The sequence below is a fragment of the Dipodomys merriami genome, unplaced genomic scaffold (assembly GCF_024711535.1).
Source record: "Dipodomys merriami isolate MVZ:Mamm:240054 unplaced genomic scaffold, mDipMer1.0.p SCAF_48, whole genome shotgun sequence".
Classification (NCBI taxonomy): domain Eukaryota; kingdom Metazoa; phylum Chordata; class Mammalia; order Rodentia; family Heteromyidae; genus Dipodomys; species Dipodomys merriami.
This window is the reverse complement of record NW_027206046.1, coordinates 5624314-5696402: the sequence shown is the minus strand read 5'-3', so window position 1 is coordinate 5696402 and position 72089 is coordinate 5624314. Positions and strand designations below refer to the sequence as shown.

The window sequence follows — 72089 nt, the reverse complement described above, 5'->3', positions numbered from 1 at the left end:
ACCTCTACCTCCACATCAACCCTTTTTCTTGGGGTTATAATTGAAAAATATATTAGTAGCACAAGAATGACAGACCCCCTAGCCCAGCACCAATGGCTCATGCCTGTAATCCTTGCTATTCAGAAGAAGCAGAGATCCGGAGGACTGCAGTTCAAAGCAAGCCTGAGCAGGAAAGTCTGTGAGACTCTTATCTCCAATAAACTACCAAAAAGCCAGAAATGAAGCTATGGCTCAAGTGGTAAAGCATTAGCCTTGAACACAAGAAGCTTGAATACAGCAGCCATGCCCTGATTTCAAGCCCCAGGACTTGTACCAAAAACAAAACAAACAAATAAACAAAAAACACGTCTCTAAACAGCCCACTGGACAACCCAGAGCCCCAAACCTAGAATAATATCAGCAACTGGAATTTGAATGCAAGCTTTAGATCCAAGTGATTGATAACAAATATGAGTTTTTTTAAGAAACTGAATAATCTGCACAACTAAGCTGAGTGTGGACAGTGTATAAAGGTCATGAAGAGATGAAGCATCGGCCCCATCCAGTCTGATAGTGCTTCTGAGCTCAACAGACAGGCAACCCCTTGACCTCTGACAAATCACTTAAGCATTGTTCAGTCTCATGTCATAGATGAGGTTTTGATCTAAGTGAGATTGATAGCCACAGTGCTCACCTGAAAGAGTTATTGTGAGAATTAAATGGAAGAATGTTATCACTGGACTTTGCCCAATGGCCAGAGCATAGATATCACAAACATTTGACATAGGAGAAGAGTTTGTGAGAGTCGTGACCAAGGTAGAAGAAGGCTAACCAAAATTGCATAGAACAAAAGACCTCTATCTCTCAGAGCTCTTCCTTCATGAAATATTACCTGCTCATGTTTGCTGGTACTTCTTTCTTCTTTTCTGTCCATGAATGAAACCCAATGATACCTAGGTACATCTGATGGTGTGTGCACATATATTCACACATGCGGGTATACATGCCAGGGGCCTGTATACACTTTGCACCGTATGTGTGCATATGTGTTAGACACTGAGAATGAAAGGCCACAGTAATTCCCCATGTTCATGGCTTCTGTGTTTCAGAAAGAATTGCTCTGTCTTTCTTTTGCTCCTCTTTAAACCCATTGGTCCTTCGGGGCTCTGCACCTGGATACTAAGGCTGAGCATTACCTTGTGCCAAAATGTTGTGACTTCTGGAGCTTTGGGATGTGAGCTCCACCCAGAAAGGACCCTCATTTCTTCACAGAAAACTTCAAGGTCATAGACAGATAGGTAAAGCCAAGGGAGAATTCTAGGCATTTTTCCGGGTCATTAAAAAAAAAATTAGTATTTGTCAAGTGAAATCATCCTGCCTTCCTTCCAATCACAGAGGCTGCCATTGATGGTGGAGTCCGGTCTGTGGCACCCCCTTCTCATCCAACTTTCCAATAACAAGTTTGGCCACAAGGCTGCTGGGGAAGGGAGGGAACGCATACCAGTCTGGTCCTTTACTTCCACTTACTTGCAGAAAGTAACCCTGAACACCTTTCCTACTGTGCCGTTAGTTGATTTTTTTTCCCCCCTTTTCCAGCCGCTACTCCAATATATAATTTTTCCTTTTCTGAGTTTGTAAACGCTGGGTCACTGGGGAGGGAACAAAAAGCACAGTGATTACAAATGAGAGATGCCACTAAACTTCCAGCTGTGAACAGGAGAAATTCAAGATGACCCATCATCTCCATGTCAATGCAAACACCATGCCATTCTGAAAGAAATGAGGAGGCCGGCACGCAGACAGCTGGAATATATTACTCGTTGCATATTTAGCTCCAGAACTCACACATTTTTTTTTGCAAGGAAATTTAGGGGTTTCTCGCTTGATTAAGTAGCCTGCGATGGAAGACTCAGCTGCTCCCCCCACAATAGCTGCGTGAAAATGATAGATTTGCATGGACCACAGCATCAGAGCCCTTAGGGGGCTGTACATTTATAAGTAATTCTGCCATTGTTTTTGCACAGTAATTGGAAAGGTACACTCCATTGGGATGTGATTCTTATTAGAAGAGAAGGTAGTTTGCTCTCAGCTCCTGGTCTGTTCACTTAGGTCACCAGGACATAAAAACAGAAGAAAGCCAGACTTTACTTAATTTGATTTTCTTTGTGGGTCTATCCTTTATCTTACAAATGATATAATATCATTTTTCCTGATGCATGTGTGTGTGTGCATGATAGGTAATAGATAGATACATAGAGATAAATAGATCCTCTATCTATTTCCATTCATCCATTGAAGGACATCTGGACTGCTTTTATAACTTGGCTATAGTGAATGGCTCATCTGTGAGTGTGCAAGCATGCAAGTGTACAAGTGTCTTTATTGTACCCTGAGTTGAAATTTTTTGAATAAATGCTCACGAATGGTATTGCTGGATCAAAAAGTAATTCTGTGTTTCATTTTTTTTCTGAGGAACAAGGGTTCAGAAAGACAAAGGACATATGTTTTCTCTCTCTCACATTGACATTAAATCTAAATTATACGTATATATGTAAATATATACAGGGTCATATGCATATATGCATGAATATTATAAACTAAAGGATGGTATAGGCGGGGGAGGATTCCAATGATATAACTCCTTTGAACAAGTAACTTACAGATGAATCAAATGAATCTCAGGAAGCTTAAACATATGTTCTTTGGGGAGGGGGGTAGATGAATGGGGAGAGGAAGAGTGGGTGAATACAATCATAATATTCAATGTACATATGTGAAAATGGAACCAGGTAAATTGAGGGAATGGGTTAGGTTGGGAGATGGGATGGGGGGAGGCCCGGGAAGAATGATAGAAAGGGTGACGTTGATCACAAACTGACATGTGTAATTCAAGATAGTGTTTTAAAAATGGAGGAACAATCTGCATCTATAGTGTAAATGGAGATTTTCATGAAGCATGTGCAAGTCTCGAGGCTGCATTTGAAGCTGAGTCTTACTCTGCACGCATCTGCCTCTCTCCCCAACTTCCTATTATTTATTTAGCCTGATTCCGCTCTGTGAATAAAGGACTCCCTAATGACTGAGTAGCAACTCGAGTTAAATTAGTCATGTAACAGAGGCAAATTAGTAAATGGCAGCCCAGTTACCAGAGAGAGGACATGTGCCATTGGATGGGTTTCGTGTACTAGCATCGTCATGGGGTTGTCCTGTGTCCTGAGTGGTCTCATTTACAGTGTGACCCAGGATCTGGCTGGAATGGGGGTGAGGGCATCTATCCAAATCCTCCTGCTTCTCCCTCTGTGTTTCCTGGATGCTTGTGGGCGAAATCTGGCCCAGATCAGGGTCACAAGATAAAGTTACAGCCCATGAGAAAGACCAAGTCTGTGTGATCTTGTTAAACTCTTCCAACAACAATTTCAATAACGACAGGATACTCCTGGGTGGAAGGAGTTGTCTTTGTGTCACACAAGGTCTGGGTCTTGGACCAGTAGTACCACTGTTACCTGGGAGCTATTTACACAGTTTCTCATGCCCGAAATCCCAAGTACTCAGGAGGCAGAGACAGGAGGATAAAAGCCAGCCTCGGGTTTCTTTCTTTCTTTCTTTCTTTTTTTTAAAGGCTAGCCAATCAACCAGTTAGGTAGGATTGTGTATGCCTGTGATCTCAGCAACCAAAGAGGCCAGAAGTAAGAAAACCATGGTCCAGGTTGGCCTGGGTAATAAAAAGCAAAAGAAAAAACAACAATACAAGACTGCATTAGAAAAATAACTACAGCGAAAAGGAATGAGAGCATGGTTCAAATAGTAGAGTGCCTGCCTATGAACCAGGAGGCCTGGAGTTCAACCTCTGCCGTGGGATTTTCATGCCTGGTGCGGTCTAGGAAGTGAAGACTCACCTTGAACATGTCAGCTTCTGGAGCACACAGACACTGTCGGTTATCAGTCAATCCTTCACTGGGTCAGTGCCTGGCACACAATGAGTGGGCTCCCAAATCTCTGTGGGGTGAGCCAAATAAGAAGGAAGAAAAGGAAGCGAAAACTGCACAACGGGGAGCAACGCTTGCAGGAACAAAGAAGGAAAGAGGAGAGATAAAGTTCCAAAGCATAAAATGACAATGGGAGAAGGCATTCAGGAAGCATCCGGAGATGCACTTACCTGCTGGGCATGGGCTGTGGCCCCACCTGCTGGCCACAGTGACTGGAGGGTCCTTGTTCTAGGACCATGACCTTCACACATGAATCTCCAGCTCACCCACCACATACTGTAGACACTGGCCCCTATCTAGACCTCACAGGCCCGTTAGCCCTGGTTATCTCACCCGCACAGCACCTCCAGGTCCTTGACGCTGAGATGTCAATGGACCAATGTCAAGTTTGTATATGTCATTAAAGATCTGACTGCTTCGTTGAAGTGGAAAGGAGGCTCATGATGGTTTAGCCCTCCCTTAGCTTCAAGTACCAAGAGCTCAGGCTTCCCCAGTGAGAGAAGAGTCATTCAGACACAAAATATGGAGTGACTATGAGTCTGTATTCGGAGAAAGAGGAAAAAAAGAAAAACAAATTAAGCAACCACAAATCCTACCATCTTCTCAACTGAACCTGGTTTCATGGAGGAGAGCATGGCCACACACAAGAAAACTTCACACTGGAATACATAGGAAAGACAGCATGTCCAATTAAGAATTTCTGGGTTTTCCTTCATGCAAGGCAATAATTACCAGGTGTGGTAGCACATGCCTCTAATCCTAGCACTTAGGAGATGGAGGAAGGAGGATTATGAGACCCAGGCCATCCTGAGCTATACTGTAAATTCAGCTTAGTCTAAAGTCCTCATTATTTTCCAGATTCCTTTACTTGATGGTGATGGGGAATTTTTTAAATGGAGCAATTATAAGGTAGAAAAATGGTTTTTTTGAGATAATAATTGCTAATGGTTATGGGATTATTTAGGCATATTCTATATAGCATCTCATGCAAGTCTCACAACAGTGCAAAAACATAGGAACTTCACTGTTAACCTTTCTAAATATGAGAAAATGGAGGCACAGAAAGATTAGGTAACTAGTCAAGAGTCACACAGCAGATAAATAATACAGGACCCTAAACCCAGGTCTTCTGAGTGATTATAAGCCAATCCTCTTAATCGTTTACTACCAAGCACCTCTCTTATGCTTTCTTAACTCAGAGAAATAGACACAACAACATTGGAGCTAGAGAAAGAGAGCTCAGTGCATAGAAGATAACAAATTACTCCACGTTGGTAGGATGCAGACACACTGAACAAAGAGAAAGGGATTGTGATGAGGAAAGAGGTTTCAGAGAACGATTTGCAAGGTTGCATTCACCTCTTCTAGCTATCAGACACAATTTTTTAGACATGGAGAGTTATTTAGCAAATGGATCTTAGTGGCCTGAGGGAGAAATTGCTGTTCTTAAGGAGCAAAGAAATGTATTATTTTCCTCTAGTAGGATCAGGAACTACTACTGATTTGAGAAGAGAAATGGGATCTGAAACCCACCAAGACAACACAATTAAGAGAAAGGCATTACTTTGCCTTTTTATGACTCCTTTTAGACTGCTTGAGCCAGACCAAAAATTATTCTAACTCCATGTAAAATAGAATCACCATGCTTCTGAATCAAGCTTTCCCTGTCCAGTTTAACCAACCTCTTCACATTTCCCTAGCTGGGTTTTGGTAGATATTTTTTTCCCCCTGGCAATGCAGTTTCAAAACTAAATAAAAGAATTTCTGAGCCAGGCACCAGTGGGTGGCTCTTACCTGTAATCCTAGCTACTCTGGAGACTGAGACCTGAGGATCATGGTTTGAAGTCCACCTGAGCAGGAAAGTCTGTGAGACTCATGCATTAATTATTAATTATAATAATTATTAATCTTATTAATTATTATTAATTAGATATTATTAATTAATCACCAAGAAAGCCAGAAGTGGAGCTATGGCTCACGTGGTAGAGCACCAGCTTCAGTGTAAAAAGATAAAGGATAGTGACCAGGCCTTAAGACCAAGATGCAGAACTGACACACACAAAAAGAAAGAAAGAAAAAGAACAAAAAAAAAAGAAAGGAAGGAAGAAAGGAAGGAAGGAAGGAAGGAAGGGAGAAAAAAAGAGGGAGAAAGCTGGCTCAGGGGAACTTTTTAATAGTGAATAATGTGATGAGAACAGACTTTTGAAAAAATTTTTGCTAATGAGTCAAAAAAAAAGTAAGAATCTCAGAGGCCTTGTTAGTATAACTTGTCTCCTTTCCCATTTTGGAAAATAAGAATAAAAAAGAGGCATTGTCTTTCAAACTTTCCAAAATGACCATACATTTAACAGATGAAAATGTCAACTAAGCCTGATGCTGGTGGTTCACGCCTATAATCTTAGCTACTCAGGAGACTGAGATCTGAGGTTCAAAGCCAGCCCAGGAAAAATATCGTGAGACTTTTATCCAATTTACCATGCAAAAATCAGAAGAGAAACTGTGGCTCAAAGTGCTAGAGCACTAACTAGCCTTGAGCAAAAGAGCTCAGGGTCAGTGCCCAGACCTCAAGCTCAAGCCCCACAACTGACACCCCCCTCCAATAAACAAAAAGCTCAGGGACAGCCCCACAACCAAAACAAAACAAAACAAAACCAATTATTTTACTCTTTGGTTGAACATACAAGGTGACATATCTATATCTATAGTAGATATATTTATATAGTATATATATATACATACATATGCATAGATGTGTGTATATAGTATTTGTATATACATGTATGTATATATGTGTATAGATATATATATTGAGAGATGTATATATAGAGATATAGATGTGTAAATATAGATATAGATATCTAAATCTAAATATAAACAGAAAGGCAGATAAAGCTAGATCTATAGAAAGATCCATCTATCAATTGCTAGATAGATAGGTAGATAGATGAATAGATATATTAGATGGATGGATAGATAGGTTAGATATTCACCTCTGTAATATTAGCTTCCTACAATTACAAAAGGGAGAGCGGGATCTTCGGGGTAACCGAGATAGCACTCACATTTCCACCTTGAGGAAGGGCATGATTTGCCTTCAGGAGGGGAGACCTTGACTTAGTGGCTGGGGTTGTGCACCGTGCAAGCAAGCAAGGCCCTGGTTTTTCCCGGACACCAGTGCTCACTTAATGAATCCTCTCCTCCACGAGGTGCCCCAGACGGCGATGGGGAATCTGCGTGCACCTGCTGCAGCTCCCTTCAGATCACGTTGCTGTTATGAAAAATAGTTTGCTATTTTGGAACCCCCTAGCAGCCAGAGTGAATCGCCGAGGGCCCCGAGCTCGTTTATCTTGTGTCAGAAGCAAAGCCAAATGAACGCCACCTCGCCCCGCACCTGAAGAATAAGAAGAGGCTCAGAGAGTAAAAATAACCAAGGGCTCAGAAAATGGTGCTCAAGCCAGCGGCCCGTGCAGGTTAAATAGGGCTCCTCACACCCTACTCTGACTTTCTAGAACAAGGTGCTTCAGAGAGGAAGGGGAGTGGGAACTTTCCCTGCAATGGGGCTAAGATCTGGATTGCAGGGAGCTACAGTCTGGGCAAGCTGTGTCTCTGATGGAAGATGAGTGGAACTTCTGTTCTGTGGACAGTGGAACTTCTGTTCTGTCCATATCCAGGGTCTGCCTGGCTAGGGATGGAGGTGGAGACACAGCTGATATTCCTCAGGCTGGGCAAGCTGGTCCATCCACTGTTAACTTCTCTTCCTTCAGTTAGAGAAAGGCAGAGGCTGAGATCAAGTGTAGGAATTGGAGGAGGGGGGAGATAGAGAGAGAGCGAGGAGAGAGAAATGATAAAAATAGAGAACGAGGGAGAGAGATCAGAGTCACTGGGAAAGTGCATGGCAGAGACAGGTAGCATTGGGTTGGGTTTTTTTAGGATTGGGTTTTTAAATAAAATTATTATCACCTGTTGTACAAATTAACAGGTTCACTGTAAGACTCTTGGATTATGCCTACATTGGGCATTGATCACACAATTCTGGATTGTATGTGACAGATGATACGGGGGTTTAAACTCAGGGCCTCGAGCTCTTGCTTGGCTTTTTAACTCAAGGCTGGCCCTCTACCACTTGAGTCATGGCTCTACTTCTGGTTTTCTGGTGGTTAATTGAAGATCAAAGATTCACTTACTTCCTTGCCCAAGCTGGTTTTGAACCTCAATCCTTAGATCTCAGCCTCCTAAGTAGCTAGGATTACAAGTGTGAGCCACTGGCACAAGTCACTGAAATTTAATTGATACTATTTTCATTTATCCTACAAGTAAATAAATTGTGTCAATCCCATTTTGCAGAGAAGGAAGTCAAAACTTTAAGAAATTAAGGGATTAATCAGTAGGGGGTGGATTTCCATACAAACCTCTAACACTAGAGCCTCTATTCTTGAATGAGAGGTCTTAAAACCATAGTGTGTGTGTGTGTGTGTGTGTGTGTGTGTGTGTGTGTGTGTGTATGTGTGTGTGTCTGTGTGTGTGTGTGTGTGTGTGTGTTTGATAATAGTGGAGTTTGAACATAAGTCAGAGCCTTGTGCTCTTCACTTGAGTCATGGCACCAGCTTGACTTTTTGCTGGTTGCTTTGGAGAAGGATCCTTGAGAACTTTTCTGCCTTGTCTGGCTTTAAACTATAATCCTTTATACCTCAGCCTTCTGAGTAGCTAGGATTATAGGCATGAACCAGTGACATCTGCTTGTGTGTATTCTGATAAATTAACAATCATCACCAGTTGTTTAGTATTAATTACATTTCAGGCGTTGTACTAGGCACCAGTATAATGATAACACTGATTAAAAAATCTTTGATTAAACTCTGTACGGCAAAAATTTAGCTTCAATTCTGGGAACAAAGAACTCAGATTCAAGAGGTTTGAGATTAGCTAATATATGATGCTTTTAGAATTTATAACCCAGATGTGTCATTTCCAGTATCTGAATACTCAAATTCTACCTTTTGCAACTTACTTTCTATAGCCTTAGGCAAGTTACCTCCTTAATAAATTTCAGGTTTTCTCATTTTTGCAAAAGAAGGTTTTTTTTGCACTATATATACAAATGGCCGATCACTGTGATGATTAAGTTGGAAAAATGAATGTCTAACAAAATGCCCAGAATAATATCATTGTTTAGTAAGTACTGTTGACTCATACAGGTGTGGCTTCGAGAAGAAGCCATATCTCTGAGAGAAAGAAGAAAAAGAAGCGGAAGAGGAAGAAGAGGAAGAGGAAAGGGAGAGAATGAGAAGGAGAAGGAGAGAAGCCAGGAACTGGTGGCTCATGCCTGTAATCCTAGATATTCAGGAGGCTGAGATCTAATGATTGCTGTTCCAGCCTGGGCAGGAAAGTCCATGAGACTCTTACCTCCAATTAACCACAGAAAAAGTTGAAATTGGTGCTATGGCTCAAGTGGTAGAGCACTAGCCTTGAGCAAAAGGATCTCAGAGACAGCACCCAGGAAAAGAGTTCAAGTACCAAGACCAGAAAAAAAAAGAAGGAGAGACAGACAGAAAGAGAAAGAAAGAGGGAGGAGAAGAAAGGAAAGAAGGAAGGAAGGAAAGAAGGAAAGAAGGAAGGCAAGAAGGAAGGCAGGAAAGAAGGCAGGAAAGAAGGAAGGATGGAAGGAAGGAAGGAAGGAAGGAAGGAAAGAAGGAAAGAAGGAAGGCAAGAAGGAAGGCAGGAAAGAAGGCAGGAAAGAAGGAAGGAAGGAAGGAAGGAAGGAAGGAAGGAAGGAAGGAAGGAAGGAAGGAAAGAAGGAAAGAAGGAAGGCAAGAAGGAAGGCAGGAAAGAAGGCAGGAAAGAACGAAGGATGGAAGGAAGGAAGGAAGGAAGGAAGGAAGGAAGGAAGGAAGGAAGGAAGGAAGGAGGAAGGAAGGAAGCAGAAATTATACTGGGTTCATTAACACCAGATTTGACCTTTTCCTACAATTTTGGGTTCTTTTTTTTTTTTAATTTCAATTTTGGGTTCTTATTCCAACATTCTGTGTGTCATTCACTTCCAGAAATTAAACCAGGAGATAACACAAAGATTATGTAGCCTAGAAATAAATGCATGTTTTCGATGAGTAACCCAAATCTGTTAGAGTTGATTCGGGAAGGTGTTGAGATCGTGAATGTGAAGCCCCTCTTCAGCTTTGAGAAAAATCTGCCCACATCAGCAGCAATAGAAAGTTTCCCCATCTGCGTGTTGGCTTCTGACATGGTTATTTCAGTTCAATTCTAAGAGAAAAAGTGGCTTCCAATCAAATTATTTATAGAGTATCTCCAAGTTATTTGTATTGGGGGAATAAATAAAGCAAGAAATTTTTTTTTCCCAGCAAAAAAATGTCTCCCAGTAATTGCAAAAACTATCTGCAATCCAGCAATACAATCTGGAGACAAGAACACCCTGGAATTGGGGAACTAAAGACATACAACTGGACACTTCATCTTTTTTCCAAATGCCACAAAGAGCCTTATACAACAACAACAACAATCTCTAACACAATAATCAGGTTACTGGGCATTCAGAGAATGTAGCTGAAGAGTTAGAATGAGTTACAAAAGGTTGGCTTTTAAACCTATATGCAGTTGTAGGCTGTCATTCTGGCTTAGGTAAAAGGTGACAGGTTTAAGGTACTTCCTGATTTGAGTGTGTTCAGTAAATTGGAAGTACCATTGCAATGGAGGAATAAGGTAGTTTGTTTTTGAAGCCAGAAGCAGGAAGTACACCTCAGATCATCATGTGCAATGTCCAGACTTTCACAGCATAGAAAGGTAGCTATTCAGAGTCGGGCTATGTACAACGAGTTCCAGACTCCAAAACTCCTCACTGTGCACCTTAAACACATTGCCTTTGACCTAAAGCACCTTTGACAACTGCCAAAAGCCAAACAAGGGTGGACACTGGGCTATGATCATTCCAGTCATCATCACAACCGCCGAGTTCTTTCCCAAAGTGTTTGGTATTCATCCATCCATAGCTGTGTGTTTGATAGGGAAGCACCTGAGTGAGGAAACACTGCTGTTTCATCTCTGACTACACCTGACTACTCCTGGAGCTTACCATTTCCGAATCTCACAGCAGGCTCACTTGTACTCGAGTTTTTTGGTTTCCAGAAGAAACTCTGAAGTATACAAAATAAGATTTCGTTTTCACATATTCGGGCGCCAGTGTCTTTTAAGTCATTCGGTAGATTCCTTGGGGAAGATGTAAGAGAACACCGTTCTCGGAGGCTGCATAATCAGTTTGGCTAGGAATAAACTCTCTTGTCTCAAAATGTCCTTGAGCATGCTAAACATGTTTCTCCATTGTCTTCGTGTTACCGCCTGTGTTTTGAGAAGACTGACAGCAATCTGGTTTGTTCTGACTCTCTGTCTTTCTCTCTGTCTCTCTCTGTCTCTCTGTATCTGTCTCTGTCTCTCTCCCTCCCTCTCTCTAGTAGATATAAATATCATTAGGTGCTTAAAGAAGCCTATCTATCTATCTATCTATCTATCTATCTATCTATCTATCTATCTATCTATCTATCTATCTATCATCTATCTATCTATCTACCTACCTTTCTGTCTGTCTATTATGTATGTGTCTATCATCTATTTCTATTTTCTATGTATTATTTATCGAGCTATTATTTGTCTATTATCTACCTTTCAATCCAGCAACTATGCATCTATGCGTATCTATCATCTTTCTTTCTATTCGTCTGCCTATTATCTGCCCATCTGTTTATGATCTATCTCTATTTTCTATTATTTATCTATCCAGCTTGTGTCTATCCATTTTATATCTATTCATCCATTATCTATCTACTGATCATCTATTATCTATCTATAATCTAACATCTATTATCTATCAACTGTCTGTCTATTATCTACCATGTATCTATGCATCTGTCTATCTATTGAGGTGGGGTTTTGTTGTGTAGCCCAGGCTGGCTAGAATTCACTATATAGCCTAAGCTGTCAGACTCCTCCTGCCTTTGCCTCTCAAGGGCTAGGATTACAGGCATGTAGTTCCATACCCTGTCCTTTTCATTTTATTTGTGGCTACTCTGGTTGATTTTTACCACTTTCTGTTTATTTTAGGAAAGTTTCACTGAGGTATAGTTTTTCATCTTGATTCTGCCTCATGCTTCAATATCTATCTTGGGAACTCCTATTATATATTCCATGGGTTTTAGCTGCCTGCCTGCTACATCATTTTTCTGTGAGCTGTTTGATCACTTTCTTAAGTTCTTCCTGATTTAACCTTTTCTCTTCTTTTATTTTTTTTTTCAGGATTTTTATGTGGCCCTTACTCACTCTTCTCTTGCTTCTTATTCACTCTTTGTTTCAGAAACAATGCTGTGCTTTAAATTCTCTTTTGAGTTTAGCTTGATCTTTCTTCAGATAGTCCCTTTCTCCAAACATGTAATCTATTATTTATTCCTAAGCATATTTGTAGTCTTCTATAGCCTCTGCTTTCTTCCCTTGTGTCTATTTTGAAATCTTAATTTCCAATTTTTGTCAGTTTTATGGCATTCTTCTGGTTTCTTTTATTATCAAAAGGTGCTGATTTGGTCCTTGTTTTTAATTCCTTTTGGTAACTTCCATGTAATTTTCCAGCAAACCCTTTCAGTGACTCTTTTATGTACTTATTTATTTATTTATTTATTTATTTATTTATTTATTTATTTTGCCATTCCTGGGGCTTGAACTCAGGGCCTGGGCACTATCACTGAGCTTCTTTTGCTCAAGGCTAGCACTCTACCACTTGAGCCACAGCACCACTTCCAGCTTTTTCTGTTTATATGGTACTGAGGAATCGAACCCAAGGCTTCATGCCTGCTAGGCAAGCACTCTACCATTAAGCCCCATTCCTAATTGGTGGCTCATTTTTAAGTGAGATGATCTTCTTTCTCCTCCTCCTCCTTCTTCTTATGTGCCTGCTGTGATCTTCTTGCTTTTTATTCTTCCCTTTTCCTTATTTTTTCTATTGTGCCTGATGTAAGACATTTCAATTCTATTCATAGCAGTTTCTCCCCTCTGGGAGAAATACTTCATGAAGAGATTTGGAGGGTTAATGTCAAGACCACCTATGCCCCTGACTTCTCTGCCTATATCCATCTTAAGCACACTTCTTAACCATATTAAATTCCTCCCAGGTTTGGCTATTTTTGGCTTAACCTGCTGAGATTCCCAGTGAATGCCTGGTGACAGGTTGAGAACTACTACTCCATTCATCCAGAGTCCTTCTCTTTCCCTTCTGCATCCTCTTGACTATGCTAGTCGGGTTAATACCGCTCAGTTGAGGCACACTCTTATTTCCACCTACAGTATATTTTTGTGAACATATTTTCACTTCATTTCATTGTACATAATGTAGATGGACTTTGAATTTTTTTATCCTAGTTACGCTGTCTTTTTTTAAAATAAGTAGCTCCAGAGATTTAAAAACTATGTCAATGCCACTGTCATCTCTCAGAATTCTCCCAATACCATTTTAAGGAATGTCAAAAAGTAATTCTGGGAATATAATAATTCATTTAAAAAAATAAAGCAAAACTATGGATACAGGCAACATTATGAAGTCATCTCAAAAGAAAAAGTATGTTAGACAAAATAAGGTTGGCACACAGAAAGGTATGCCCTGTGTGATTCCTTCAGTAGGAAAGTAGAAAGCTAACCCATGTGCAGAAGTTAGAGTTGATTGATCGTGTCTTAGGGTAATTAACAGAAAAGGCACAAGGGGAGCTTTTCTAGGAGCATGAAAACATTCCATAAGTTTGTCTAGTGTTGGTTAGATGGCTATAAATATCAAAAGCTTTATATTGGCCAGGTCCACACCTGTAATCCTAGCTACTCAAGAGGCTGGGATCTGGAGGATTGCAGTTTGAGGGCAGCCTGAGTGGGAAAGTCTGTGAGAGACTTATCTCCAAAAATAACTAGCAAAAATCTGGGCTGGTGGTGTCCCAAGTGGTAGCTTGGTTGAGTTCAGTGCACTCTTGCTCTCTCTCTCTCTCTCTCTCGCTCTCTCTCTCTCTCTCTCTCTCTCTCTCTCTCTCTCTAGCTCGCTTTCTCTCTCTCACACACACATACACACAAAACCACTGTATCTAGTTGTATATTTAATACTTATACATTTTAATATATCTATATCTCTCTCTATAGCTTATTCTTCTATTGTGGTCTTGTAATTAGAAATCAACAATTTTTTAAAGTAATGATTGCATCCCAAGGAAATTACAATCCATACCCAATTTCCCTTCAATTTCCCACAACTGTCCAGAGCATAATAGGAATGCAATAAATGTTTGTTTGCAAAGGAAATAATGAACCATTTACTAAAGCCATGAATAATCTCATCTTCGATGGCCATGTGGAAGAGATTTTCCCAAAAAATCTCTCTGCCTGTCATCATTTATTAATACAAGAAGTCATAGTCATTTATATTGTGCAATTTAATTTACAGCATATGAATCATGAATACACAGTATCCATGATGTATCTATGGATGTATGGTTCCAAGGAGAACATCATTGAGGAAGATTTGCTCAGGATACATAGAGTTCAGTAATCTAAAGTTGCCCATCATATGTATAGCAGATCTGAGCATACAGAACTTGAAACCACATAGTATAGGCTACATGGAGGGAGGAAGGGTGAGCAAATGCCATCATTTTCTCCAATGTGCAATATGTAAAAATTGAGCTACGTAGCTTGACAGGAGGGGTGGGAGGAGGAAAATGGGGTAGAATGATTGAAGGGGTGACATTGATCAAAATGCATTGAACTCATTGCCTGAACTACTCAATAATAAAACTTAAAAATTTAAAAAATTGTTGAAAAACTCACTGCTTGGGTGAGGAAGGATGGGTGAACACAGAATAATGCTCAATGTGTTTGTGAAAATGGAACCTGGTAGCTTGAGGGGATGGATGGTGGGGAATGATAGAAATGGTGACATTGAAACAAACAGAAACGGTCAGACAAATTGATGTTAGGCGAAATGAACCCCAAGATAAGGGCTCAAATGGTTTTTCTTTCTTGCTATTGCTACTAACATATTTATAATTTATTTGTTGCTCCGTATGTCCCTCCCCCACTGTTTTCACTGTATTTGATGTTGGTATAATTTGTGGAGGGGAAGGGGAAAAACAAATTGTTTAAATAGGGATCCAGGTGGACCCATTGCAACAATGAGATGTACAAGACGTTATGTCAAAAAACGAACTTTATAATTTTGGCAGAGGGGGTGGGGAGGTGGAGATGGGAGGGCAAGGATGGGAAGGGGAAACAAAGGAGGAGGCAACAATGCTTGATAAGAAATGTACTCATTACCTTGTTCATGTAATTGTAACCCCTCTGAATGGTATTTTCACAATAAAAAACTCATTAATTAAAAGAAGAAATGGTGACATTGATCAAGATGCATTGTATACATAAACTGATGTGTTAAATTGACTCTCTTTGTACACCTACTTATAATAAAATTAAAACATTAAGTAAAATATTATTTTAAATCCACTCCTGCTTGAACACATGTACACTGTCACTCAAAACTAGATTTTAGCCATATATTTTTATCTCAAACTCTGCAGATGCTGGATTTATTTTCCATCTAACACTAGGCAACTTTCCCTAGAAACATACCACTCTTCCACAAACCTAATATGTTCACTGATCACATAAATTAAGCACATTAACATTTATCTTGTTTGGAGATACCACTTTCTTTTGTGGTAGGCAGATTTTCTGGAGAGGAAGGGTGAGAAAACATTCAAAATGACAGAGAGATTTAAACGTAACTGCTGATAATCTGAGACTGAGGGAGAGTTTTATAATGCCCAGGTGAGGATTTAAATTTTTTAATCTTTGAAATTTCTTTTGATTAAAAGATGTGCATATCCTACATCTTAGGCTCACATAATATCCCAAGGGTAGAATGAGATAAGATCTCTACTTGGGCTTGAACTCCAAGCTTGGGCACTGCCCCTTACCTTGTACAATCAAGAATAGTGCTCTCACTTGAGCCACAGTTCCACTTACAGCTTCTTGGTGGTTACTTACAGATAAGAGTCTCATGGCCTTTCCTGCCCTGCCTGGCTGTGAACTGTCATCTTCAGATCTCAGCTTCCTGAGCAGCTAGGATTAGAGGCATGAACCTGTAATGAGTGGCTGGCTGAGACAGAACTCTGAAGATAACAGGAAAGGGTTCATATAATCACTCTTCCCACCAGCTTGAAGAGCCTCATCCTCCCCTGAAGAACAAAAACAAAAACATCCCTTCACAATGTACCTTCCTCCTGGAACACTGGAATTGTCAATAGGGGGATAACAGATGTGGAGCACCTGCCATAGGCTAAAGAGTCTTTTGTTGACTTCTTTCTCATCTCCAAGAGGCAAAGTCACTTGGTGAAATGAGTCAACAGATCCACAAGGTTCTGAAAAGCATTAAATCAGAACTGCAATGAATTTACCGACACAAGCCAGCAAAATATTTATATCTATTTTTTCCCAAAGCTTAATGCAGAGAGATAGTAGTTTTCACAAATAGCAATTAGATACATCACTGATGTTGATTATAATAATTTGCATTAGAGAGAGGAAGTGATTTCAAATTTCCTTGCCAAAGATCACAGATTCTGGCTGTGCTCTGTATATATATATATATATATATATATATATATATATATATACATATGTGTGTGTATATATATGTATATATATATGCATTATATTATGTGTCTAGGTAATATATACATACCTGCATATAATGGGTGACTCAGTTACTCACTTGGAAAGAGACGGGAAGGTCATGTTTGAGCCCAGAGCTTCAAATGTGTTAGGCATGATCCCTGTCCCTGAATGACATCCCCAGCTATTTACTGTAGCTCTAAGTAGACCCATTTCAAGGATGAGAGGCCTACTTGAACCACTTAAAACTACTCTTGCCCACCCAAGGAAATAAGCAACCTACATTCTAATCTTGATTCTTGGACTGCGTGAGGAGGAAGAACCTGGAAAAGATACTTTGCTTCAGCGAGCCCTCAAACATAAGACAGGCACAGTAAGAACTGTTTCTAGATTCCTCTGGATGCTTTTGATGAAAATTCCAGCTCTACACAACCCCCTTTGATTCCACAACACGGACACTCACAAAACAGGGTCAGTCATCTTGAAGATGTGGCCACAAAGGATCCTGGGTAAGCCTGGTTCAAGGAATCCTTGCCTGGGTTGTAAAAAAAAAATTTTTTTTTAAAGCCATCTTCCTGTACACTGACAGTGTTCTGGGCTGGAAGGAATAGTTCTTTCCTAATTGAAACAATGGAGTTAATTAGTAGAAAAACAAATGCAATTCCCCAAATTAAGCCTGGCGAAGACATTTTGATTCAAACTTGCCAAGAAATCCTTAATGGCTACAGAAAGGCTGTTTCCACCCTCACAAAGCAAAATGTACCTTGGCAAAAGCTGGCAGCATGGTGACAAATAGGGTATTCTCTCAAAGCATCAAGGCACACACTGGAGAATTTTTTAAAAGTCACCAAAAATGTATTCAAATATATACTTCATCACAGAAATCTTTGCTCAAAATATAAATTCATCCCCCCCCACCAAATAATCACTTAAGCTGAAGATACCATACCAAGGTTATCAGTATATTCTTTATTCAATATTTAGGTATATGTGCATAGACCCCTCTGTACGTTATCATACATATTTGTATTTTAAGCCCAACTTCTACATAGGAGAGCACACATGTGCCCTTTGTCTTGGAGCCTGATGTACTTCACTTACCATGATTTTTTCCCAGCCAACCCACTTCCCTGAAAATGATATATTGTTCTTCCTGATGGGTGAGGAAACTCCCATTGTGTGTGTGTGTGTGTGTGTATGTGTGTGTGTGTGTGTGTGTGTGTGTGTGTGTGTGTGTGTGTGTGTGTGTGTGTGTGTGGTCCTGGGACTTGCATGTGTGGCCTGGACACTGTACCAGAGCTTTTCTACCCCAAGTTAACATGCTACCATTTGAGCCACTGCTCCATCACCAGCTTTTCAATAGTTAATTGGAGATTAAAAAAAAAATCTCACAGAATTTCCTGCCTGTGCTAGTTTTAAACCACAATCCTCAGATTCCAACCTCTTGAGTAGTTAGGATTACAGATGTGAGCCACAGAAAGACCATATAATAATATATAATATTATCTCATCATATACAGATGCTGTGGAAGTTTATGAGACAGTGTCATGAATAGCTGGAAGGCTTGGGGAAGGTGGGAAAGATTAGAGAGCCAATGATACCACTTGGGCTGAAAGTTACCATCACGCGAGATTTATCCATCTTTTCTCTTTCTCAGCTCCTACTCATGGAGCTACAAGAGCCAGGGCAGAAGTCTTCCTTTGAAAGGTCAAGCCAGGCCAGAAGGCTGAGGCTACATTACCAGAGGCAGAGATCAAGGAAAGAATCCAAGAGGAGTGAGGCCAATTGAGGATCCACTTTAAGAGTCTGAGTCAGGCAGCAGGACTCTGGTACAATCAGAATAAAAGCTACTAAAAGCAATGTGAGTGAAGCAGTTAGTTCCTAGCCGGGATCCCAAACAATGTCAAAGTTCAAGAGATCCTTTTCCAATCTATGCACACTCTGAAGTCTCAGTAGATATGTAACATTGCAAAGAATAGAGGAGCATTGAGCAATCAAAAGTAGAAAGTTAGACAAAGAACGGAAACAGAAAAAAAATAGCGGAACACTAAGATCAATAGAAGAACACAACAGATTTATCAAATAGGACATTTTGGAAATAATAAAAAAAAGTCTTTTTGCTATCCTAGAAAATCTTTTTCTAGTCCGTTAAAAAAAAGATTTCTGCATTATTCAAGCTGTTTGGATTTACATTGTGTGTAGCAAAACTTGTTTCCTCAATGACTTCCCTGCCATGGCCATCTGAATATACAGAAAACCCTATGAATACAATCCATATTAAAGGATGTCCAGATATTCAGCCAGAGTCAGAGGTGTCTTAGCATGGTATTTGCCTATGAGATAAAATCCTATCCTTCACTTGAATATTATCTCCTTGTCCTACATTTTTATACCCAACGACTTCATAGCTTTTGCATATTTGCTGTAGATTACCTGTCAGTCATTGAAACAGAGATCACTTTTTGGCTTCCAAGTTAGAGCCATCAGAATATTTGATTTCACTCTTTTTTAGTTTCCACTGCCCTACCCTCATCTTATACCTGAAAACTAACATTGTATGAAAGAATGCCAAGAAATACCCAAGGACAGAAGCCAGAAAGCATATCAGAAAGGTACCAGATTGCTCATCAGGCCCACCTTTGATCTCTATGTGGTTTGGAAATGGATTTTACAGAATATCTAATGTTTTTAGAAAAATCATCAAAAAATGGTGGAATTGGATGCTGACTGTAACTTTGCCATCAGTCAAGAAATAATCTTAACTTTGTTTAATTTCTAGGCTCTTCAATTTCACATATATCAGACATCCATTGTATGTCAGGCCCTGCTAGGCATAGGAAACATAACCCTGAATAGAATATTGTTCCTATTCCCAATCTCTCCCCGTCTGGTGAAGAAAGGTGAACCCAGAAACCAATGACTCAAATATAATATAAGCCCAGTATTATAGAACCAGTCAAAGGGGGAATATATGTTCCATTAAATAACCTAGATAAAGAAGAAACTTTTCAATTTCACTAGTGTCCGACACTCGTAGAAAAGAAATGGGAAAAGGGAAACAGAACTACAAGGAAGAGAAAATTTTTTTCTTCTAGTAATAAATTATCCAACCAGGTGATCAATTATACTTAACCATTTCTATTTATTTAATTGGCCTAACATCATTACATAAGACAGATAGACATATAGATAATAAATAGATGATATAGATATCTATATGTAGATATATCTATACACAAAGATATAAATGATATAGACAAATAGAGATAGATGATATACCTTCACATAGCACTTCCTAATAAATTTTCTTATTCTAAGATCACAAATGGATTTTGGGCTAAATAGATGAGAGAGATTATGCCCGTTGGACAGATAAAACCATCAAGAAGAGAGGAAATTCTGGGGCTGAAGCAATCACATCAGAAAGACAACTCATTTGTCCCTCTTTGAGTTTCCCTTGGAGTAAATGGCACAGGGAAAAGAAATCTCTACAAATCCAGGGTTCTGTGCACCATGACAGACCATCAAACCGATCCTCACCCAGCCTGACTTTTGTTAAGTGCTCCTGCTCCCTTGTGTTTAAAATTATTTAAATAATTAACAGGCTCTATAGATGTTACGGTGTGAATGGGCTTGTGATCTGGGAAGACAGTTACACCTTTGGAGATCTTTAGCAAATAAACTGAAAACTCAGCTTGTGAATTCTTCTTTCTGCCATAATTAGCAGCAGATGGACGAGTTTTATGGGGCCACCTGTCAGCAGGAAGAGTCTCCTTACAGTTTCTAGTTTCTAGAAGGAGCAAGATTAAAATAGACCGGTGTTGCTTGCTTCAAGCACTCTTAAGGGTCCCCAGATGTAATCGGATCTGCCAGAGACTGACAGGATTCAAGAGGCAGCCACTTCTAGTAGCTCTGGCTCACCTGTGAGGCATGAGGCAAGAATAAGACGGGACATTATTTTTCAGTAGCTGATCATTTCCCAAAACTTAGAGATTAAGCCAAGAGTCAGCCTGTGCGGAAATGTTCCATTTTACTAACCTTTTTATCCAATTTGAAAATACAAATAGAGCTCTCAGGGTGTAATTAGCAGCCATGACTCTTAATACCTGCTTTCCAAATTTGACCTTAATGGACAATCATTAAAATGGGCCCTGACTGCTTGGCTACGTTAGCAGAAAATGGAAAAGTCCATCTATCACTGTCAGCTCCTATTTTCTGTGTAATCCTTCCTGGAAAAGAGAGGCCTGCAAGTGTGCACAGGGGTGGTAGAGATAGTGAAGGGGAAATTGCAAAGAGAGACTCGAAGAACAAGTGCTCCAATTTCCCTAAGGGTGCCTTGAGAAAGTCAAGTCCAGAGTTGGGGCTTGCCATGGGCTTCTGAATGGTGGATTCTTTTCTCTCTTGGCCTTGGTGTGTGAGCTGAGCAACGTCACTGCAGAGAAGTCCCTTTGTTTTCTATCACATCTATCAAACAAGCAGAATAATCCCATGGGTACCACATAAAACTGTGAGGATCAACTGAGATGATGTATGTAAAGATGCTGTGAAAAGCATCATTTGCTATGTAATTGCAAAATGCCCTCTCTCTCTCTGTGTGTAAAAATAACAGTACCAATGTGATGAGGAGGGGGAATAAATCACAGAGAGCTTTGGGAGAGGGTAGTATTTGGGATTGGATTTAGGATCTCACACTTGCTAGGTGAGTGTCTCTCTCATTTGAGCCACACTGAAGCCCAAATCATGGATTCTGATGGGTCCATTCAGAGGAGATGGTAATACATGGATCCTGTTTATCCTTTTCCATTTTGATTTTTTCTTTTTTCTCTTCACCTCTTTCTCTTCCCCCCCTCCTTCTCCTTCCCTTCCTCCTCCTCCTCCTCTTTTTTTTTTATTTCTCTTTGTTTTCGTGGAGTATCTCTTGGGTGGTTCCAGCTTGAAATGAAGGAGGTATTCATTCAAGAAAGACAAGGAATGAAGCAGCTGGTTCCTGGGTGAACTGTCCAGGAGATGGTTTTCCTTGACAACATGGGCATGGTTGCACCTGACCACCAAGCAGTAACTTAAGTGCCTGAGGAGGAAGAGGTCAGGGTGAAGCGTCAGAAGAAATCAGACTATATCTGGCCCTGCCAGATTCTCACTGTGATTTCCTCTTCCTATTTTAACTCTATGATCTTTTTTTTTTTCCTATTTTAACTCTATAATGTAATGTTATGCCTTTCTTTTTGCTTTTTGGTTTCAGGGCCTGGATGCTGTTCCTTGAGCTCTTTTGTTCAAGGCTAGCAATCTACCACTTTGAGCCACAGTACCACTTCTGGTTTTCTGGTGATTAATTGGAGCTAAGCGTCCCATGTATTTCCTGTCCAGGCTGGCTTTGAACCATGATCCTCAGATCTTAGCCTCCTAAGTAGCTAGGATTACAGGTAGGAGCCATCAGTGCCACCTGGATGTTTGGATAGCTATAAAATCAATCATAGTTGTTTTGGGAATAGGCCTACCACTTCAGCCACACCTCCACTTCCAGCTTTTTGAGGAAATTAAGGGTTAGTTGGTTCTATTCTAAACTGGCACCAGCAAAAAAAGAAATTTGACACAGTTGGCAATGATGAAGTGGTTGTAGATTCTCTTCCTTGGCCAAAAAGGTTCTTGCACCTGGACAAAGTCATTTATTAGTGAGAAGTCTGAGTGTAGAGTTCAAACCCAGATTGGCCATCTTAGTGGAAACTTCTTGCAAACTCCAAGAGATCTCCATTGAGCTCAGAGGCCAAAAGGGAACCCCCATGTATGGAAAATGATCAGGGAAGAGGGAAATGAGAACGAATGAGAGGAAATATTGTTTTCCCATAAGGCCAGTTACTGAAGTATTCAGAACCAGGCAGTGTGCAGAATGTCTGGATTTTGTGCTACCCATCTACTTTGGGACCGGAGGGTTCACAACTCCTATCTTGTTTAAAGATCCATGCATGAAGGAAAGTACAAGAATGCAGTTGCTTTTGGTACATATTTGGTGGTGTTGCTTTGTTTGTGCCAGTACTGGGGTTTGAACTCAGGACCTGAGTGAAGTCTCAGCTTTTTCATTCAAGGCTGACATTCTACCTTTTTAGCCACAGCTCTACTTCCAGCTTTTTGGTGGAAGAGTTGCACAGACTTTTCTTCCTTGTCTGGCTTGGAACCACAATCCTCCAATCTTAGCCTCCAGAGTAGCTAGGATTACAGGCATAAGTCAACTGCACCTGGCTCAGGATGCAGCTGTTTTGATTTTTCTCCCACCCTATGGACTGCTGGGAGATGAGAGGCTTCAGCGCTCCTAGTGGTGATTAATAGGTTGATGTTTTTCTGCAATAAAATGTAAAGCCTCCCTATATAGTAGCCTCAATACCACTTGCCATCCATAGTCCTGAGCCTGATAGTGCTGACTGGATGTTCAGCTTCAGCTTTGACTCCAAAGGAGGAAGAAGATGAGGACAAAACCAAAGAGGCCTGGAGAAAGGGAGGGCTTTAGGTCTACAATGATCTGATAAACTGAGAGAAAGGAGGCTAAAGACATCACAGAGTTCAACTGAGTGGCTATCTTCTATTTGCCTATTGAAGGTTTAAGAGTCAAGGTATAGGTTCAGTTGTGAATGAGATCTACAGTGAGATTGTTAGCTACCTTACGATAAGAAATGTTATACTTGCAACACACACTGTCTTTCTTTTGCTTTTCTTCTGGTAAAAGTCTAATATGTTGACCGGCCCCCAAGGGAGGGAGACTTTGTCCATCTTTTTTTTGTTTTGTTTTGTTTTGGTTGTGGGGTTTGAACCCAGAACCTGGATGCTCTCCTTGAGCCTCTTTGTGCTCAGGCTAGCACTCTACCACTTGAGCCACAGCACCACTTCAAGTTCTTGAGTTGTTAACTGGAGATAAGAGTCTCATGGGGACTTTTCTTCCTGGACTGGCTTCGAACCACAATCCTCAGATCTCAGCCACCTGAGTAGTTAGAATTACAGGCGTTCGCCACCAGCACCCGGCTGCCTCTATCCATCTTTAGGAAGTGTCACCTCTGAGCTTTCCTGCTCCCTGAGAAGGTCAAATGTGTGGCGGTCTTTCCTACTCTCAGCCCTCCTTTGCAATGCCATTGCATTGGATCTGCTATGGCAGTTGGAGCCAATTCAGATCTCTGCAGAGACAATTCTTCTGCTCAGCCTCCAGAAAGCAAAGCAAGATAAGGTCCTGAAAAACTAGCCAGCACTCTTTTTCCCCCCTCCAAGTCACATGAGAAGGAAATTGAGATGAGGTGTTACCTTGTCACTGGCCCTCTGCCAAGAGAAGCTGACGCGGGAGGGAGTCAGATGTGTCTGTGGGGCATGCTGCAACTCCAGCAGTGAACCTCTGTTTCCCCAGCTCCCAGGCCATCAAGCTCAGAACCTTCTTAGTCTTGAGCATGCTCCTCTGCTCTCACTGGAGATGGGGTTCTCCCTGCCAGTGTGGGAACAGTGGCCTCGCTGTGCTCAGAGCTCTGATTATTTCTCTATAAAACATGAGATTTGTGGAGAGGGCTGAGGAGAAGCAGAACAGGGGGGAGAGGCAGAACGTTGGTGAAAGGGAACATCAATAGTTAATTTGATGATGATTTAGAATGACTCCGGTTGCTGTTTCAGAGGCAGGGGGAACAAAAAAGCTGCAGTGAGTTCAGGGGGAGGGGGGTGGGGAGAACATACTAAAATAGAGCCACATACTGGCATTTCATTTAGATTTAATAAGACTGATTATTAAGAGCATATTTCATGACGATTAAGAATTCTGACAGTCTCTCATCCACCAACTTTAATGTGCACCACAAAAATTAAAATACTTATTTATACAACCAACGCGCTAATAAGTTCATGTTGAGAAATTCTCTGAACTTGCACAGGCTTGAACTTTTCGCAGAGGGAAAGAGAGTGATGCAGGCACGGTAGGATCTAGAGGGCAGAGGGAAAATCAGAAGAAATTGTTATTAGAGTCTGCTGCCCCTACCTAGGTTATCAGCAACAACAGCAACAATAAAAACAGCCAAGTCTCCATCCCCTGATGAACACACACATGCACACACACATATGCATGCATGAACACACACATTTGTGTCTGTCACCTCCCAACTTCCTCTACCTTCTTTGGGCACTGTGGCCCATCCTCTACCCCATAGCCCATTCATTCCCTTGCCTCCAACCTGCTCTTGAGCTGATCTTATTTGGAAGGCTAGACGAGCCAAAATAGTCCACTCTACTTTAGGAAACTCCGAGAATAGAGGCAATCTCTTCACACCCAATCATTGGGCTACTTCCTTTGCAAAAGAAAATCAGCCTTGCTTCTGCCATTATTCCACATACAAGAGCAAGTGCTGGTTCCCACTAAAGTTCCTGAATGTGGTCTTTGCCGCCTCTCGTATTAGCTAAAATCAGTCTACAAGATTGGACTTCCTGCCTCAGGCCCTACCTAGTGGAACTGGCTGGCTCCTCTAACTCCAGACAGCTGGAATGTCTAACTGGAACCCTTGTTTGTTTGCCTGAGGACCTAGTTTTCATGTCTCTCTTCTCCCAGGCATTGATTTATTGTCCCTGGTATTCCTAGGTATGGGCTGAGCCTTGCAAGATATGGACAGTAGTCCTCCATCCATAAACTCAGGCAGAGACTAATAATGCCAGGGGAACTGGGTTAGTCATTTTCCCATTGTTATGACAAAGTACCTGAGAAAATAGATTTAAAGGTGGAAGGATTCATTTTGGCTCACAGTATCAGGGGATTTCATCCATTCCCTGACTCCATTGGTTTAGGCCCATGGCAAGGCAGGAACATCATAGAGGGAAGCTGCTCACCTTACAGCAGCCAGGAAGTAGAGAGACTTCCTGCAGTTATGCCCCAACTGCTAATAGCCCATTCAGCTAGTCTATAGGATGAACTCATTAATGACACTAAGTGTTACTAATTCTAGACTCCTAGCATCAAAAAGCATACTTAATCAACAATGGCATTCAAGTTCCTTACTGTGCAGATGGGGCAACTGAGGCTCGAGGGAAGCAAGGTACCCAAGTCATTCAGCTTATCTGTGATTAAGGAAGCTGGTGCTAGCAGTTGGGTTAACTGCCTGGTTCGACCTCATGCTATTTCATTCTATCCCACCAGCCCCTGAGAAACTAGCCAACGATTCTCACTCTCAGGGATTGAAGGAAGAGAGCCTCTGTCTGCACGCCATCAAGGCCATATTAACACAAAAATTCAGCAGTGTGAGCCAAAGTCCAAAAGTCTATTTAAGATCTGTCTCCTCTCTCAGCAAAAAGGAAGATTATAATTTCTACCTACAATGCATTTACTTGTCAGAGGTAGAAAATTGTTGTTCCCTTATCATTTACATCAAAGACTATTGGGGGGGGGAGGATTAGTAAATGCCAACCCGTATGACCCATATTGGGGGCGGTATGGTGAATATAAGGTTATAACAATGCTTGAAAGGATCTTTAGAAAGTGTTTTGCCACCGCGAAAGTGTGATCAAAACACATCATTTCCAGAGTCACAATATTTATCATTTTAATATTAATAATGTCATTTTGCATAAAGCACATACAAGGAATAATTCTATTAGGGCTGTAAAGATTTCCATGTGAAAGAAAAGGGTAAACTATTCAGGATGTATCAGACACAGAGAGAAAGAGAGGCAGTGTCACTAAACACGGAATCCAATTTCTTTTCTTTGCAGATATTTAAGGCAACCATGCATTCCCAAAGATAGGGACAGAAATCGACAAGGAAAAGGAGCAATTTATTTATGAGTCATCTCTCTTGCAAGTCAGTACATGAAACCTATCCTGAAAAGAACTGTGGTTTAGGCCATATGGCCTTGTAAATTAAGCTTAGTGGAATGCTTACAGAATACTTAGAACAAAACCTTCTGAGTTAGGGGTTGGTCAAGGGAATGCATGGATAGCCTGATATGATATTTTTAAGCAATATCTTTATATGCAGGCAAAATGGATATAAAAGGAAATATAGGACCAAGGAGCAGTGTTCATGAGAAGACATAAACGTTATCCCAAGAAGAATAAAGCTGACTTCTCCCTCCCCTCTCCTCCTCCTCTCCTCCCCTCTCTTCTCCTTCCCTTCTCCCCCCTCCCTCCCTCCCTCCCACCCTTCCATCCCTCCCTCCCTCCCTCCTTCCTTCCTTCCTTCCTTCCTTCCTTCCTTCCTTCCTTCCTTCCTTCCTTCCTTCCTTTATCTCTTTCTCCCTCTTTTCTTTCCTTCCTTTCTGTTCTACCTTCCTTCATTTTTTTCCCTGTCCTTCTTTCCTATATTTCTTCCCTTCCTTCTTTCCTACTCTCTTCTTTTGTAGTGCTAGGATTTACACCCAGGGCCTTGTGTGCTCTCCTACTAAGCTACAACCCCAGAAAAGGGCTCTTTGAAAAATCTCTGGGCACTTGGTTGTGATTGGGGGGAGGGGGCTGTGTGATAAGGAAGCCATGATCCCCAGTTTTTGAGCCAGACTTCCTTAGTATGAATGAAAGACATAGCAAGTACTGACTATGTGTATGTGGATAAATAATTTCAACTCTGCCTCAGTTTCCTTTTCTAAGCTGTAGAAATGCTACAAATGAGTTCATAGAATGGTTGTGAGAATTAAATGGTATTAAAGCTGTGCAGAGTTTAATATGGTATGCAACAGATACTGTTTACTATTACAGGGATTATTTGGGCATAAGAGACAACATAATAAATAAATTGACCAATCTGGACCTGAGATCCTGCACTCAATTTAAGCAATATAATACTCTCTGTTTCCTGTTTTTCATTTGTAAAACTGAAATAATGAAAGTTGCTTGGAAAATGCACTTGGAGCAAATAATCAGAACCCTCACTTAAAGAATTCCCTGCTTTCATCCATTAGAATGGAAAGCTTTATTTGCAGTATTTCCATGAGAATGAGCAATATACCAATATACCATATAGAGGATCCTTCAAACATACCAACATGCCAATAAAAGTTACTTCTAAACCCCTCCTCCTCATTCTCCTCCTCTTTCTCCTACTGAGGAAAGTTAGACCTCCATGCCAAGGTAGGAAGATGGCAGCAGGAACCAGCTCCAACGGGAGGGGGGTAGGTGGAGAATAACTCAGAAAAAAAAATTGTGTGGTGATGGGGAACCAATCATGACACTCCCTGCAGCATATGTTCACCCTTTGACCAATCAGATGAGGAACACACCTCAAAGGGGAGGAGTCAAGAGGCCCTATATAAATGACCCCATAAAAGAGCTTGACACAAGGTCCCAGAGCTTTTCCATGTACAGAGAGTCCATTTCACTGTTCATTTTGCTGTTTAACTGTTTCTTTCACTTTCAAATAACTTACTCCATCTGCTTTAAACACTTTCCTGCCCTTTAATTCTTTTTTGTTGTTGTTGTTGGTCAGGAGGCTTGAATTCTGGGCCTGGGCACTGTCCCTCAGCTCTTCAGCTCAAGGCAAGTACTCTACCACTTTGAGCCACAGAGCCACTTCCAGTTTTTGGTGGTTAATTGGAGATAAAAGTTTCACAGACTTTCCTGCCTGGGATGGCTTTGAACCACCATCCTCAGATCTCAGCCTCCTGAGTAGCTAGGATGACAGGTTTGAGCCATCAGCACCCAGCTCCTTTAATTCTTGATGAAAAAGAACAAACCAAAAAACAAATCTAAACCACAGATAGCAATACTTCCCCTTCAGAGCCATTAAAACAATGAAAACATTTTTCCCATATTCTCAAGCAATACATGTAATTTTTAGTAATATATGTGCAGGTAACATTTCAAAATGTCTCAAAACAATGCTTACAACCTCATCTGTACATTTTCACCTTCAGAACATTTCCTAGTAAGAAATACACAACACATATTTTTTGCTTTGTTTTTTTATGACTGATTTCCAACTTTTATTTGCCAACTGTAACTTAGACTTAGCAAGGCCTCCTGTTCCATTCACAGAATGGTTGCTCAAGAACTCAGAACCTTCTAGGAACATTCTCCAAGCCCAACTAATGTCATACCCCGGGAGACATTTAAGAGGAAGCTTGAAAACTCAGAATTATTTCAGTTACCTGCTGTGCTGACAAGATGTCTCAAACTTGAGAAGTCAATGTTTCTATCACTTAAAATATATTCTCCAAATGCTTAACAAAGTTGAGTTTCTATGTGCTTGCTTACGTGACAGACTCCCTGTACAGACTCATTTGTAGGCAATGGCAGAGCCAGGAGGAAACTGTCTCCATCCTGGGGTTTTCTGAAGCTAAGTCTATCGCGATGCTTCAATTCCATAGAAATCCACACAACTCACTCCTATATCAATGACCAACACAATCCATGTCATGAATGGAACTAAGTAATACTTTCTTCCCCTACAATACTTTTCCAGCCATATTTGTTCAAAAATCTTCATCTGTACAGTTCAAGATGGAAACCAAAGACCAGAAATGACCAAGAAGTTTCTGATGGAAATCTCAGGACTTTAGCTACAGGTAAAAACCACACCACAACCATTCTCAAAATCTCTCAGACTTCCTACTCTATAAAGCCCAAGGCCTCCACCCTTCCTGGAATGCCTTTTCTTACCTGTTCCAGTCATTCCTCAAAAGACACACAAGGCTCCTTCAGAGCTTGAAGGTCTATCTATCTGTTCATTAACTACTCAGCAACCTATCCTGCACAGTCAACTCCAAAGCCACATACTAACTTATGTGAATTTCCCTCACCTCCCCAAGTGAGATGATTTCTTCATACATCCTTTCCCACTCCTGCTTCAAAGATTTCAGTGATTTACAAGGCTTACTGTGGTCTCAATGCAACCTCATTCTGACCCTCACCTCACTGGAATTCCAGCTCCCTTCTCTTTCTCCATCTATTAGTGGATGCCAGACTATCCTTCACTGAGACTTGGTATGTATTGTTTGTTATCTGTGCATATTATTCCTTATACCTGGAATCTTCTTTCCATCCTGACTTGTTCAACCTAATTAAGTCCCATTTTTCCTCCCTTAAGATCTCCACTCGGGTGTTCATTATTCCACCAAGGAAACCTCCTGAGATCTCTGTAACAAGGTCAAACATCATCTTCTCTTACAGGACGATGTCTCTCAGCCTTATAGCTGAATCTCAGTTTTGTGTGTGTGTGTGTGTGTGTGTGTGTGTGTGTGTGTGTGTGTGTGTATGTATGTATGTATAAATGTATGTGTGTGTGTGTGTGTGTGTGTGTGTGTGCTTGAGAGAGAGTGAGAGATGCCATTTGACTTAATTAACATCTATCTGCTCACTAGACATGAATCCTATCAGCATTTGTTTGGCAATGGGTACCAGGTAGCCTGACCCGAGATAGTACATCATCAATATTTGTAAGATACTAAATAAAGAGACATAAGAACAGCAGGGCAGGGTCAGTCTTCCATAGCACTAGTGACCAAGGGCAGTGCTGACAAGATGATGGGAGCCGTACTTCCACATCACTTTCAATTGCTTATATTATGAATTGTTTCTTTGACTCTACTGGATAGAAAGCACCTGAGAGGCAGATGCTGCTTGTTGTTAATTTTTTTAAAATCTCTATCCCCTCCCTATATCTAGGTCTTAGCATATGGCGTGGTACCCAGTACCCACTGTATGTCTACTGAAACACAAGCAGTTTCATTTGCCTGGTATCCACACCACCTGCTCCACTTGTATAACTGTGAAAGTCCTGTCAGCCACCTCAGGATTTACAACAACATCTACAGCAGGTTTCAAGGACTTTGGAGGCCAGAGAGAGAAGGAGGATTCACAGAGAAGCTACAGCTCTCCAGAGCAAAAGGGATCAAGGAAAGCCAAGATCTTTCTGATGAAGCAACACAGCCAAATACCTCAGATCCATCACAGAAGCCCAAAAAGGTTCACAGGAGGCCTGAGCCCCCTGACCAGTGATCAATATAGAATGAATTCTACTGGCCAAGGAGCGTATTCTGGCTGTAACTCACATAGTTCACAGACACCAAAACCTGCCTTGGGGTTTAGGAATATCTCCTCACTTGAAAGGCAAATACACCTATGCATCTTGCTTCTAATTGCAGAATGCATACCTACTGGCTTTCTACCCTTATTCCAATGTCCTGGTGCAACCCAGGCTTAAGAACTCCCAGTATAGCCTGTGCTGGTGGCTCATGCCTGGAATCCTAGCAACTGAGTTTGAGATCTGAGGATCTGCAGTTTGCAGGTGGCCCGGGCAATGAAGTTTTGTGAGACTCTTGTCTCCTACTAACCACTAAAAAGCCAGAAGTGAAGCTTTATCTCAAATGGTAGGGAAAAAAAGCCCTGGGACAGTGCCCAGTACCTGAGTTCAAATCCTACCACACACACACAGACACAGACACACACACACACACACACACACACACACACACACACACACACACACACACACACACACACACACACACACACACACACACACACACACACACACACACCCCTCCCAGTTTAATGTCTAAAGAAACAAATTCCAAAGCTATTTATAATATGCAGAAGTTGTCAAAGCCAAGTTTCCAAGCCACACATAGAAACCCTGGGGAAACAACCAGTCCCATCAATGGCTGCTGATTATTATTAGGTCTCAGCTCTGTCCCAGGCCCTCGTCAAGCCACATCTTTACCAATCTTCTAAAGCCTGGCTTCATTTTGTAAATGGGTAATAACATGACACCAATGATAGCAACTTATGGCACTGTGTGTGATTGTGTGTGTGTGTGTGAGAGAGAGAGTGTGTGTGTGTGTGTGTGTGTGTGTGTGTGTGTGTGTGTGTGTGTGTGTGCCATTAATGGGGCTTGGACTCCCAGCCTTGTGTTTCTCACTTGGCTTTTTCCCTCAAGGCTGAGACTCTACCATTTGAGCCATATGTCCACTTTGGGCATTTTGCTGGTTAATTGGACATTAAGAGTCTCAGGGACCTTTCTGCCTGGTTCAGCCTGAACTTAATCCTCATATCTCGGCCTCCAGAGTGACTAGGATTACAAATGTGAACCAACTGTGCCTGGATGGCATTTTTTGAAACTAAACCCAAACAAATCTGCTCTGGCTTATGCTTATCTAGGCTGACAAAAATAAAATGTTTATCAGAGAACTCTATGTCCTGCTGCATGGATTGAACATAGTTTGTTTAGGGATTCATACTCATCCCCCCTCAATTTTTTTTAAGATTTCTTTTTCTATCCCCAAATACCAAAATGTCAGTACTTTGATAGTTTTTGTGAAGATGAAGAGACAGGATGTTTGAAATGAGGGCTGCCCCAGAAAACCTAGGCCACGTGATCATCTTCATTAAAGGAAATCACTTCAAATCAGGTGGGTATACACCTGGACTGCTCAATGAACTACTTGATTAAATCTCAAAGATTGTCAAGTTGTGAATGTAGGTGCAAAGGCGGGGTAAGCAGAGCAGAGTCAGGGATGAATTAATTCATTTCCGGACCAAGTCAGGGAGAGACAAGCAAAGCCATTCAGATTGGCAGCCATACAAAGGCCCTCAGGGTCACAGATGAGGGTGGTGGTCAGGGCAGATCCAGTAACCAGAACCCAAAGGAGCAACAGAAAATGAAGAAACAGGATCCCAGGGGAAAATGGCCGGGCCTAGTCATAGGCAAGAATAAAATAAGTCAGGGTAGAAGGAAGATCTCCCATCAGGCCAAGTGTCCACAATTGTCAGGGAGACCTGGGAAACAAAGCCACACCCCCTCAGTGCCTTCCAAGGGAGAGTTTCAAATGCTCCTTTGAAAGTAGCCAAGGGAGATCCCAGCAAAGCCACCGGGAGCCACACTGGAAAGAATTCAAGTAATGTAGGAAAGAAATGGCTTAATGAGCAATTCTCACTCCCAAGTGGAAAGACAGGAACACTTAAGCATAGAGGGGAAACATGAGGCATACTTAATGGATCTATCTATAAGACTTTCCCTGCCTGAAATTCAATAGCATGAAATCATGGAAAGAGATTTACCTTGAGGCCTGGCTTTGTCACTTAACTGGTTATGTGATGGTAGAAAAGTCACTTATGACAAAGATAGCCACCATACTATTCCACTTGCCAGGAATAGCCTCATTTCAAGATGTTCCAATTTTGTTTGTTTGTTTAGGGCTTGAGTGCTATTCTTTAGTTTTTTTATACTCAAGGCTGTTGCTCTACCTCCTGAAAAATGGTGTTACTTCTGGCTTTTTGATAGTTAATTGGAGATAAGATTCTCACAGACTTTCTTGTCTGATCTGGGTCTAAACCACAGTTCTCAGCTCTGAGCTGCCTGAGTAGCTAGGATAAAAGATGGGAGCCACCAGCACCTGGATTTTTTTTTCTTTTAAGAAAGAATTGGCTAGGTGCTGTACAAGCCTCTAAACCTAGCTACTGAGGGGGCTGAGATCTAAGGATCACGGTTTGAAGAAGCCAGCCCAGGCAGAAAAGTCCTCATCAGACTCTTATCTCTAATTAATCACACAAAAAACCAGAAGTAGCATTGTGGCTCTAAGTGGTAGAGCACTAGACTTGAGCAAAAAAAGCTCTAGGACAGCACCCAGGTTCTGAGTTCAAGTCCCATGACCGATAAAAAAGAAGAAAGAAAGAAAAGAAGGAAGAAAGAATTGTATTCTGTTTTTTTTAAGTTGACGAAAGATTATTTTAATTATTTTTATTAATATATTTATAGAATTTCACCTTTACATTGGAGAATTCAATGTTAATCCGATTTTTTTTCTGACGTCATACGGAAAAATTACACTGGAAACTTTGCAGTCTTTATAAATGCTTGGAAGCATAACAAAGTACATATGAAAAATGTTAACACTGAAACTAAACCACATGGAAGGAGAATACTATCTTCCATCCAATTTTACATGAACTGGTTTCACATGCAAATAGAGGAAGATTTCCAGAAAATTATTTTTGAAGTTTTTCATTGTTTACAATTCCTCAAAAATGCAGTGTGTGTGTGTGTGTGTGTGTGAGTGTGAGTGTGTGTGTGTGTGTGTGTGTGTGTGTGTGTGTGTGTGTGTTTCACTTAACCCTTTAAAGCTAGGCCCGAAAGCACATTGAAGAATTTTGCTTTCAGCTTAATTTTAGATAAATATATGTCACATACAAATAACATGGAAAATTCTGACACTTTTTCATCACTTACAACTTTTGGAAGACATAAAATTGATTCTCCTTTCCTGGGCAGGAGAATTGCTGAAACATTGGGTCATATTCCCAATCCCTAAATGATGACAAACATACACGTGTATTCATGACAGAGGTAGAGCTGACCAGTCTTTTGTGAGCCTGGCGTATGACCCAATGTTTCAGGCATGCTTCTGGTATGGGAAAGTATAATTCACTTTCCACATCCCAGATTGTGAAAGGAAAAAAATAACTTCAAATAAAAATATCTAGAATTACTCATTTACTGAGGTGGTAATTGCAGTCTAAGTAGTTAGATTCTAGACACTTCCACAGTGCTCTTCTATCAGAAAATAGAATCAATGTTATATAGCTAAAACAATTGTTATGAAAAACTCGAAAAGGATAATCATAGTGGAAATTTCCCATTCCCTGCAAATCAAAAGACTTCTTTTTTTTTTTTTTTTAATCGGTCGTGGGGCTTGAACTCTGGGCCTGGGCGTTGTCCCTCAGCTCTTCAGCTCAAGGCTAGCACTCTACCACTTGAGCTACAGCGCCACTTCAGGTTTTCTGTGGTTTTATTGGAGATAAGAGTTTCACGGACTTTCCTGCCCGGGCTGGCTTTGAACTGCAATCCTCAGATCTCAGCCTTCTGAGTAGCTAGGATTACAGGCGTGAGCCACTGGTGCTTAGCTAGTTTCATATATCTTTGACATAGACTCCTATCTCCTTGCTTGTCTCCATAAACTTGGAAAACAACTTCCTTTGGTGGCTTGTTAGGTTCCTCAGTACATACAAAGAAATATTCCAGAAAGGATGTGTGATGACCCTTAAGAAATTTTTTTTTTCATCTTGCTACTTGCTATTTTGTTGCAGCTGTTCTAGACAGATTTGAATTTCTGTTTCCCAAATGCTTATCGTTGTTGATGCCTCCACTGTCTTTCAAGTTTGGTCATTTTCTTTTCTGGTTTGAAGTAAGATTTATTTTGGCCTCTAATATTTGGTGATGTCTGGGGCAATCATGAAATATGTTCTTGAATCCACATGTTCACCTGGGCATGTCTGCCATTCACTCCAAGTGATTGCTAAGGCATGAGAATTGATCATGAGGCATTGAATGTTCACACTCACTATATTCAAGTTTGGGAAAGTACTTGGGGTTTTTCTCCTGGGGGATGAAAACATGGGATATTGGCACCAAGATTGGCCCTTTGCCATTTAAATGCTTCTCAATTAGCCCTGGCCAACACCATTATTGTGGTCGAGACATCCTTGAGTTATTTAGCTGCTTTGGTCATCAAATTACCAATGGAAGCCTAGCCCTAGTGGTTGGATCCTCTGCTCCTAGGGGTGTTGTGGTGATATATATGTTATTAGTGGCCACTGAGGCTCTGTGCATCTAACCCTCTTGGAATGAATTACCTCTGGCTGCAAGGAGTCCAGTGGGTTGGCTTGCTACTTTGGAGGGGCTTAGAGTTTGCATCATGATCTTGATGCTTGACATGGCCTTGTCCAATTTAGTGTCCTCTGCTGTTGGATTTGTTTCTGCAACCTGGATTTCAACAGCTGTGCCCTCAACGAATTAAAGGCTCTCTGTTTCTTGCACACGCTGTTGCTGTAAGAGAGGTGGCCCCGAATGGACAACTCTTTAGGCCCCTCCTTGGTGTTTGAGGTGGCCTGGCTTAGTTTAATCGCCTTTGTCGTCAATATATCCCTGGAAGCAAGAGGTTTTTTGGCTCAAATTGCACAGTCTTGCTGACTTATGCCTTTTTGGAGGGTGCACACACCTTGGTGACATCTGCCTTTGGGACAGCCCAAGTTGAATTACCCAGTCTTGGTGAGCTTTGAGGGTACCTGGCCCCTGCATGGTTTAATCTCATTGGCTGCCCTACATTCCTCAGCAGCTGGGTTTTTCACTGGCCCTGCCTTCCACTAACACAGCACGGAAGGTGTGTTGGACACTGTTGGTTGTTGAGACAGCCCTGTGTACTTTCACTTTATCAACAGCAGATTTGGCCTTGGCAGATGGGAGTCTAACAGTTGGGCTCTCCACTGAGGGATTCACTTCTGAAGAGCCCAGGGGGTTGGCTGCCTCTTTGGAGGCTCATGGTAACATGCCCTTTCTTGTGGGGTGAGGTGATTCCTCGGGGTTTAATCTCCTCTGTTGTCGATTTAGACTTGGCAGCTTGGAGTATAACAGCTTGGCCCGGCAGGATTTCAGGTTTTTAAGTCGATAAGAATGCCGCTGTTGGTCTTTGAGGCCTTTCTGCCCACATTTCCCTTCTTCAAGGCAGGAGATATGAACCCCAGTCATATCTGTTTGGAGGTTCTAGCCTTAACTATATGAGGGCATACAGTGGTTGAAAAATGGCTGCTATTGATCATCAAGAAAGATCTGTGCAGATTGTCCTCCTCCATGGCAGAGATCTGAGCTCTAATAAGATGCTGGCCTGAAGGGCTCAGTTCTCCACTACTTGAGGAGCCATGGTGGTTAGACAATCATTGGTCATTCACAAGGGTCTGGGAAGAATATTCTCCTCTTTGTTATACAAGTAAAACTCAATGAAGGACTCTATGGTGAGTCTGATCCCCACTGCTTGGGAATATACCCTGTTTTGAAATATGCTGTTCGTAGTCTGTGAGGGTCTAATGAAGATTACCATTCTCCATGGCAAAAACAGGAGCCCCAGTAGATGGCTATGTGGGAGCTGTTGTCCACTGCATGATCTTTGCCATTGTTGTTGATCCAGGAAGGATCTGCACAAATAATTCTCCTTCATGACAGAGATAAGAGCCCCCAGTAGCCACCTCTTAGGAGCCCACAGTACCCCCAGTACTTGCCATGGATGATTACCTAAGAAGTCCTGTGTAGGCTTGCTTCCTGAACAGCAATAGAAGTGGCCCCTGCAGGTGACTGGTTGGTGGCTTGGCCTTCTGCTGTCTGCCCCATTGCCCTAATCCCCGTTGCGAGACAAGGACTTTATTCTTCCTGAGTCCCACTTTATAGGATGCCCTCCCATCAGTATCTCACTAAAAGTACCTTTAGCTACCAAACAATTCCAAATGACCAGCTGTTGGATCCTAGATTATGAGCTGTGATGTGTACCATGGCTCTCTCTCTAGACCTGAAGTGAATTCTCTGAACAACTGGAGCCTAAAGTGTGAACATCAGGCAGTGACTCTCTAGCTACAGGGGGAAGCACCTCTATGATGCTGTGGGCAGAGCGTGGCTTAACTCACTTAACATGGCTTGTTCTAGGTCTATCCATTTCCCTGCAAATGACATAATCTTATTCCTTCTAATGGCTATGTAAAACTCAATCTTGTATTGGTACCATATTTTTTGGATCCACTCATCTATTGTTGGGCGTATGGGCTGATTCCATAAGTTGGCTATTGTGAATATTGTAGCAATGAACATGGATGGACATGTGTCTTTATGTTATCCTGGCTTGTGATGTTCTAGGTAGATGCCCAGAAGTGGTATGGCTGGGTTGTAGGGAAGACCTATGTTTAGTTTTTTGAGGAAACTCCAGACTGTTGTCCAGAGTGGTTCCTTTTCCTCTCCATCCCCAACTAAGATGACTTTTAATTTTATTTGTGCAAGGGTCCCAAAAGTGTCCAGATATCCAAACAAGAGAAGTAACTTTCATTAAGTAGGCTCATGTATTTAAATAACAGTGACAAAAACTCCAGCATAGATAATTAGGAGTAGGACCCAATTCTCCTTAGGTGAACACTCACTAAGAGCCATGGAAAGTCAATAATGTTTCAATGTATACCTCTCTTCCAGCTCTTCTAGCTGCTCTTCACCACATGGGCATGGTTTATCCTGGTGATCTTCTAAAGGAGGTGGAAAGTCTGCTGGAAGAGCAAATGCTCCTCAAATTCCATAAGCATGCAGTTCTTGGACAAGACTTCATTGATTCAGGATATGGCCAGTGCTTCAAGCCAGCCACACTCCTGTCTCAAGACACAGTTCTGGCTGCTGCCACTCACTGATGCCATCTTTCTGGCTCAGATGTCACAGCCAAAGCATGCAAAGTGAAAGATGGTGGTGAGGAGGAAATAGGGTGATGCTGGAAGACAGAGGAATCCAATTAAAGATATGGGGCAGACACTGCCCAGCTAGAGCCCAACAGATACACTCAAGCTTGGCATCAAGGATAAGGATGGGCTGATTTGACAATCTGGCTGAGTTAGGACTCAGGTGACTTAGTGAGTCACCATTTCTCCCTGAAGTCTGGGGTGGTGGTGGGGTAGCAGCAGTGATACTGTATTTGTCCCAGTCTTCAAGATACCTATCAGGATCCCAGGCCTGGTCTGTACCTGGTCTAGCAGCAGTTTCTGCAGCTCCTCCTTCCAAGCCACACAGAGGTCCTCATGGAGACAAGCTAGTTTTTCTGAGGTGGCCTTCAGCGTGATCAGCCTAAGAGGGGTTGTCACAGGGGTCTAGATCAACTCCTTAGCCCACTTGGCCACTGTTGATGTGCCATTGCTCCCCAGAACATCCCTGCTCACACCCACCCCAGAACCACATGCTCCCGACCAACATGCCCAACTGTTCTTAATCAGAAATTTTAGGGCTGGGCACAGTGTCTACTCAGGAGACAGAGATCTGAAGGGATGAGATACAAGACCAGCCTCGGCAAACAGTTAACAAACTGAACCTCAACAAATAAGCCAGCTGTGTAATCCTAGCTACCCAGGGGGCATAGGCCAGGGGATCCTGATCTGAAGTCATTGCCAGGCAAAAAGTGATACACATAATTAAAACAAATAGGGATTGGGACCATGGTCAAGTGGTAGAGTGCCTGCCTAGCAATTCAAATCCCCTGAATTCAAACACCAATGCTACACACACACACACACACACACACGCCCGCGCGCACACACACACACACACACACACACACACACACAAACCCAACATTTTATCAGGGCACTGATGACTCAAACCTGTAATCCTAGGCTGAGGAGTGTGATTCAAAGCCAGCTCAGGCAGAAAAAGTCTGGGAGACTCTTTTTTTTTTTAATTGTGAAAATACTGTACAGAGGGGACTCTTATAGCCAACTAAACAGCAAAAGCTGGAAGTAGAGGTTGTGGCTCAAGAAGTAGAATGCCAGCCTTGAGTAAAATCAGAGCTCAAGGCCTTGAGTTCAAGCCCACGTCCTAGTATTGTACTGGCACATGCACACACACACACACACACACACACACACACACACACACACAGTTTATATAAATTATTTATTAAAGCTCAAAATGTAAGAAAACCATTTTCACATAATAAACCCTTCAAAAAGACAGATACTAATTGGAAGTAGGTGACTTCATCTCTATGCACTGCCTGGTCTATCTGGAATTTTTTTTAAAAAATGATTCTTTTGCAAGTTTTTTTAAATGTATCATATATATCCCAGCAGAGTACTTGTAATTCTCTTTTTCATGTAAATTCCCTCCTTTGACTTTCTTAGGAAACGGTGTCTGGTTGGGGTGGGGGAAAATGAAGAGCTGTGAGTCTCAGCAGGAATTGGGGTTCTGAACTAGTGCTAAGCCCCTTCCTAAGCCACAAGTTCCCCCAGGTCCCCTACTAGTCTGACTTCAGTTTCTGCTTGAGATTAAGGAGATAAAAATATTCCCTGGGGCAGAGCTTGGAAAAGCACCCAGGCCTTCTAGCAAGTTCACCTAATCCCAAGGCTGGGTTCACTTGATCCTACCCTGGGTCCCCACACCCCCTTGCTTCTTGGCCTTCTCTACCCCCAACCCCCACCCTAATAGCCTCATTCCAGAGGATTCCTGCACTCTGAACCCAGCCTGACCTTAAGATTGGCTGCATGCAGCCTTTGTCATGCAGCAAACGGCTGAAACCCACTTTTCCAAGCAATAACCACAGATAGAACTTTGGCTAGCCCTAGGTTACCAGGAAGAGGGACACCTGGCCTTGTCTTCACCCCCCACCCCGCCCCAAGTGCCTCTGGAGTTCTCTCTGGCCCCCTTCCAGATTCTTCTGTACCACCCAGATATGGGTTGACATTGGGAAGGACAAGAGAAGTCAGCACCAGGGTGTCATCTGTGCCTCTGAGGATCCCTATAGGCACATATTCCCCAAGAGTCAAGATCAGGGAGGTGACCACTTACTGGCCTGGGGTTCAAGGTCAAGAGGGTGACTACATGTTGGCTTTGGATATGGGGCAGGATGCCAAACTGGGGCTGGGGATGAGGACATGACCTCGATGAACAGGGGAGTCTCAGTGAAATCATTTATTCTCCACACTACAAGACAAGCTCAATTTAGAAATTTATGATGCTGGGCTGGGAAGGTGGCTCAGTGGTAGAGTGCTTGCCTTGGATGCATGAGGCCCTGGGTTTGATTCCTCAGCACCACATAAGCAAAAAGAAAAAAGCCGGAAGTGGCGCTGTGGCTCAAGTGGTAGAGCGCTAGCCCCATGACCAGACCAAAAAAAAAAAAAAACAACCAAAAAACAGATATTTATGATGCTTTTTGAGATTGGCAATGAATGACCCAGGATATGTGTGTGTATGTAGTATGGGTGTGGGTGTGTGTGGATGTGGGTGTAAGCCCACATGCGTGTGTGCACATGCATGTATGAGCTTGGTAGATGGAGAAAATAACCTCAGAAATGTTGATAAGTCATTCTGAAAACACTTCTCACAAGGGTTAAGGGATAGAGTCTAGGTTGGTCCCTAAAGACCTGGAATTGAGTTTCACTGGGAGAGAGGCCTGCCTTCATCCAGAGGTGTGTGTGTGTGTGTGTGTGTGTGTGTGTGTGTGTGTGTGTGTACGCGTGTACGCGCCAATCCTCTGGGGCTTGTATTCAGGGCCTGGGCACTGTCCCTGACCTTTTTTAACTCAAGGTTAGCACTCTACCACTTGAGCCACAGCTCCACTTCTGCATTTTTGGTAGTCAATTGGAGATAAGAATCTCACAGTCTCACAGTCTTTCCTGCTTAGGCTGGCTTCAAGCTGTGACCATCAGATCTCAGCTGCCTGAGTGGCTAGAATTCCAGGCATGAGCCCCAGGCACTTGACGTAGAGGGTTTATAGTAAGTTAGGAAGCATGGTTGAGAGGGTAAGTCTGTCCTAGCCAGGGTCCATGCTCAGAAGAATGGAATTCAGAGAGAGCACTCCAGCCTCCTGCCAGGCCAGGGCAGAGCTAGGTGGGTATTGGCTGGTTGTCAGAGCTGGGAACTACAGGCTCTGCTTAACCAGAGGCTGTAATCAGAGCTAGGGAAGTGCTCTAGGCCCAGTGCTCCTGGGAAAGCTGCAAAGCACAGAAGCGTATTGCATGTCAGGGGCAGAAGAGAGGCCTTGTAAAATCCAACTGGATTTGAATTCCTCACAGCAGCCTCTGCCTTTCCAGGTACCTGCTTTACAGCTGCAATTCTGGCATACTGGATGACCAAGAGACAACACATTGCATGCCTCCTGGCACTGGCTGGTGGAATCCGGGTTTAGTCTACTGCCTGGAATCTGTCTCCATGTGTAAACCTGTTGAGCCACACACTTGCCTTACCATCTCAGACTTCCCAGCTGGGCTGTTTCTCAAGGGAGAAACATTTGGGCCTGGGACTCTTGACACCAGGTCTTGTCTTGGCCCAGCTCTCTCCTCCAGAGGCTTGGTCGTAGACCAGGATCCTGCACACCCAGGACAAGAGAGCCAGTACTTACCTTCCAATGTCACTGTCCTGGGGCATCCACTGTCTTCCCCCCAGATCTTGTGAGACTTCACGTTATCCAATCAAATTCAAGTACACCATGCCCCTTTGGACATCATGACTTGGACTGCAGCACCCCCTTGAGGTCAGCCATACACATGGGGAGCCCTAGACCACACTTCTAGCCTGGCCTATAGGCTCTACATCCCAACCTAGACCCTGATATCTCCTTCACCTCCCCCCCACCCTGCCCACTTTGTTTGTTTGTTTGTTTGTTGTTTTAAAGCAGGCCACACGGTTTCGCTCTTTTAGCTTTTGCCTGACTGTGCCTCATTCCTCTCAGCTGTCATCTATCCTGGGAGGTCTTTTCACCTTTCCTTTGGTCCCCCTCAACAGTTCTCATTACTGCCTGAGCCATGAATGTTGTGAACTTGGTGAACCTGCGAGGCTTCACAAAGTCCCCTTGTTGTCTTTCCTTCTCTCCTAACTGGATTGTGAACTCCCAGAATGTAGGCAGTTTATCAGCTTCCATTCCTCTCTCTCTTTTTCCTAACATACAATTGTGGTGCGCAGTATAGTAATGCCTCTTAGCTTGGAGGGGGTTTAGAAAATATTGTAAGTCAAAAACACATTTAATAGTCGGGCATGATGGTTCACTCCTGTAATACCAGCTAGCCGCTCAGAAGATTGAAATTTGAGATCTACAATTCAAAGTCTTCCTCATCACATAACAAGAGACTTGTTCCAAAATAATTTTTAAAAAGGGTCTAGCAATGCCTGGTGCCAATGGCACATGCCTGTAATCCTAGCTACTCAGGAGACTGAGGTCTGAAGATTTGAGTTCAAAACTAACTGGGACCGGAAAGTCTGTGAGTCTTATCTCCAATTAACTACCAAAAAGCTAAAAGTGGAGCTTTGGCTCAAATGGTAGAGTGCCAACGTTGAGCAAAAATACTAAGAGGCAACACTCAAGCCCTGCGTTCAAGCCCTAGCACTGGCACAAAACAAAACAAAAACTTGGCAATATAAATCAGTGATAGAAAGCCTGCCTTGCAGGTATGCATCTCTGGAATCAATCCCCATCACCCTAAAAAATGCTTTTTACTTAGCTTAGCCTTCCTAAAACATACTCAGAACACTGGCCTGCCATAGGACAAAATCACATAATACAGAGCCTGTTGTTTAATAACGCATCCAACATCTCATTTAATTCACTGAACACAGTACATGATAGGGTATCTAGTTTGTCCCTCCTGACCACACAGTTGACTGGGAATTATAGGTCCTGCCAACTTTGGGAAAACCCCCATCTATCACTAACCCAGGAAAAGATCAAAATTCGAACCCTGTCTTCCACTGGTTACACATCATTTCACACTTGGTGAAGTAGAGCACTGTCTTAAGCAAACCATGGTAATGGAAACCATTTGTGCTGAGTTTCTTCCTTATTTTTTTGTTATCTGCTTCTTGGTTGTCATTTGGAGTCTGATGAGTAATACAGAAGCACAATCTGAATAGAAGTTTTGGGTCAAGGCCAACCAGGCAGTCAAGTGAAAATAAAGTAGTAGGTCAAAGACCCCATGGTCTGTACCTCTATGAGAAGACAGAGCCAGGCAGCTCCTGGTATACAAAACATCGTTTCTTAGTAAGTAGCAGCTTGAATGTAGTTTGCTCCTGATTAGGGCAAAGGCCAACTCTATGCTTCTTGGTCATTGGCCTGAGCATCTGTTTTTAACTACAAAGGGTACAGAGGTGGAACTCCATAGCAGCTTGTGATCGACAGCAGTTCCTATAACTATGGGGACCATTTGGAGACCAGACCCTAAAATCCTATCATACATCAGAAAAGCTCTGAGAAGTCTCCACCAGTCCAGGTGAGCTGGCATGGCATTTGGCATAGCAGTTTTCAAGGTGCCTGAAGGTCTGGAAATGCTGGCTGGGAGGATGCTATCCTGAGGCCCCCTCCTCCTGGCGGATCTGGCTCTAGAGCTCACGCAAGTGTCTCCAGTGCAGCAGTAGAGACACATGGAAGGCTACACGTTGGGAAAGAGATAGAGAGGTGGCCCGGGAGGTCCATGCTCTGGGAAAACTCTACCCTCTAGGTTGCCAAAAGATTCATGCAAGAAGAGCTCATGAATTCTCTCTCTCTCTCTCTCTCTCTCTCTCTCTCTCTCTCTCTCTCTCTCTCTTTCATTGCACAAGAACAAACACTGCAAGTGTGCTCATACTTAAAAAAAAAAGAAACAACAACAAAAAACATAATAGTCAGTGGCTCACGCCAATCAGGAGGCTGAGATCTGAGGACTACAGTACAAAGCCATCCCAGGCAGACACATTTGTGAGGCTCTTAACTCCAATTAACCAGCAAAAGGCCAGATGTGGAAGTGTGGCTCAAATGGTAGCACACCGGCCTTGAGGCAAAAATAAAAAATAAAAAGCCAAAGGAGAAAAAAAAGGCCCTGAGTTAAGCACACACACACATACACACACACACACACACACACACACTCACACACACACACACACTCACACACCTTCACATGCACCAATGCTCACATTCATGCATGACATTGTTCATGGAGAAAGAAATCAAGAAGTTATTCATTTTCACCAGTGCTTCTAATCCTCTATGAAACAGTCCCTTGACATTCCCAGGGACTCTGAGAAATTGGGATTTTGTTTATGTAAGTAACTTTGGTGTGGTTCTCCATGGGCCTTTGTGACAAACGTTTTAAATCCATTGTAGCCCCTGAGAGATCTCCAGCCACTCCTGTGGAAACAAAATCACAGCTTCCTACCCATCACCCGCCTATTGAACTGCCTCCCCCCCGCCCACCCCCCCAGCCACCCCTAGGTTGGCTCATTCACTAAAGGCATTCACAGCCCCAAGCACACGGAGAATGTCTCCACAATAATTCACTTCGGGGTCCCCAGACTCTCCTCTGTTCAGATGCCAAAGACATCAGCGGGTAATTTCAGACTCCAGTGCTGGAGAGAAGGAAAGTAAGTGGCAAGTTCAAGTGAGCATTATGATTATTGCAGCTTCTGCAAGAAAATGGACCCCACGTGGGGGTCAGTTCATATTCAGCTTCTCTGCAGTGGGTCTCCCTCCCTTCAAAGACTCCCTCTCTGATCTCAGGAAGAAAAGAACTGGAGAAGGCGGAGCTGGATTTGAATGGAGAGAAAATTAATGAAGTTATCTCTCCATAGACTAGTGACTCTACTACTTCCCTTCTACTACCTGGGCCATTGGATCCTACCGTGTACAAACTACAGGACTGTCAAGAGTCATACTTTTTTCTCTCCTGTGTGTGTGTGTGTGTGTGTGTGTGTGTGTGTGTGTGTGTGTGTGTGTGTGTGTGTGTGTGTGTGTGTATGTTGGTAGTGGGGCTTGAATTCGTGGCTTCGTGCTCAGCTTTTTGGCTCATGGCTGGTGCTCTAGCACTTGAGCCACCCCTCCACTTCTGGCTCTATTTTTTGCTGATTAATTTGGGGATAGAGGTCTTATAGACTTGTCTGCTCAGGCCGGCTCTGAACCATGATTTTCGAATTTCAACCTCCTGAGTAGCTAGGATTACAGGCATGAGCTACTAGTTCTTGGCTTCATATCTGTGAAATGAGCACAGGGATATTAGCTTTATCTCCCTCATAGGAGTAAAGATAAGACAAAAAGTCAACATAAATCACTTTTTAAAATACCTCACTATATGTCACCATTGTGAATCTTTGCCTAGGTGATATTAACACTGCATTCCATAAACACTGCTTCTATTCAGAGGAAACAATCCAGTTTCGGTGGGACAAATACTTATTGGAGGGAGACATATAAGTTCACAGAGTCTCTCTCTGCCTTCCCTGAGTTCTCTATCTGCTTACAAATAATTGCCCTGAAAAAGAATGACTGGTGGAAAGAAGCACAGAGGAGAGTTCAGTTAATCCTGCTAGGGAATTCAGTGCAGAATTTCACAGAAAAGGTATGATCTGAGCAGTCTCTTGAAGGTAGAAAAGATGAATTTTTTATTTAGGTTAAAATAGGCACTAAGGAATTAAAGGCCATTAAAGGAATATTTAAGATGGAAGGAAGGGGGAGGTGCCCTTGGGGTCGTGAAAGAGCTAGAAAATTGAGGTCAAGGTTGAAAAGCACTCCCTGTCATTATAACAGTGATAAGAAAAATCGATTCTAGAACTAGCAGCTGAGGCTACAAAGCACCCTGTACTTGCCTACCCCAGGTGAAGGGTCCTAAGAAGGGCAGGTTTTGTATCATTTCCTATTTAAAGGCTCAGTTCTCCATCAATTTCAAAATGTATTTACAAAGGATACATATTTATCCCCCGAACAAATCATCACATTTGTCAAACAAATCCTAGTTTATTAGGACTGATGTCAGAAATAATTTGCTAATTATGTAAATGAATAAAATGTGCTTTTAATTAGTCTCCAGGCTTTCCTCGTATTAGAAGCATAAGTTCTGGGTTTTTTTTTTTTTCCTGGCTAGAGTTTGCTGTGTTCGACAATTATCACGAAGAAGGAGGAACATGGAACACTGAGAGCTATGACTGAACAAATTCACCCAGCAAGGTCAGTGATCTGCAGGTGATTCCAGGAATTCCACGGAAGGTAACAAAATGAGGAGTTCATGAAGAGCAGCTTTCAACGGTGAGAACTGAGTCAATTCGACTAACTGTGGTCAACCTGCGCTAGTTTAGGCCATCTTTTGTCTTCCTTGTATAACTCTTTGTCTCTCTGTTTCTCTTCTCTCTATCTGTCTTCTCTCTTTGTCTCTTTCTGTTTGTCTCCCCTCCCCCCAGGGCCTTGTGTCTGCCAACCAAATGCACTACCACTGAGCTATACCCCTAATCCCAGAATGCATTGTCTCTTAATATCTACCGATGCCTCTCCTTCTCTGGAACGAATTTTGTGTATTCCTTTCCATGCCAGTTCACTAATTTTATCCTTTTCTGTATCTAATCTGGTCTTGGGGTCCAAAGGAACTAGGAGATTGAGCCATTATAAGCTTATTTTTTTTGCACAAATTCATACATAGTATGAGCATAAGCAGAAAAGTCTGTGAGACTCTTATCTCAAGTTAACCAGCAAAGGGCCAGAAGCTGAAGCATGGCTCAAGTGCTAGAATGCCAGCCTACAGTATAAAAGCTAAGGGACAGCAACCAGTCACTGAGTTCAAACTCCAGTTACTAGCACCAAACAACAACAACAAAAACCCACAGGTTGAGCCCATTGGATCATAAGTTAAATGATTGTAGTTTTAAGTCAATAGGCATTGAGGTGATTCCTTAAAGCTACACAGAGATTCAAAAAAGTAAAGTATGCTTATGGAATGGTGGATAAAATAGTGAGGAGTCTGCTTCAAATGCAACCGTAGACTGTAAGCAAGAGTTTATAGACCATTAAAGAGGCGTAAAACCCATTGGATATCACTTCCTTGGGATAATATGAAAAGATTGTTACAAAGCTCATTTGTTCTAAATATGTCTTTTGCCAGTGAACCATGCTATGAAGTTCCTACCTACATCAAACCATGCTTAAGTTCTCAAGCAATGCTATATAAAGACAGACAGTTCTGATTCTTAAGAACTCTGCAATCAGACACTAGAATCAATCCTTGGATCCTCAGTCCCACCCTTTATGAATCATGGTGATGACATTATCATGGAGATAATATTATCTACTTTATAGAGCTATTGTAAAGATTAATGAAAGCATGTATAGTTCAGGTGCAATGTTATAGCTGCATATGTATATATACATATGCATGCATGTGTAGGCATATTTATGTGTATGTATATAAATATGTATATGTACTGAAATCTTAGCTCTGCCCTATGAGATTGACAGCTGATCAAAATAATTAGCCACCATTTATTATTTACCCTGCAAAGGCAATATGGTAAGTACTTGCTGGTACATTATTCCATTTCCTTTTCTTCATAATTATTGGTTGTTATGCACTCATCTTACCAATGAGGAGACAGAGGTACAGAGAAATTGAGTAACTTTCCTGGCACCACACAGCTGAGAGCTGGCAGCTACCAACTCCATCCTTTATGCTTACTCCTCTTAGACTTGCCTAGAAGTGGAGAGCTAGATTCTCTTCCATGAGTACTAAGAATTAAGATCTCCATTCTGGGAGGGGCCAATTACACTAACTTTTAAAAGTGTGGTCTCACATACATTTTCATTCTTTCAATAGGTTGACAGGACCAGATCTCTACAGGGCATTCACTCTGCCTGGAGTGTTTCCTTAAAGTCCTCTCCTGCTCACCATAGAAAGCCCTTATCATTTTGAGGACTAGTGCAAAAAATCACAGCCTGCTAAAAGGCTCTTAGGTTTTCCTAATGGAGAAAGATGTGAGTCCTGGGGGCCAAATTGCCAATGTTGGAATCAAAACTTCTGACACTTACCAATTGTAGGAACTTGGGCAAAACACAAACTTTCTAAGGTTTTGGTTTCTTCATCTGTAAAAACATTATTTCTCAGGGAAAGAAGAATAGATGGAAGGCACAGAATAAAAGAGAGAGATGGAGGGACAGAGACACAGAAAGAAGCCGAGAGAACCAAGTCCAGACCTTCCACAGACATAGCATTCAATGTCATCTATTAGTTCTCCATCCACAACTGAGTTCCCATAGCATTTATATTTTGCTTATTTGTGTGGAGTATGTTTAATTACGTACTTCTCTTACGATTGTGTGCTAGGCTTTGCAAGACCTACAATCAGAGCGCATGTTTCTTGGTGACTCTAGTCCTTACTTAGCCCTGCAGTCAGCCACAGTCAGCGTTGGCTGTGTTTGTTGAAATTGATTTATTCCAACTGTGAGCCCTTTGCTTAGGCTTTTAACTTTCCTGATGGAACTTCAGTGTGTTCAGTTGTAATGCAAACTTTAACATAGCGGACTACATCAGTAATTTTCAAAGACAGTTGTTCAGTGTTTAACAATGGCAATCTTTCCTCAAACAAATTCATACATAGAGCCTAAAACGTGAAATGCATTACCTGCAGAGATTAAAAGGGGCTGTGAAGTGCAGATTGTAGCCCTATGTGTGTGCGCATACACTCATTTACACACACACACACACACACACACACACACACACACACACACACACACACACCCCTTTATACAAGCTTCTGTAGCCCCTCTGAGAATGCCTGGGGTTTTGTATATAGTGATGAACATACTCTCTTACATTTCAGACTTCTTAGAGTAGGGACTAGAATCCCAACTCCCTTCCCCGCCCCCCTACTGCCCCCGTTGAAACCATATGCAAACATTAACTTGGAAAGGATTGAGAAAAACCTTTTTCGTTCTCTTTCTTTCTTTCTTTCTTTCTTTCTTTCTTTCTTTCTTTCTTTCTTTCTTTCTTTCTTTCTTTCTTTCTTTCTTTCTCTGTCTGTCTGTCTGTCTGTCTTTCTTTCCTTCCTTCCTTTTTTCTTTCTTCTTTCCTTCCTTCCTTTCTTTCTTTCATCCTTTCTTTCTTTCTTTTCTTTCTCTTTCCTTATTTTCCTTTCTTCCTTTTCTTCCTTTTTCTTCCTCTCTTTCTTTTGTGTGTGTGTGTGTGAGTGTGTGTGTGTGTGTGTGTGTGTGTGTGTGTGTGTGTATGCATGCACACCAGTACTGGGGCTTGAACTCAGGGCCTCATATCATTCTCTTGCTTGACCTTTTTGTTCAAGGCTGGCATTCTACCACTTGAATCCCCAGCTCCACTTTTGGCTTTTTGCTGGCAATGAAAGATTATAGAATCTCTCAAATTTGTCTGCCACGACTGGCTTTGATCCTCAGATCTCTGCCTCCTGAGTAGCTAGAATTATAGGTGCAAGCTACAAGTACCCAGTTGAGAAAGACATTTCTGAAGGGGAAAAAAATAAGACCCCAAACTCCAGAAAATTCTTCAAGGAAGAAAAATGAGTAAGACCCCTTTGATGGCTCAAACAGAGTGGTCATAGTCTTGAAACTGTAGCTTTTCAAATGCAACCTTCTTGAATTAGCCTCTCGATTATGGGATGTGGGGAACAGCTGAGTCCCAATTGTGTAACTTGGTTCTAACATCTTGCATGGGCCAATTTGAAAATGATAGAAATTTGTAGTGATGAGGAGTACAGAGGTATCGAAAAATCTTTTAAATTAATTACTTTATATTTTTTATGGGGCCTGAACTCAGCCTGGGCACTGGTCCCTGAGTTTCTTTGCTTGAGACTAGTGCTCTAACATTTTGAGCCACAGCTCCAATTCCTTGGAGGTAAAAGTCTCATGGATTTTCCTGCCCCAACTGCCTTCACATCTCAATCCTCCGATCTCAGCCTCCTGAGTAGCTAAGATTACAGGCGTGAGCCACCTCTATTGGAACACCTTAGGGGAAAATACAAAAGCTAACAATGCCCAGACTGAGACATGAAACTCCACATGAAAAAATAACATCACGAAGAAGTAAGTAGCTCATCAGTACTCAGATGGGCAGGAGTGTGTGTCCTTCCACATAGCTTCTCTTGAGAAACTAAGAGAAAATGTTTATAAAGAATTTGCCTTGTACTAGGTGATTTTTATCTTCCCACTTCATTAGGCCTGTGAAACACACATTGCTACTAATAAGGAAACCACGGCAGAGAGGCTGTGTCTATTTCTTAGCATCTCATAGAGAGCAAGTAATGGCCCAGACTGAACCAGTACCTCACACCTGACTCTTTCCTGGACCACTCATCTGAGGAAAGGTTTGCTGCTGCCTCGGAGGGAAATCATCAAATAAAGTGTGAATGAAGTAACCAAGTCAGTTCTTTCATTATGGTTTCCCAATTGCCTATAAATCTCCTGGGGAGGTATTCAAAAACAGTTGATATCTTGACCCTACAGATTTAGCTTCCATTCCATGATGGCTGCAAGAAGGCCCAGGAATCTGCATTTTTAACTGGCAACCAGAGATGGCTCCCGGCGCAAGTAGACTTCAGCTTTTACTTTGCAAACATTGCCTTTAGGATACAATCAAGGCTCTCAATAAAGATAGTACACACAGAGCTTTAGGTCAGACTTTTATTTTGGCTGTCTGAAAAGTTTCCAAACAAGAGTTGTGCCTTCAAGTTAATAAGGCTGGAATGTGGCTGGTAGCCAGGGCAATCCTAAATTTGTTCCGGTCCTCTATCGCCCCAGCCAAGAAGATGTCACTAATCCCCAAGAGCTAGCTGTCCCAAGACAGTGTTTGAATAAAAAGAGAAAGAGAGGGCGCCTCAGTCTCCCTTCTTTGAAACATAAAAGGTAAAGGCTGTAAGGAGAAGGCTGATGGTGACAGATGTAAGAAGTTTATTATAATATTGCAGAGATCCAGATTAGGGAAAGCGTTTGAAATCCAATTTTTCGGCTTAAAGCAGGCAGCAAATGAGGCCATTCTGGTATGCCACTAGTTTCAGAGAACTAATTGATAGCACATCAGTAAGCTGTTTTGAAAGTTGGCTGTGCTGCCCAGTGGATGGAGTCTTGAGATTGAAATCCTGGAGCTCATCACCTAAAAGGAATCTGATTAGGTCCATGTAGAGTCGGAAGTTGTTTTGCTGAGAGCAGTTTCAGGACAAGTTTCAGATGTGGGCAAATCTGAATTGGATAAAAAGGGTCCTAGGAAGTGGAATTGTCAGGACCCTGACTTTGAAAGGCTAACAAATGGCACAGGACCCCCTCTTCCCTTCCAATTTTCTGTTGGAATTTAACATTAAATGTGAATGTCAGGTGTCAAAGTGCTATCAAGGCGAATGAACTAGAGAATCCCCAACAAAGGCTTTCTACCTCTTCTCCCTTCTCAAATGATCAAATTAATCATTCTATCTGCCTGGCTGGTGCTTAGCTCTTTCTCTAAATTTTGGAGATAAAGTCTGGAGGAATCTGTAAAGATAGGTAGGCAATGACTGTATAAAAAAATCATGTGCCACTGGTTTCCCAGAAGAACTCATTGATAGAATATCTATTCCATAAAATGCTATCACTCTGGGAAAAATTACCAAAAATGGATTGATACAAAGTGATCTGTGCAGAGAATAATAAAGATAAAATTTTAAATAGCTAGATCTTCAAAAATCCCTGAGATAAGGCAATGTTTGGATTATTATTTTTAAACCTCAGATGGTTCTCCAAGGGGGTTATAATTTTACATGTCCGTTTATATGTCTAATACTTCTTGATCAGAGTCATTGCTCCCATTACCTGCCTTTTTTTTTTTCTTTTTGTCAGTCATGGGGCTTGAACTCTGGGCCTGGGCACTATCCCTCAGCTCTTCAGCTCAAGGCTAGTGTTCTCACACTTGAGCCACACCACCACTTCCTGAGTGGTTTCGTGGAGATAAGAGTCTCACGGAGTTTCCTGCCTGGGCTGGCTTCGAACCGTGATCCTCAGATCTCAGCCTCCTGCATAGCTAGGATTACAGGCATGATCCACTGACGCCTGGCCCATCATCTGTCTTTTAACCCTCAGACTCATTTCACATTTTCACTTCTTTTATCACATATATACATTGAGAATTCTGACTATATTAGTCACACTGATATGTTTCTTAAATGTTTTAGATTATATTTGCCTTATCTCTGGTGTGTGTGTGTGTGTGTGTGTGTGTGTGTGTGTGTGTGTGTGTGTGTGTGTGTGTGTGTGTGTGTGTGTGTTGGTTGTGGAGCTTGAACTCAGGGCACTGTCCCTGAGCTTCTGTTGCTCAAGGCTAGTACTCTACCACTTGAGCCACAACTCCACTTCTGGCTTTTCTTCTTCTTTTTTTTGAGGGCTGAGGAGGGTAGTTTATTTGTGATAAAGAGTTTCATAGAGTTTCCTGCCTGAGCTGGCTTTGAACCACTCTCCTCAGATCTCAGCCTCCTGAGTAGCTAGGATTACAGGTATGAGACACCGGTGCTTGGCATTATAATTGTCTTTAAGTAGTTGTACAAAGGAGTTACCATTCAGCAAATCAGTTTCTTAAACTTTTGAGAACAGAAAAAACTCAAGAGCCAGGAGTTGTGGCTCATGCCCAGCTACTTGGGAGGCTAAGATCAAAAGGATCAAGATTTGAGGACAGCCTGGGAAGAAAAGTATATTAGACCTCTTCTCAACCCACAGGGCCTGTCATCCTAAGCTACATAGGATGCTGAAATTGGGAGAATTGTGGTGCCAGGACAGTGTGAAGTCCAGGGCACTTCATCTCCTTGAAGGAAAACTGGATATGGTGGTCTGTACATGCAATCACAGCAAGGACAGGAAGCCCTGGTAAGAAGTAAGGCCAGAAGAAAGTAGGGCTGGAGGCATGGTTCAAGTTGTAGAACACCAGCCTAGCAATTATGAAGCCCAGAGTTCAAGCTCCACTACCTCCAAACATTAAAAAGAGGACAGAAAAAAAGACCATTACAGATATGTTTAAAATTTGAATAACAATATAAAATGCTACACAGTCCCCACACAAAAATAAGCATGAGATGAAATCCTGCTGCAGTATACAAAATAAAAACTTATGGAACAATATTATTTATATATAAGGATATAAAACCTCAACTTGAATCGTAAACAAAAGTTGGTAGCTAGTTTAAAGACCTATTACAATCTAATAGGAATGATTGTTGGAAAGCAAGGACAGATCAGCTGTAGAAACTATAATAGTTTTATTGGTATGCCAAGTAAAAAAAATCATAACATTTTATTATGAAAAGATAAAAAGAGCTGGGTGCTGGTGGCTCACAACTGCAATCCTAGCTACTCAGAAAGCTGAGATCTGAGGATTGTGGTTCAAAGCCAGCCTCAGCAGGAAAGTCTGTGAGACTCTTATCGCCAATTTACCACCACCAAATAAAAGCTGTAAGTGGAGCTGTGGCTCAAGTGGTAAAGCATTAGCAATAATTAATAATAATAATAATGGTAATAATAATAAAAGCTAAGGGACAGTTTAAGCCCTGAGTTTAAGCTCCAGGACCAGCATCTATACACACACACACACACACACACACACACACAAACACACAAAAGACAATCAATAATGTTCAATGCCCACTATTTATAAACCCTCTTCAAGTAGCAGAAACAGAATCTGTCTTACTGAACATATAAACAATTGTTTTAAACCAGCCAACAATTATATTCACACTTGAAGTTAATACTAGAGTCAATATAGTAAGATCTTGCACACACGAATGTGCACACACACATACACACAAAACCACTGTCTATTCACAGCCAGGTTCTGGCAAAGAAGAAGAAGACAGAAAAGGAGTTACACAGATTAGAAAGGAAGCAGGAAAAAATTACTGTTTTCAGAAATTCATTGAAAAAAGTATTGGAGCTAAATGTTTTAAATCAATAAACTTTATGCACAAAGCTATAGAACCATCATCTCACTGGGTGGGGGGAGGGGGCAGGAAGCACCATTCCCAGTAGAACAAAAACTAGGAACTGCTAAGATAGAATCTTAATGGGAGATGTATGACCTAGATTGAGAAAGATGGGGGTAGATAGGACCCTCAAGACTTTCATTGACAAAAATAAAAAATGACTAATGGAAACAGCACAGCTCTTTCAGGAAAAGTCTATTTTAAGGATGTCAATTCTGCCCAGTTAATGTGGAGCTTTATAGTCATTTAAACAAAACTCCCAGTAAGAGTTTGTGTGTTCATTTGTGTGACTTAGCTAAAATTATTAGAAAGCTAATGTGTGTGTGTACGTGCACGCGTGTGCACACATGTACACACATAGGCTCTGCTCCTGGGGCTTGAACTCAGGGATTGGGTGCTGTCATAGAGCTTCTTTTGCTCAAGCTAGTGCTCTACCACTTGAACCACTTTACTTCTGGCTTTTTCTGGTTTATTGGAGATAAGAGTCTCATGGACTTTTCTGCCCGGGCTGGCTTCAAACTGCGATCCTCATATCTCAGCCTCCTAAGTAGATAGGTTTCTAGGCATGAAATGTATCAGCACCCAGCTTGAAAGTAAATCTGAAAACCTAATTGAGTAAAAACAAAACAAAAATACTTAAATATATTGTAAAAGTAATATAATTGTGTAAAATAAAAACAAAACCAATCCCTTCACCAAACCAGAATGCAGTATACAATGTCAATCATTAAAACGATGTGATACAGAAGCAAACAAAATAACAGACCTGATCACAGCACAGAATGGACAGTAGTCCAACACCTTTACAATAAAGTTAAATTAAATTAAGAAACAAAGGCAATACAAGAAAGGATGTTTCCCCATAGTCTGTTGAACACCTCATATCTTACTCTGCCTTTGCTGCAGTAGAATACTGAAGACTGAAGAGAAACCAACAAAGAATTATCTTTGGTGGACTCAGAAAGATAGCACACAGCAAAACTATGTGGACATCACCTATATTACAGGAGAGAACTTTATATTTTATTATCTTGAAATGGCAGTACATAGGAAGTTTCAGTTCAACATGTCAACTTATGTGTACAATACATCTTGGTCAATATCACCCCTTCCAGCCTCTCTCTCTCCACCCTACCCATCCCTCCAAGATTTTATTGTTCCTGTGTCACCTAGGTACAGTGAGTATTCTGACTGTGTTCTTTTTAGATTGTTTGATAGCTTCCCTTACATGAATACCTTCCCCCCCCCCGCCACTCATGGAAAGTGATGCTTTGCAAGTTTGGGAAATAAAAAGCAGTCAGGAGAGAACCAGTAATCTGGATGCAGTGCTTCAACACAGAGCTTGTATGTTATGGACCAATCAACCCTTCAGTCTAAGTTGGTCATGAGACTGGAAGCAGTCTTCACTGCTTTGCCTGCTGATACAATCACCTGAGTGAGCGGGAGATGGATGGTCAGGTGTCATACTGGAGCAAGTATCACTGCACTAGGAGCATCTGTCTTCCCATAGTTCCCCAGTCCAGACACACAAGGCAATGCACTTTTTGCTCATACTGAGGTAGCTGATCAATTCATACTGAACTGACAAGCATCAGCAAAACAAAGTGTGACATATTTTATGCATGCCAATAGAGGAACGAACTATTCTTAGTCTTTGGAGAAAAGGAAATTAGAGCACACCTTTTTTTTTTTAAATCCAAAACTGTCTTCTACATTTTGTAAATTTAACTCAAATTGTCAGGAGACTCTTACAGTGACTCTGTCTTGCAATATAATCTTTAATGTGTCCCCGAATAAATGTTGGATGTTGTCAATGAAACAGCAATTATCTAATAATTGATTTATTTTTCTTGTGTGTAAAATAATGAATAAAAGAAGATACACTGACAACATACATTTTTTATATGGATGACATAGCCTGAGAATAATGTCAATCTTATGAGTATAATAAATAAAATGTCATAGTGAAGATTTAACATACTTCTCTCAGAGAGTGATACAAGACATATGCAACAAACAAAATATTAAAAATACATTTAATAAAAAGTTTATGCTAACTAGAGAATTTTTATAACTCACAGAACCTTCAAAAGGTGTTGGACTATTCTATGTGTTGGACTTCAAAGAAAGCTGTTGCAAATCCCAGAGAATGAGTACTTTGCTATCAATTAGAAAATGATAGCTTTCCAAAATGTCTAAAATTGAAGGAACATCTTCCTCCTGGGTTACAGAGGTGATTATATGGGGATTAGGAAATAAGGTCTTTGCTCTTAGAGTAAAAATGACACATTCCCAGGAGAGTACTATATCACGGAAATTTCATGCAATAAAATAACAAGATTTGACTAAGCCTGGTGGCTCATGCTTGTAATCCTAGCTACTCAGGAGGCAGTGATCAGATAGATCATAGTTCATGGTCAGCCCAGGCAAAAAATTTACAGAAATCCCACCTCAACCAATAAAAAGCTGGACATGATGGATACACCTGTTTTGCCTGCTAGGTTGAGAAACATAAATAGGAGAATCAAGGTCCGGGTTGATCATGTCACAAAGTGAGACCCTCTCTCAAAAATAACTAGAGCAAAAAAGGAGCTAGAAACATAATTTTAGCAGTAGCACACCAGCTTATCAAGCATGAAACCCTAAATTCAAACTCTAGTATCACCAAAGCTTTTCCAAAACAAAATAAATAATTACAGAAAGCTCATGTTGGGCAGAATTTGTAGATATGGTCCTAAATATTCTAAATACTGATGTACCTGTGAACTTGATGGTGTATTGCTCTTGTGATCTTAATATATTACATGACACAGTTGACCTTAAATAAAGGTGAGTCTAATTTACTCACACAAGCTCTTAAAAAGAAGAGGGTTTTCTGTGGAAAGGTAGAAGATGAAGTCAGCTATGGCCAGCTATTCAGGAGGTAGAGGTAGAAGGGTATGGTGTGAGGTTGGCCCAGATAAAAGTGAGATTCTCTACGCGTCCCCGCCCCCCCCCCCCCGCCACCAGATGAAAAATAAACTAAAGCAAAAACGACTGGAGATATAGCTCAAGGAGTCTAGCACACCTGCCTTAACAAAAAAGAGGTCCTGAATTCAAACCTCAGTACTACCAAAAACAAAAATACAAGATGGATCAGGTGATAGAAGCAAAAATGAGGACGGCCCTAGGAGCAAGGAGCAGTCACCAAAGGCACAATTCTATTGCTTCCACAATAGAAAAGGAGTTTGGCCACCCAGTATGCTTGGGAAAGAGCCTTAGCCTCCAAAGAGAACTAACTAACAGATACCTCCATTTTAGCCAGTGAGATCCTAAGCAGAAAATCCAGCCACAGAAGCTGCACACTTATCCTAAACAAATATTTACATTTTGGGGTTTTCATTTATTTGTTTGATGGTCCTGGGGCTTGAATTCAGGGCATGGGTGCTATCCCTGAGCTTCTTTTGCTCAAGGCTAGCACTCTATCACTTAAGCCATAACTCTACTTCTGGCCTTTTTGGTAATTTATTGGAGATAAGAGTCTCACAGACTTTCCTGCCTGGGCTGGCTTTGAACTGGAGATCCTCAGATCTCAGCCTTCTGAATAGCTAGGATTATAGGCATGAGCTGCTGGTGCCCAGCTTAGTGTTGGTTGGTTTTTGTTTGTTTTGCACTGATACTGGTACTTGAACTCAGCCTGAGCACTGTCTCTTAGCTTTCTTTTTTCTTGACTAGAACTCTACCCTGTGAGCCATACTCCCACTTCTCTCCTCTTGGTGCTTAATTAGAGATAAGATTCTCATGGACATTTCTTCCCAAGTTTGCTTCAAACTGCAATCCTCAGTCTCCTCCAGTATAGCTAGGATTATAGGTGTGAGCCACTGGTACCTGGCAATATTTGCATTGTTTTAAGCCACTACATGTATTATAATTTGTTATACAGCAAGAATAAATATGGGAGTCAAACTACATCAAATATGGGAGTCAAATCTACATTATTGCTATTCTGTTTGACGGGTAGGTAAACAGAAAAAAAAATGGAGTTGAAATCTCAGATGGCAGAAAGGTGTTCATCAATGTCAGTCTGCTGGGTTCTTTTTAAATCAACGTTTGCTTTATATAAGACTATTTTATTAATTGCATTCATATTTAATGTGGTATTTTATTTTTCACCCTTCCTGGAGCCTGGCCTTAGAGCCTTATGCTTCTTCACAGCTGGTTCTCTACCATTAGCGCCATACTTCCAGTTCAGCTTTTTGCTAGTCGATTAGAGAGCAGAGTCTCAACAGACATTTCTGCACAGTCTGGCTTTGAACCATAATCCTCTGGAGCTCAGCATCCAAAGAAGTTAGGATTACAGGTATGGCCACTGGTGTCAGGCTAGAATTCTATATTCTTGATGAATCCAGTATCTTATTCTTATATAGCTACATTTTCTAGCCCTACTCTTTTCTGGCTTCAGAGCCAACTTTCTTCTCTTATGTCCTCTTTCTTTTTTAGTTAGTATTACTCAATGTGTCTTTTCCTATCCATGTACTTTCAATTTTTTTTCTAGTTAATTTTGGGTAATCCTTGTAAAAAAACACATAAAAATGACTGTTTAGATCTAACTAACAGCTTCCTTTCTTTAATTTGGGGACTCAGACAATTTACATTTAAAATGCATGTTACTATTTGAGGTTTTGATGCTATAATTAGCTTCTCCGTTCAGTTTCCTGAACTTTCTTGTGTCCTCTTTAACTTCTTGTCTTGCCTTCTTTACCAAAACTTATAACCTGTCCATAACAAAATAAGATTTCTTCTGTTCTTTTGGTTTCTCTACCCACACACATACTCACATTTCAAATCGCTTTTTAAAAAAAATCAATACTGTAGAATTTTAATACTAGCTAACTGAGCATATGCATTCTATTTTTTTTCTTTTTCTTGGCTAAACTTTAAACTAAACATCTAACTTTTGCCAAAATGCTTGATTATACTTGCTTCAAGGTGTCAACTGCAGCACCTCTTAAATTTGCTTCTCTACTTACTTGAATACTTTCAAAGGTATTTTACATGTGAATCTTTGTGTTTTGGCCCATACACAGCCTAGTAAGGTGTGCAAATGTATTTGTCCTAATTTCTTTTTTGTCGGTTATAGGGCTTGAACTCAGAGCCTGAGTGCTGTTCCTGAGCCTCTCTGTGCTCAAGGCTAGCACTCTACCACTTGAGCCACAGCCCCACTTCCGGTTTTTTGAGTGTTTTGTTGGAGATAAGAGTCTCACAAGGACTTTCCTGCCACGGCTGGCTTTTAATTGCAATCCTTAGATCTCAGCCTCCTGAGTAGCTAAGATTACAGACATGAGCCACCAGTACTTGTCTGTCTTAATTTCTTACTTGAAGGAATATATGTCTGGTTATGAGTTTGAAGATTTAAAACACTAGGAGTTCTTATAAGTGTGAAAGAGGACGATTTGACATAAATTATGGTGGGGTCTCATTTGAAGATGGAAGCAGAGCTGGATCCTTGGGGAAAGCTACAGCTTCTGGTAGCTACTAGAAGTTAAAAGAAATGTCGGAAAAGAGTCAGCACTGCTGACATGCTGATTTCAAACTTCCAACTTTGAAAACTAGGAGAGAATTTTCTTGTGTGCTAAGCTAGAATATGCACTTATATTAATCTAACTCTGATTTCAGTCTCTTAAGAGACTCTCCTGCAATTGGTTGAAATCAAAAGCAACTTCATTAGTTTTTATTTCTTGTGCCGGTACTATGGTTTGAACTTAGGTACTGTCTCCTTAGCTTTTTCACTCATGACTGGAGCTCTACCCCTTGAGCCACATCTCTAGTCCTGGCATTTGGGTGGCTGATCAGAGATAAAAGCCTCATGGACTTTCCTGCTCAGACTGGCTTTGAACCACCATGCTCAGATCTCAGCCTCCTGAGTAGCTAGGATTACCGGTGTGAGCCAGCCAAAAGCAACTTAATTTCAAGATAGAATCATTGTATAAATATTTGATCTCTCTTTAAAGACCAGGACCCAAGATTCTACCTCCCCAATTTCTTTCAAACCAGTTATGATTTGGGATTACATTCCCAATGTAATGTAAAGGATATATTTGTTCCTTTACGTTTGTAACTCCATCATGTTATCCAATCTCGAAATGTCAATGTAAGCCTTTTTGATGAGCATATATTCCTCTGTGAAGATCAGATGCCTGTCTTTGCAGGTCTGCCTTTCAGAAGAGCATGGCAAAGTCTAACAGCATTCAATCAGTTAATGTTACAATTATCAAATGGCTATTGATAATTATGAATATCTGAATGAGATGTCATTAAAAAAAAACAGCCAAGAGAGAATGTTTTCCAGATCCCCTAGAGACAACCTTCATCAACTGTTATTTCCTTTGTCACTTGAAAAAAAAAAAGAAAATTGTCAGCCCAGACAAACTGCAATTTGAATCTGCTCATCTCAGCCCTGACTTGCATCCGAATTAGAGACATAATTTCCAGCCCTTCTTCACAAACAGAATCGTTATTATTCAGTTTTCCATATGTAAGAAGCTGTCACCTCTGTCAACTTCAGTACAGCTCCATTTGTGACTCCAAACCAGACTCACCGGTCTGAACGCATGCTGTGCATCTCAAATGGGAAAGGTAATTTCTCCTCTAAGACTCCAAGAGCTCTACTGATAAAAAGCCATGTCTCTGATTTGAATATTTGTCCCTACCATCTCCTAATAAAGTATGATTGTATCTAGTGTCCTTGACGTAGGATGGATGCCTCTGTTACTTGGATATTTCCTGATGGAAAGTACGAGAACTCTTAAAACCTAGTGCCAGGAAGCAGTGCTGTACACTTAGCACCAGATGATATTTGATTTTCAGTTCTCAGTTCTGCTTGGGTCTTGCAAAAAAAAAGAAGAAGAAGAAGAAGATTTAAGCACCTTTGCTTTCCAACTGTGACTTCAATCTAGATCCAGTCTTACACAGAACCAAGTCCGTTTCTTCTGTCATTCTTACCTACTGTAGGCATTGACTGGATGGCAACAGAGAAACAGGATTTCCCATCAGAAAAGGTCTGAGACCTAGGAGGTAACTTCAAGACTGGGAGCGAGGGTATCAACACTTCACTCAAAGGGCATCAAGTAGTCACCATTGGAAGCATAAACAAAACATCTCTAAGTATTTCTAAATTCTAGAGTTGAAACAAAATGTGCTTCCGAGTGAAGAAAGTTTGGGAAAGTTATGGGAATTTCTGTTTTTTTTTTCTTTTTTTCTGCAAATATGAAAAGAGATTGAAACAAAGAAGAACTGATCTGCATATTAAAGCAAGTCTTTTTGGGGAAGAGAAGCTACAGGGCTACATATTGAGTTTAGGGTTCCCTGGGATATCGGAAAGAAGGAGGGTAGCAGATGTGTGGGGAGGCAGGGTTTCAGTAAGAGAGGAAAGAGAGGGAGGATTCTACTCAGAATGGATTTAAGCCTGAGCCCTGTGCAGCAAGGAGGGATGAGTTTGGGAACAGGATTTCTGACTTCATCTTCTTTTCTCCTCTGCTTAGTTTCTCAAGCCCTCAAATATGTTCAAGGCCTGAGATGCAACAGAAGAAGAGAAAGGCATTCTTGCTTTCCATTCCATGTCATTCTCATTCTCCATCTCGTGGGGCTAGCTTGAAGAGTCAGCAACATATCCGAAGGATGGAGATCTCAGAACCCCAGCAGACAACACAATGGAGGTCTACAGTAGACTTGGAAGGACAAGAAAGGCAAGGAGAAGAAACAAAACCAGACTCTACTTCCTTCCACTCAGCTTGGAAGTCCATCTCAAGCCCCTGTGTCTGTGGCACAGACAGGGATTGACAACTGAGTTCTACTGAGTCCAGGTGTGTCCTAGGAACCCAAAACGTGGGTATACAAATCTAAAATCAGGCTCAGTACATTTCTCCACACCATCTTGCCATATAAATCGATGCAGATGTTGTTAGATGGTTCTGTCCTGAGCTCACATTGAAGGCCCCCCATTTCCATTACTATGGAAATGCTCTAGACATTATCTCTGATAATACTATTTGTGTGTTCAAAGAGCCAAAAAGAATATGTCATTCTTCTACATTACAAGGTCCCTAGCTATGGATTTTATGTCATGCACATAACACAGATGCTTCCCCAGCAACTCTAGTACTTCTGAAATGCAACCCCAAAGAAGTCCCTCAGAGCAACCAGTGCAGAGAAACAATCCTTTTGTCTTTCTTCAAAGATTGTATTTTAAGAACTGCAGGTATGGTCAGAGACTAGGGATCTGAGCCTGATTAGAAAGGAGAAGGGAATTCATGTTTATCAAACTCCTGCTGTGGACTAGGCTATGTGAGATGTTTTCTTAGACCTGTGATAAGTTTATCTTCACAATTTCTTTGGGAAGGGGGCCTTAGGAGGAAGCAAGGGCTCATGCTAATTAGGAAAGCCTTGGATCTCAGGTCTAATACCAAAGCCCACGCATGACCGTCTTACACTGAAATGGTGCCTTACAGGTACATGAGCCATAAGACCACAGCTCAGAGACTGTTCAACAAGACATTATGGTCCAAGCTGAGTTACAACTTGTTTGTACCTCATCACTTCAAATCAATGTTGAACTAGACTGGGATCTTTTTTTTTTCCTTCTTCATGAAATAGAATAGAATGGAAAACCTCACAGCCCATTGCACAAAGTATAGGTAATTACTAATGTGTGAAAATGTATGTCTGTGCAGGAGTGGGGGGCAGTAGGGCGATCTGTTCGAGACACTCGAAAAACAGTTAACAACCAGAAGTACTGGAAACTGTATTCTCAGAAGATTTTTTTGGTCTCATGGTATTCCAAAGGCAGTGGGAGTTAGAAAACATCAGAACTAGAGAGAGAGAGAGAAAGAGAGAGAGAGAGAAGCTTCTGAAAGAACATCTAAATTCCTATGTACAGCATGTCTCTCTAAATATACTTACCAATAACTTGGTCCCCAGTTGGTGGATCCAGTCACTCAAAGGTGATTTCATCATGATCAAATCAATAAAATGATCCATTGATGGGTTCACAAACTTGATAAGATTATTGGGAGGTTATAGAAACTAGAAAGTGGGGCCTAGTTGGAGAAAGAAAGTCTTCAGGGGTGTTTTTGAAGAAGATACATCTTGTCCCCATCTCTTCCTACCTCTCTCTCTTTCTATTTCCTGTCCACCATGAAGTGCATAGCCTCTTCGACCAAATGCCCCTGCTGTCATGATGTTCTGCTGCATCTCATACCCAAAGCAAAGGATCCAACCAACCTTAGATGGAAATCTCTGCAATCATGAGCCGAAATGAATCTTTCCTCCTTTTAAGTTAAGTGTTTTATCACAGTGATAACTGATTCCAATCCCAATTCAGTCTCTGTAGAGAAGGGAGGAATAGTTGATAAGTAGGCTCCATCAGTAGTGTTAGTTTTGGCTGAGAGCTAGGAGCCTCTTGTCCTTGGAGCTTGTGACTCCCTCTTCTTTGTTGGCCATGAGAATCCTTATCATTCTCATTCTATGAAATGCTTGGCTTTTTTTATGTTTCAAGTAGACCATGGACAGGCCTCATAGGTCAACTCAAAATTCTTTAAAGGAGTAACAATTATTTCTATTAATAAGGCTCCAGAATCAGGAGCAACCACATATGTTGGCCCTCGAGTATGATAGAGCTACTAGGGTCTGGCTTCATTTCTAATTCCAGTATCTACTGGGGATGTGAGCATAGGGAAAATGAGCTCAATCTCTGTGAAGTTTGAAGTTTTAAGACTTTTTCATATGATTATAAACCTGGGTATAAGCATGAGGAATTATCATTAGGAACAAGGATCATTTCCTCTGCTTTTCTGCCAGTATTGTCCTCTGCCAACCACCTTGCTCAAAGATGCTTGAGAGGCAGGGAGTGTAGAAAGAATGAGAGGGAGGGTGAATACTTATAGTAGCTCCAATAGTACACAGAGGTGCCATAGTAAAGCAGAATTAATGCTAAACTTGGAGGAGGGTATAATACATTCCAGTTGTTGTTAAAGAGTTTCATAAGACAGGAAAGTGTTGATGTGACAAATATCTCCAGGTGCTCTCAGATGGTCCAGAGAGAATACGGATTCCTCTACCAAATGAACACATTTCTCAGTGGCTGCCAATGAGGTCACTGGTGAGAAAGGAGAGAATTAGCTACTTTCTCCCTATCTGCTGTCTGCTTACTTGGCAGGCATTATACTACTTGAACCATACCACCATCCCATTTTCATTGATAATATGAGCTGCCCTGAGCACTGATCCTGGTTTTACTTCTTTGAGTCATTGGAGATGACAGGCAGGCATATGCTACCCAACCATCATTTAGATAGTCTCATGAATTTTTATGTCCTGGCTGGTCTCAAACTTCAGTCTCTCCCTCTACACCTCTCCAGTAGGTAGGATTACAGGCTTAAGCCACTGTACCTCGAGACTATTATTTTCTTTTATAGGTGAGAGAATGAGGTCTTAGATGAAAGTGTTAACAAATATGGAATTTTGGAGGTGGGAATGACGCTGTAGCTCAATTATTTCACTTAAAACGAAATCCTCAGTAGGTGAGGCAGTGAGCCCAGTCAGACATTGAACTAGTGACACAGCCCGGATGCAAACCCAGGTTCCCTGAGCCCCTATCTCTGCCCTCAGGGAGCTTCTCCGGGCTCTCAAAAATGGGAGAAGTAGTAATTTCTGGGAAATTTCAAGGCAGTCTGAATTTTGGGTCCCCTGCTGGCTAGATAGGTGCTCTGCCACCTGAGCCATGTTTCTAGTGCCTTTTTGCTTCAGTGACTTTTCAGCTAGGGTCTTAACAATTTGTCTTACGGTCAGCCTAGTCTTTGATCTTCCTACCTAAGCCTTGCTGCATAACTGGGACAATGGGTTCACATGATCATACTCAGTTTATTTGCTGAGGGTCAGTATCTTATTTATTTTTTTGCCTGGGCTGGCCTTGATCCTTGATTCTCCTCCTCGTCACCTGAGTAGTCGGGATTACATGTGTGAAACACCATACCTGGCTCCATTTCTCAGCTGTTGATTTAGTTTCACTGGGCCTTGATACATAGCTTGCTCAGGCTGTAATCATGAACAGAAGCCACTCACCTTGAGCCACTTAAGCCACAGAATCTATTTTCCCACCGTATGAAGGCCATAAGATAACAACAGTCTTGATTCATCCTAACATCTCTCTCCTTACACGTGATGTCTTCTATTGAGTCCTCCCATGGCCCAATTTCTGTGCACACGTGTGCCTCTGGCATCCCTCCCTCTTTTTACAAAGGGCACCAATCAGACTGGTTGGGACCCCACCTTTCTGACCTTGTTTAACCTTACTTATCTCTTTTTGGAGGGTTATAGTTAGACCCTACTTCCAAATATAGTCCAAGACTCAACTTACCAATTTGAAGAGGGGTCATGATTTAGTCTATGACGTTCAGTGTCCACATGTCCACATGGGACCATCATCATGTCCTTCACTCGCCACCCTTCCAAGATGATGGTGAGAATTTAGTAAGAGGATTGCAGAAATCACCTGACACAGTAGCTAGCTCAGGTCAGATCCATGTTGCTAGGTCTTATCAATGGCTGTTGGGTAGAGAGCAGAGGCTAGAGGACTAAAAAAAAAGTGTTAACTATGTCCCTGAGAAGGCAGTCTTGATGGTATCCTGGGAATAATGAGTTCCTGTTCCTTATGTTTCCCATTACCACAGTCGGCATATTCTATTTGAGGACTTAGAGCTGGAGAGAAGAAAGCTGCTTTGTTAGCACAAAGGATTTTCACGGAAGCCAGACTTTAGCACGCTTCATGCTGATTGACGGATGTCCGCTCTTTTAATCGAGAGCCTGTCAGGTACCATATTGTTAAGCGCTTATCAGATCTGTACACAGAGTGTTCCTTCTTGCTTTGTCCCATCAGATTCATGCAATAGCCTCAATAATATCAAACAGAGATTTGTACTAAACACTGCCTGCTATGTGGCCAAATCTCCATGTCTCATCTTTTTAGGGAGTAATGGCCAAATGACATGACCTACAGGAAATAATACATGACATATTCTTGGGTTTTAATGTTGGTCTAGTTGTTCTTAGTTTCTATTAAAAGAAAGAGCTATGCCAGGCACTGGTGGCTTATACCTGTAATCTTAGCTGCTCAGGAGGCTGAGATCTGAGGATTGCAGTCTGAAGCCAGCTGGGACAGGAAAGTCTGAGACTCTTCAATTAACCACCAAAAAGCTGGAAGTGGACTGTGGCTCAGAGTGGTAGAGCACTAGCCTTGAGCACAAAAGCTCAAGGACATGCTCAGGTTCAGAGTTCAAGCCCCAGGACCAGCAAAAAGAAAAGAAAGATGCACAAAGCAAAGACATAGAGGATAGTGACAGTGGGCACAGTGGATAATCATAAGGAGAGGTACAGGGACACACGAGTTCCAGCATCACGGTAGCCATGGATTGACATGTGTCTGGGGCCATCCCTCGACCTGTCAGTCTTGAGTTTCTTTGTTGCAAAATGACCTTGTGAACTGAAGGATCTCCAAGACACCTGGATGAGTCTAACAATGCTAAGAAGGGCCCCATTCCCAGACCATGGCCTGTCTTCTATTTGCTCTCTGCGTTCCCATATTAGCTATTGCCCCATGTTTTATGACACTTGAGCCCCTCCCTTCAGTCCTGGACTCAGTCCTCAATGCCTGTCTTATGTCTCCCAGGGGTCATTAAGAGGTGGGGGGATTTGGTTTCTGTAAGCAGTTTGCTTCATTTCTATAATTATGTCATCAGAACCCTCCCATTCCCCCCCCCCAATGGAATAGAAGGAAACCCCAGTCTAATAGATGAGAGAGTTTGAGATGTTCAGTTACCTCTTTCATTCCCAAGGATCAATTATGGGTTAATTCTGTGCTAGGACATCTTGAAGAAGTATAGATAAATAAGATGTTTTCAATCTTTAGGAAATTCTGTATCTGGCTATGGGATATAGTCTGTGCAAGCACTTTTGACTTTATTATTATTATTTATTTTTAAATTTTATTTTTATTTATCTTTTTCACTTCTTACGCGCATGTGTGTGTGTGTGTGTGTGTGTGTGTGTGTGTGTGTGTGTGTGTGTGTGTGTGTGTGTGTGATTCCTGGGGCTTGAACTCTGGGCAATATCACTTTGTTTCTTTTGCTCTACCACTTAACCCATAGATCCACTTCTGGCTTTATTGGTAGTTAATTGGAGATAAGACTCTCATGGACTTGCCTGCCTGGGCTGGCTTCAAATCATGATCCTCGAATCTCAGCCTCCTGAGTAGCTAGGCTTATAAGCATGAACCACCAACATTCAGCTTCATTTTTTACTCTTTAGATGGCTAGTCCATCTCTTGTAGATACTGTCCACAAACCACCATCGAAGAAGCATATTCCCTGTCTGTTCTTTTCCTCTCCTACCAACCATGCTAATTTCCCCCCTTGGCTTGAGGGACTTGTAGGCTACCATAGTCTCTGTTAATGCTGCATGTGGCCCAGCCTGCCATCCTTATGCAGAGATGCTCTTCCTTCTCGGCTCACACAAAGGACAAACTTTCATGCCAGAGAGAACAATGTATTTGTATTCAGTGACAAACACAGAGCCTGGCTGATAGTAGGTACTCAATAAATAATCACTTGTACCCTTCTTCAGAGTGGACCCACATGTCCACAACCCTTCATAGCAAACGAAGAGCTTCTAGAAGAGCTTCCTCGTGCATGTGGCAAGGAAAATTGAAAAGTCTGACTTGGATAAGCAAAGAGAAGTCAGAGCAGGCCTCCTCCCCTTCCCTCCACATCCTCAACTCTCCATCCGCATTAGTAAAAGATTCCTTCCTGCATTGCTCTCTCCTTTGTCTTTCCATTGTTCAGCAAAGAATGAAATGCACTGAGGAAAACTCCCAGAAGGTACTGAAGCCAACTGTGATGGCAGAAAAAAAAAAAAGGAAAAAAAGAAAGACTGTTAGGAAAGAAGGAAGTACAATAGTAGGAATAGGAAAAAAAAAATCTCTGCTAGGTGGTCACAGACGACCTTTCATTTCTGTCCCTGACAAGCTCAGGGTTGGATGAGAGCAAGCACAACACAAATAGCTCTTGTCTCCCGAGTCACACTTTGTGTGTTGTGTCCTGTTGTTTTCTGAGTTCCTTCCTATTCCTCGGGGCAGTTTTATGAGCACTCAAAACCCTTCAAACCAAGTCACCATCACAACCATTATGATTAGCCTTGCTCCAGAATGCATTCTGAGAACTCTGATGAATAGTGCCCGGATTCATTTGGAACGAACGAGTTTTTTTAGCCCAAGGAACTTGGCACATCTGTTTTAGAAATCAGTCATCTATGAAAGGCTTTTCTCTTCTCTTATAGTGTGTAAGGCAGAGAGCAATAAACCCAGCAGGCTTTCCTTTATCTTTAGGTGGGGTGGAGGGGGAGGGAAAAATAAAAAGGAAAAAAAAGAGAGTCAAAATTCCATTTATAAAGCAGCCCTTAAAATAACTTAGAGAAACATCTGGTTCTAGGGATGGGTCCGGATCAAGATGTCAGTCACCGATTAGTGAACCACAGGAAGCAGATGGGTTTTCACATCCATTTATTTGTCAAGGATTTTTTATGCTAGCTGTCCTTGCCCCTGGTTGATGAGCATGTCACTACAAATATGACCATGGCTGTGAATGGTGATCTGAGCAACACGAGACCAGGTGATTACACTGGAAGAGTGTGTGAAAGCTAGAAGACTTCAGAGGATGAGGAGGAAGTGATCAGGGAGAAGCTGGAATAAGAAAGACCATTAGGGGGAGGATAATGTGGACACAGGCTTAGAGAACCACCCCGCCCCCATCATCTAACTGACCTACCAGGCTACTACAGGGGAAAACCACAAAAGCACAGTAGCCTGACCCCAGAGAAGATGAAGCTCATACCATCTCATTGGATTGGCAGAAAGTAAGCCTCGACTTCAATTAGTGTCACCGCTGTCTCCTGCCGACCTGTCTTCTCCTTCACCCATTTCCCCTTCAGAACGGAAGCTCACCAGAGTGGCCTCGAGCATCTGGGAGGCTGAGTGAGGGGAATGCTGGATTTGGACTTAGTGAGATATCATTATTGTGGTCACTTTGGAATGTAATCATCACCAGCCAGGCTCACTTCCGGGGATTCTTAATAAAATCAGTGAAAGTCTTGATTGAGGGTTAGTCAAGTGAATACCAAAATCAAAGGGAAATGCCCTGAATTCTTAACAGTTCTTACAGAACAGCTCTTTGTATTTTGGCAAATTTGTCAAATATCCTAATAATGTACATGGAATTCCCAGTCACGAGTTGTAAAGCTTTCCAAGAAACAATCCTAAATCAGTAATAATAATAATAATAATAATAATAATAATAATAATAATAATAATAATAAAATAACTTTCAACTAACTCAGGAAAGGATGAATTGTCTTCCTCTTTTTCTTTGGAGACAATATTACAAGATCATAGGCATGAGAAAAATGAAAGATCCAAGACTGTGAAACCAAAAAAAAAAAAAGCACAAATAAAGGAAAGAGGTTTTACCAATCAATTCATTAATGAAAACAATGAGCAATTTTCCCAATGTTTGTGATCTTCCCAGTATTTACCAGCCTGGGGGAAAAATGTGCAATTCATGATGATGGCTTCTTTTCTCCTCAATAACTAGTTTTATGCCTAATATCATATTCATTGTCTTAAAGCAAACCTTCCCCAAATTAATATGAACATGAAACACATCATCAAGGAAGCATGTAGCTGAATCCTAGTGGTTCATGCCTGTAATTTTAGCCACATATGTTTGCTGCTTTTTATAGACAACATATTTGTTTCTTCTTCCAACTTGTGCAACAGGTATTTTTAGCTCTAAGAAGTTATTTAATGTGCCTAAGGTCACAGAGCTGGAGTAAAAAGTTAGTAACACCTCCATTTTGACCAATAAGCCTAATCAGGTGAGTCATGAATGCAATTCCATCCATTCTAGGGCTGTATATAGGAAAAGAAGCCTGAATTTGGCTCTGATTTCTTAAAAAGGAGGCTCTATCTGAAAAAGTAATTAAATTAAAAAAGGGAGGCTGGAGGTATGGTTCAAGTGCCTCAGTGCCTGCATGAGGCTCTGAGTTCAAATCCCAGTATTGCCAAGATAATAATGAAAGGCAAGGTGGAGAGGCTCTAAATCAGGCATCACAAAGGAAGAACAGATTCCCATACCTCCTGTAGCCTCACTCCTGGGACCAGCAGTCAGAACAAGGGAGGGACAAGACAGATCTCATTCACCCCTGTCCAAACCCAGTCAAGCTTTGTTCCAGGGAGAACATTCAAATAGTGGGTACCATTTTCCTCCTCCTCATCTCCTGCTAGTCAGATGGCCAGCCCATTCTGATTGATCTCAAGGATGTTTCTTCTCACAGGCAAATTCCACTAATATATGACAAGTCTCAAGGGTAGATTCCCTCCTGGTCCCAGAGTCTCTAATGAACCAGGTCTTTACACTTGAAATAAAGCCCACAGCATCAAGAGACTCCCTGCCCTGGATCACTGGACTGTCTCCCTGTGGGGGTTTTCCACAATTTGGAGTCTTTTTTTAGAACTTCAATCTAAAAAATCAGAAGGACAGTATGGGATATGGCCCCAGAGGAAATTGGCTCATCTTATTGTGGGATATTAGCTGGTTTTGAATTCTGAAAGGAACTCTCTCCTGGCTAAGGGAATCCTTTGGGGAAATAAGAAATAAGGAAGACCGGAACAAGAGATTTCATGATTGCTAGAAAGGAATGTGAGTGAGAGTCCCACCTGGGCAGTCATCATAGTCAATGTACATTGAATTATGTATGTTTAGATTTGCAGGTAGGGATGGGATGGACAGTATGATGGATGTGGCGACATTAATCAAGATGCATGGCACTATTAAGCTGACTGGTGGAGTTGGAACCCCTTTATCCAAATACTTTAAAGAAATAAAAATAAAAATAAGTGGGCACTGGTGGCTGAAACCTATAATCATTACTCAGGAGGCTGAAATCTAATGATCATGGTTCAAAGCCAGCACAGGCAGAAAAGTCTGTGAGACTCTCATCTCCAAGTTATCAGTGAAAAGCCAGAAATGGAGCTAAGGCTCAAGTGGTAGGGGAAAAACAAAGCTCAGGGACGAGGCCCAGGCCCTGAGTTCAAGCCCCAGGTCTGGCACAAAAATAAATTTAAAAATATGTATTTAAATTTATATTACTAAGAAGAAGGAGGAGGAGGAGGAGAAGAGGAGGAGAGGAGGAGGAGGATAAGGAGAAGAAGAGGAGAAGAGGAGGAAGAGGAGGAGGAGGAGGAGGAGAAGGAGGAGGAGGAGGAGGAGGAGGAGGAGGAGGAGGAGGAGGAGGAGGAGGAGGAGGAGGAGGAGGAGGAGGAGAAGGAGGAGGAGGAGGAGGAAGCAGCAACAGCAGCGGTGTGGTAGGCAGTCCCATGCTTCTTTGGGATCACTTTTCTGGAATTCTAACCAGCAAAATGCACCAGTGGTTGATGCTCTTCGGCACAAAATATAGAGAACAATCTGTAAGGTTGAAAAGATTTGATATGATCACCTTCCCAACCAGAAGGCCTCCAAAACAACCTAATAAACTTTCTGAAGTCACTGGTGAAGAGGATTGTGGATTTGTAATGTTTCTTGTCTTACACAAGGACTAGGAAAAAGCCTCCAAATTAAAAGAAAACCATATATATAAATTCTATGCCTCCATCAGAAAGAATAACACCATCCTATTTGTTAAGAAATGGAAAGACTTGGAAAAAATTATAGTAAGTGAAGTAAGCCAGGCCCAAAGAAACATAGATCCCATGGTTTCCCTTATTTGCAATAACCAGTATACATGTAGGACAAGCAGAAAAGGTCAAAAGCTCTGCACATATGAACATATCAGATGATGCTAAGCAAAATGAACCCCAAGATAGGAACACAAGAGGTTTTATCTTTCTTGCTGTTGTTTTTACTGTACTTACTGTGAGTTTTTTGTTTCTTTTGTATGTTCTTCCCCCATGGTATAACCCCTGTTTTCACTGTATTCGACTCTGGTGCCCTGTATCTTGTATATACGTTTTTCTAATTTGGGGAAAGGAAAGTACAAAATGCTAAAACAAGGATCCAGAGTGGCCCATTGTAACAATGAGATGTATAAGACACTATGTTGAAAATGAACTTTACAACTTGGGTGGGAGGGGAGGAGTTGGGGAAGGAAGGGATGGTAGGAAAAAAC

At 41.7% G+C, this 72089-nt stretch overlaps 1 pseudogene; it reads right to left on the bottom strand.

Annotated features, from left to right (window-relative positions):
- Positions 1-35284: 35284 nt before the first annotated feature.
- LOC138808845 (exportin-6-like) lies at positions 35285-65306 on the bottom strand (annotated as a pseudogene).
- Between the last annotated feature and the right edge of the window lie 6783 nt (positions 65307-72089).